This window comes from Schistocerca cancellata, chromosome 9 (assembly GCF_023864275.1).
Source record: "Schistocerca cancellata isolate TAMUIC-IGC-003103 chromosome 9, iqSchCanc2.1, whole genome shotgun sequence".
Taxonomy (NCBI): domain Eukaryota; kingdom Metazoa; phylum Arthropoda; class Insecta; order Orthoptera; family Acrididae; genus Schistocerca; species Schistocerca cancellata.
In genome coordinates, this window is record NC_064634.1 from 190,788,462 (window position 1) to 190,860,550 (window position 72,089).

A 72,089-nucleotide genomic window follows, 5' to 3' on the forward strand; every position below is an offset into this window, starting at 1 on the left:
ATCCCCACCCAGTAACCATGTCGATTAGCAGTCGTGGGTTGGAACAGCAGCATTCGCTGCTGTCACAATGATGGATGTTTCGTCGTCTACATCATCAGACCACGCAAAGGTGCTTAGATGATGTTCGTCCAATGGAGTACTTGTTGAGTCCAAAGGCATTGTCACGTCGGTGGTGGAAGAATGGTGTTGGCTCAGCTGCTGTTCAACACCCATAGGTACAGCGCCTGGTGCATGCAAAGATGGTTGTACTTCCGATGGGGGCCAGATTGTATTTCCACCACGGAATCGCCCATTGGGGGAATATTTGGAGGGATGTGATCCTCATTGTCTCGAGATTACGTCCTGCAGGTGTCAGACGGGGCAATACACTGTTTCCGATGTCTCGCACGTGATCTTCAGTGTCCAAAGACGCCTGGGTATCCGGATGGTCAGTCACAAAAGCAACGGTAGGTACAACCATGGGATCAGGGACCATCACCTGCACCAGAGATTGCAGGAGGAGGGGACAAGGGCGTCGGTCTCTCCGCAACAGACAAATGTCACTAGTAGCACCTAGTGGAGATGGTGGTCGGTGGTCGTTATGGAGAACTTTGACAAACGTCAGTGGGAATGTCATTGGAGCAGTGGTGGCCTGCTGGTCCCCAGGCGTTAGCTATGTGATTCTGACTTGCAGACAGCTGGAACAGAAGTGCCCCGAGCACATCTTCGGCTGGCCATCATAAATTATAATTGCACGAGAGTCACCAACATATAAGCAGGACAGTACGTTTTTGGTTAGCTCTACGTGGATCTCTCGTACTCCGTCAAACCGGGTATGTGGTGAACTGAACCCCCTTTCAGCTGTATGACTAATCACCTTTCCATATGGGCGGAATGCAGGCACCTCGAAAGAGAGTTCAAATACATGGATCGTCGGCAGTCGAAGCCCCGAATTGTTTCACAATTATGTCTCCGATGTGTCCATCAGAGTGACGGAACCTAAGACCACTTCCAGTTGCTCGTAGAATGTTGTCACGTAGGCTACTTCTTTGTTAATCAATTTCACATATACTACACTGCTCACTATAGACAGGTGGATGCCAACAAGATCGTTCTCTTCTTCTCTGATAAAGTGTTCAGCTTCAAGTGCTTTTGGTCGGATGTATTCAGGTGGAAAGCTGATCATCAGTGTAGATTTTCTGTGGGCGTAATCCATTCTCTTTCCAAGGAAATACAGCACGCTAAGGCGGCAAAATCACGTAAACAAGTATGAGAGTGTGCTGCGTGGCGAGGATGCAAACAAGACGTTCGTGCCGTTAGCCTGCCGAAGGGCGACTCGGTCTACACTCCAACTGGGGACCTATGCCTTTCATGGGCAAGTGCTCTACTGACTGAGCTACTCGAGCACGACTCGCGACCTGTCCTCACACCTTTATTTTTCTATTAGCATTTAAAAAACCGATTCAACATAGTTCACGTTCACACTGCACGTGAAAGCCGATCCCTGCACTGTAAACAATGATTAATTCAAGTAGTAATGTCTAGCAAGATGTTCACTTGACTAGAATACAAATGACGTGCTGAGATTCGTAAGCGCCTAAAGCACGCCGTCTTCGATCCCACATGTAAGTGAATATCAGAGAAACCTGTGAGACAGCTTTTTGTGAATCTTCATATTTAGAATGTGAGACTAAAGCACAGATAAACCTGAACCACCATAAGATCAACAAATTTCAGAAGCTTGAATAAAGCTATAATTGCCGGCCGGAGTGGCCGTGCGGTTCCAGGCGCTACAGTCTGGAATCGAGCGACCGCTACGTCGCAAGTTTGAATCCTGCCTCGGGCATGGATGTGTGTGACGTCCTTAGGTTAGTTAGGTTTAATTAGTTCTAAGTTCTAGGCGACTGATGACCTCAGAAGTTAAGTCGCATAGTGCTCAGAGCCATTTTTGAAAGCTATAATCGCAAAATCAACGGTGATGTGCTTTAGACCCTTGTGATTCTCAGCGCCTCAAATGAACTACTGTATGATAAAATTCAAAACTTAATATACTATAAATCATTCAGAGACCCACAAAATATGTTTTTCTGTCAGTATAGCTACAACATATACTGACGTCAGATCTAATTTTACTATATAGTGATGTGGCTTGGCATATCTGAGGAATAGGCCATCATCTAGCGGGGTTTATACCAAGCGAACGGGGATAAAAGTCTGCCGCAGTGTGCTACCACATGATGGCACTGACGCAAACTTGCAGTTGATTGATCAGGGCTACCCGTGCACGTAGTTTATCAAATCCGTATGTATTTGGCCCATAAGGCAATTACGTCACGCGAGTTGCGCATGCGCAACAGCTCCGTAAAACGTGCACAGCTGAAATTATGCTCGCGACCCTGATGCCAAGTTTCGCGTAGTCTAGAAGAGGAGTAGCACATTAGATTTAAGAGACGTATCTTTCAGATTGCAGCATTAAGTTACCTTTAACATCATTCAAAGAAAAAAAAAACAATTAAATCCGCAAGGTGTCGAAAGTTAGGGTGCTCTTACACAGCAACTGCCACTGCATATACTGCATTCCGCCATTGATATTCACGCTCAGAAATTTTGTGAAGTCGGCGTCCCTGCCGGTAGATCTTGATAGTTCACAATCTCTATTTGCTGACTTGAAAAAGAAACGGGAAGTAGGTTAGCGGTAGTTCGTTTTGATCATTTGGAATTATATTTGGAAGTATACATATAAAAATTAATATAAACATGGATCTGGTTCTTCCTTCGACTGCTCCAGAACAAGGACAACTGAAAATAGCACGTGAAAATGAGAGGTATTCCTACATATTTATTGTCGACGCCTCATCTTCATCAATACCTAACAAAAAATGATTGAATTGCAGTTGTTTCAAAGAAAATGCCTTTTTTGCATGCTGCACATGGAAATTTTTATTTTTATTTACGCACCCAGACGCGTTTCGCCTTTTTTACAAGGCATCTTCAGTGGGTGTCCTGAAATATTACATGATTTGTCCATTTTTACACATAGGTTATGGTTTCACATCTGTGTCCATTCTTGCACATAGGGTATGTTTTCACATCTGTGTGACACCATAACCTGTGTGTAAAAATGGACAAATCATGTAGTATTTCAGGACACCCACTGAAGATGCCTCGTAAAAAAGGAGAAACGGGTCTGGGTGCATAAAAAAAAATAAAAATTTCGATGTGCAGCATGCAAAAAAGGCATTTTCTTTGAAACAACTGCAACTTATATACAGCTGCTGCGAAAATGGCCCCCACAAGAAACGTGTTAAAAAAGGATTAATTTTAGTGTGAAACGACATTGTTTGAAAAATGTATAATTCCTTCTACAGATTTGCATTCGTAGAGAAAATATCGGTGGCAAAGATATACGGCATTTGCCAAGGGCGTACCTAGGATCTGAACTGCGGGGGGGGGGGGGGGGGGGGCAGGTCATACTAGTCTCAGGAAACAAGGACTCGAGACAACATTCAGATACAGCACTTCTTATTAAATAAAACAGTAAACTAGTGAAAACTGTTTTCAATAAACATTTTAAATATAAGAATGCACTTGTTTAAAAATACAACTTTTTAATTCAGTAATAATCTTCTAGGATTTGTCGACAGTAATGTGCCGAAGACGAAAAAATTACTCCCGGATCTGCGCGAACCAGTTCAAATATCTTCTAGGGGGGGGGGGCAGCTGCCACCCCCCCCTGCCCCTCGCTGGGTACGCCCATGGCACTTGCCAGGTAATTCCGAACTTTGAGTGAGCGCGATTGTAGTTTCAGATCGTAAGAAACCTCCCACATGTTTGATCAACGCTCTTTCTTATCTTCATACTTTCTACTTATAAATGAAACTGTCGCTCTTCATGTTCACTTCCTTTGTTGTCGCTTCGAACCTGACATTACTAACAACTTAAATTTGAAGGAACACGTAGAAAATGTGGTGGGGAAGGCTAACCAAAGACTGCATTTTATTGGCAGGACACTTAGAAAATGTAACAGATCTACTAAGTTGACTGCCTACGCTACGCTTGTCTGTCCTCTTTTAGAATACTGCTGCCCGGTGTGGGGTCCTTACCAGATAGGGCAGGCGGAGTACATCGAAAAAGTTCAAATAAGGGCAGCACGTTTTGTATTATCGCGAAATATGGGAGAGAGTGTCACTGAAATGATACGGGATTTGGGGTGGACATCAATAAAAGAAAGGCGTTTTTCATTGCGATGGAATCTTCTCCCAAAATTCCAATCACCAATTTTCTCCTCCGAATGCGAAAATATTTTGTTGACACCGATCTACATAGGGAGAAACGATCACCACGATAAAATAAAGGAAATCAGAGCTCGTACGGAAAGATATAGGTGTTCGTTTTTTTCCGCGCTCTATACGAGATTGGAATAGACCTAATAGAGAATTGTGAAGATGGTTCGATGAAACCTCTGCCAGGCACTTAAATGTGATTTGCAGAGTATCCATGTAGATGTAGATTTCGATTGTGCCAAACGGCCGCAGTAATGAAAGTACAGTGCCGTACCAAGGCACAGTAATTTATAATATTAACGCTGACTCGTCGGTATCAGGAGAGAATTCTCTGTAAAACAAGAGAAGGTGCTGACAAGGGAAACTGCTCATCGCAGCCCCCTCAGATTAGTGGTAAGATTGCCCTATCGACAGCCCGTCAAAAACAGAACACAGATCAAGCGTGAAAACAGGAAGTAGGTGTACTGCCTATGAGAAAAAAGCAAAATAGAAACAGTGAACACCCCAAAAACACAAAGTGAAATACAGAACTGTTAGAAAAAGCAGTGGCGTCGTGGTTAAGGTGTTGGCCAACCACGCGTGTGAGCTGTGTTTAAAACTCCCTCGTGCCAATTTTTTTTTTTTTCACTGTTCGCTTTATTCAAATTTCTGTCTGTGTCGTAGTGTAACGTCCGTTTGCAACAGCGACGTGTAACGTAGGGACCTATAATGACAGTTGATTCTGCACAACTACTTTATTAGCAGCCGAAAGGAAGTGGCTTTCGAATGGGAACCGCAAACGTTTGATGACAAGGCGACAAGTGAACCGAATAAACCGGAAAAGACGTCTGGTGTGTCATACACCGCGTTAGTGACAGTACGTGTGTCATAAGATAGGAATCTCTTATCGACGTATCTAATTTGTACATTGGTAAGTGAGTGAGATACGCCTCCTTGCCCGATATAGGTGTTCCTATGAATGTGAATGTGGTCACTCTCAAGGACATGATGAAAACATAATAGTTTGTCGCGTAAGTTGGAACAAATGAATGCAACAGTTCCACAATCACACAGTTTCTCTGTGCTCCGTCAGAATACATGTTTTTAACGTTTTTGAAGTTGCGTTCCATTTTGGAAGTCTTGACCCTTGAATTCCTTTGTTGTAACATAGTTCGCACCCATTTATTCACTTCTGTGAGACTTCTATGTGGTATCTCGCCTGCTCTCGCTATTCATGACATTTACTTACATACATACATAACATATTCTTACCATAAGACTCATATTGTATAACCAAATACACAGTCGAACATTTTCTGTATCCAGAAAGGCCCGTACAGGACCTGCAACATGTGGTCGTGCATTATCCTGCTGAAATGTAGAGTTTCGCAAGGATCGAATGAAGGATAGAGCCACGGATCGTAACACATCTGAAATGTAACGTCCACTGTTCAGAGTGCCGTCAATGCGAACAAGAGGTGACCGAGACGTGTAACCAATATCACCCCATACCATCACGCCGGGTGATAGGCCAGCAGGGCGATGACGAATGCACGTTTCCAATGTGCGTTCACCGCGATGTCGCCAAACACGGATGTGACCATCATGATGCTGTACACAGAACCTGGATTCATCCGAAAAAATGACGTTTTGCCATTCGAGCACCCAGGTTCGTCGTTGAGTACATCATCGCATGCGCTCCTGTCTGTGACGCAGCGTCAAGGGTAATCGCAGCCATGGTCTCCGAGCTGGTAGTCCATGCTGCTGCAAACGTCGTCGACCTGTCCGTGCAGATGGTTGTTGTCTTGCAAACGTCCCCATCTGTTGACTCCGGGTCCGCAGCTCGTGGTCGTGCGGTAGAGTTCACGCTTCCCGCGCCCGGGTTCGATTCCCGGCGGGGTCAGGGATTTTCTCTGCCTCGTGATGACTGGGTGTTGTGTGATGTCCTTAGGTTAGTTAGGTTTAAGTAGTTCTAAGTTCTAGGGGACTGATGACTGTGGTTTCACCGCCAGACACCACACTTGCTAGGTGGTAGCCTTTAAATCGGCCGCGGTCCGTTAGTATACGTCGGACCCGCGTGTCGCCACTATCAGTGATTGCAGACCGAGCGCCGCCACACGGCAGGTCTAGAGAGACTTCCTAGCACACGCCCCGAGTGGTACAACCGACTTTGCTAGCGATGGTTCACTGACAAAATACGCTCTCATTTGCCGAGACGATAGTTAGCATAGCCTTCAGCTACGTCATTCGCTACGACCTAGCAAGGCGCCATTACCAGTTACTATTGATGCTGTAAAACATGTACCGTCAAGAGCGACGTTCACCAATTATGGATTAAAGTTAAGTATTCCAACAGATACGTCCTTTTTTGCGACAGTCTAATTTCCTTGTCCTGTTCCAGACCTCACGCCAGCCTGCGTGAGCTAAAACGCGTGCCTTTCGGCTTCCTCTCATAATTGGTGTTGGCTCTCCTGCCAACCCACAACAATGACCATAGATGTTAAGTCCCATAGTGCTCAGAGACATTTTGTTGACTCCGGGATCGAGACGTGGCTGCACGATCCGTTACAGCCATGCGGATAAGATGCTTGTCATCTCGACTGCTAGTGATACGAGGCCGTTGGGATCCAGCACGGCGTTCCGTATTACCCTCCTGAACCCACCAATTCCATATTCTGCTAACAGTCATCGGATCTCGATCAACGCGAGCAGCAATGTCGCGATACGATAAACCGCAATTGTGATAGGCTACGATCCGACCTTTATCAAAGTCGGAAACGTAATGGTACGCATTTCTCCTCCTTAAACGAGGCATCACAACAACGTTTCACCAGGCAACGCCCGTCAACTGCTGTTTGTGTATGAGAAATCGGTTGGAAACGTTCCTCATGTCAACACATTTTAGGTGTCGCCACCGGCGCCAACCTTGTGTGAATGTTCTGAAAAGCTAATCATTTGCATATCACAGCATCTTCTTCCTGTCGGTTACATTTCGCGCCTATAGCACGTCATCTTCGTGGTGTAGCAATTTTAATGGCCAGTAGTGTATGTAGTATGACAACTGCCAAGAGTACAGAAAGAGAACAAACATTTCAGTGACCAGACGAACAGTTCATAATGTTGTGAAAAAAAAACAGTAATATGTCACAAGGGAATTTTGAACACGGCTCGCCCTCTTGGCAGTCTGACATCATGACCCTTAATGACCCTTACCCACGACGCCATTGCTGCCTGAAGCTGTTCTTTATTGCAGTTGTTGTTCTTAGATTCTTCACTGTTTCTATTTTTTTTTTTTTTTTTTTTTTTTACAGTTCAATACACCTTCCTCCCGTTTTCATGTCTTGCCGGTGTTCATTTTTTGACGGGCTATCCACTAGGACTGGGTCATCTTACCACTAAATCTGAGGGGGGGCGGGGGAGGGGTGCGATGGGAAGTTCCCTTGTGAGATCAAGTGGCGCATCAAAGAGCCTTTATTCACGAGTTGTTATCCTCATTGTTTGTACGAGTATAACACAAGCACTTACGTATGTTGAAATTGTCCATAGGCCATAATGGATAATTCCACCGTAGTAATACCGGCTTTATAGCCTATCATTTGCCTGCTGGGTGATTGTACGATAGGCTACCAAAAAGTTCTTAAACATCTTGAAGAAATCGACATGGGAACTCGGGTATCCGTTTTGCACCATGAACCTTTTATATTGGCCACACAAAATCTGTAGTTACAGAGGTACTTGCAACTCCAATTATTATTATTATTATTATTTTATTGATATGCGGAGGGAATATATGGCAGGTATCGTCAGCTTCTTGCATCTTTAAGATAACTTAGTGGAACATTCACAATAAGATCAGAACTATGAACGTGGATAAAATAGTTTTGTATGATTACTACCCTAAGAGGAATAGCTTCCACATTGTACACATTTATTTTCTGGTGAGACCTCACACAAGTGACGCAACAGTGATGGTGAATAAGGAGATTATTCTTATTAGCAAGAATGCATGGCTACGTGTTATGACTGTATGCATTATTTTGGGCCGACCGCGGTGGTCTAGCGGTTCTAGGCGCGCAGTCCGGAACCGCGCGACTGCTACGGTCGCAGGTTCGAATTCTGCCCCGGGCATGGATGTGTGTGATGTCCTTAGGTTAGTTAGGTTTAAGTAATTCTAAGTTCTAGGGGACTGATGACCACAGATGTTAAGTCCCATAGTGCTCAGAGCCATTTGAACCATTTAACCCATTATTTTGGCTTAACCTGAAATACCACCTCTCATTAGCTGTAGTTCCGAGAGATATCGTCATTATGACAGTACCGGTATATTAAACCTGTAAGAGTACTCAAACATGGAAAAATGGAACGATCACGTGACGATCACGTCAGCAAGATGCGACTGTTTAGTGGTGTCATGCCGCAAAAACTCGTCATGTGGTACTCGTCGAAATATTCGTGATAACTGGTCTCCGTAGCACTGAATCTGTAGATGTCACTATTACTCGAACGATTTCAGGCCACTAGTATTTTGTGTACAGGCACTTCCAGTATTGTAGATAACATAATAACAGGTGAGGTAGGTAGTGAATGTAGTGTTTCACTTTTGGACCCATTTGCTTTTAAATGTTTGATGACGCAGTTTTGGGCATACATGAGAGTTATCTGAGACTTCAAGGGGAACAAACAGTATTCCTCTCATTCACACACACACACATTCGTAGTCTGAACATATTATGTGATCATAATTGAAGTGCTTGGTGAAATGCTGATAATTATGAGTGCACACTTCAGTTTTATAATGTGTAAATTATGACATTGTCAGAATTTTTTACTGTTGAAGTTTTTAAACTAACTGTGTGAGACACGCAGGCCTACTTCTCAGTTAATAGACATGTTTTTTCAATTGCTATATTTCTCTGAACTGCAGTTTCTTGGACCTCATGCCAGAGTGAGGTACTTATGGAAACAAATTATTATTACTACATTAAAACGTTTTATTTTTGTGATTATTACTATAGTATAACTTTTACTGTTATTATAATTAAAACTCTAGGCACTGTGGTACATTAACACTGTGGATTGATGGAAGATACGTATAGCATGTAACAGTGGAACAAAAACGTGTGATCATCAAGCAGCTGCGGTTGCGAAGTTTCAGGCTGGAATAAAAGAAAGTACCGAACTACGGAAGCTCTTCGTCAGGATTTTTCAGCAGCAAATTTGTTTGTCCACAACAAGTCAAAGTAACAAACATAAGAACTGCTACATTGTGTCAGAACCTAACCTATCAAATTCTCACACCTTTGGTGAAAAAAAAAAAAGTTTCGCAGCACTTCTGGACGAACAATATAGCGATATGGAAACTGCAGCATTGGGAAAAACAAGTGTTTTGGCTGATGCAGTAAATCTTAACTTCGAAATTCCAGAGGTGCAAAATAACGACACGAAAGTGGATAGCAGAAACAGACCTACAAAAAAACAATGCCATGAGTGATAAAAAAAATTAAGATACCGGTTCTCTCCGATCGCCATGGGCGTACTATTTCGCAGAAACTAAGTGAAATAAACTTCAACGTGACATTCTTCGTAAAACCTGGGATACCTGTGGGTGAAGTATTAAAAGTATGCAAAAAACTGTCCGAGTTTTAAAGGGAAACGACGTCGTTATGTTAATGGGAGGCTCTAACGGTGGTTGTGTCATAATAGTGCAAAAGAGACTATCAGAGCAAAAGAGAAGGCCCTCAACAGTCTAGCAAATGAAAATTTCATCCTTTCCAGTATACCCGTACGCTATGATTTAATTCATACTCCGTGTGTAAACAAAGAAATCGAAAACACTGATAGGAAACTACAGAAAATACGTAAAGCGTCTTCAGATGCACGTTTTCTTGAATTACATGCCTATGAAAGAACATATTTCACCAAGCATGGCATGCACTTAAACAACTCGGGTAAAAGATTTCTTTGCCATAAAGAAAACACATCCGAAATCAAAACAAGCAAAACAAACCTAAAATTATCCTGAATATGGAATCACAACGACAAGACGTAACATCTTCTTAGACTGATAGCGTGAAATAGAACAATGCTTCGCCAACTGACCAACAAGTTGAAACACAAGATTCATCTAAAATTACCTCATCTGCTGAGGTTGTGACCTTACCATAAAAAAAACCATCATCTGCAAAAGAAGAAGGAACGTAATCTGCAAAAGAGATGCTGCCAACCACAGTATCAGTAGTATAGCATCAACAAGAACAGCAGTGCAAACATCAGCAGCAGATCTTCCGACAGCTGCAGGTGCAGCACCTGGACCCACGGAAACAAGCGCAAGGAACAGGAAGCCCACACAAAAGGACCAAAATCTTTGGTACCAGAGAATGATTGGTAGCATTAGAGGACCTCTCACAAGAGAAAGATCCAACAACCAGAGGGATGGGTATGTGACTATCAGAACACATACAGTCATAGTGTACCAGAATTAAAGCATTAACTGAGCCACAGCGTCAGGTACTGAGACAAATAGCTCCCAGAGGAATACAGACGGAGGCAAACTACTCACTTTTCTACAAATTAACATAAGTTGCATTAGAAATAAGCTTTTAAAATTAGAACATTTGTGTAGCATTAAGCACATTCATATTATATACGGCATGTACCGGTATCTAAGCAGTGGTTAACCTGAGAACAAGTAGGCCTAAATACGAGAGTAATCCGAAAAGTAAGACCTCCTATTTTTTTATAAGTGCATAGACCTGTTTATTTCTACAATGGTTTACATCAGTTTACAGCTTGAAAATTTAGCTATTTTTCGACATAATCACCATTTCTGTCGATGCATTTTTATAGACGCTGTGGCAGTTTTTGTATGCCCATGTCATACCAGCTCGCCGCCATGCTGTTCAGAAAGTTATGAACCTCTTCTTTCTCCTCGTCATCGGAGCTGAATCGATTTCCTGCCAAATGTTCTTTTAACCAAGGGTACAGGTGATAGTCACTGGGTGCCAAGTCAGGACTTCAGGGTGGGTGGGTGATCATGTTCCACTGAAACTGTTGCAGGAGAGCAACGGTTTGCCGAGCGATGTGTGGGCGAGCGTTCTGATGGAGAATGTGTACGCCCTTACTCAACATTGCTCTTCTCCGGTTCTGAATTGCCCGTTTGAGTTTTTTCAGGGTCTGACAGTACCTGTCAGCGTTAATTGTGGTCCCAGCGATTCAGCTCCGACAACGAGGTGAAAGAAGAGGTTCATAACTTTCTGAACAGCATAGGGGCGAGCTGATATGACGTGGGCATACAGAAACTGCCAAAGCGACTACAAAAATGCATAGACGGACATGATGATTATGTCGAAATATAGCTAAATGTTCAAGCTGTAAACTGATGTAAACCATTGTAGAAAGAAACAGGTCTATGCACTTATAAAAAATAGGAGATCTTAGTTTTGGGATTACCCTCATATATTTGTTCCGTAACAGTACGATTTTACAGACATAATGTGTAGAAAACAGAGAAAGAATGGTGGGGCTGGAATTTTTGTCAAAGAAGAAGTAAAATTCATCAGAATTTATTTATCTACATGTTACTTAGAACTGGATGGGTACCGTCAACTGGGGCTACATTGGCCCAATTCTTTGCAATTTCTAGTTCAATTCTGTAATATTTCGAATAAATCTGTAACAATAATTTCACAAAAAATTGTCTTATTTAACAGATGTTTACTCAACTATTACACCACATTAATGAATTCTGCAGACCTTTTTGGTAACTGAGTGTATGTTTTCAAAAAGTGGGCGAATTTTGTACCAAAGTGGGGTACTTTGTCCCAATTAATTTTTTTCCTAATTAATAACCCTTTTGATCGTTTTGGGTCAATTGTACATCTGATTATAGGGAATTGTGATAGTGTAGCAACAAAACATAGCAACATTTCAAGGAATTTTAGTTTATTTACAAGAAAATTCTGAACCGAACAAGTCCGTTACCCGTATATGCATACAACAAATATTATTGCTACACATTACAAAATTAATTAAAATGTTTAAACAGAACAGTGGGATGCTTTACACTGTATCTGATATAAACTGTCTAACTCAAGCACTTGAAAAAATTCCCTCTTGGAAAGCAGTTTTTTTGGGGGGGGGGGGGATTTTTCTTGCAACAAATGACCACGGATATGTCATTATGTCTTTCTTGTGGGGCCACTTCCAGCATTTCTTACTTTTCTCCATACAGTCCACTGTAGAGCCTTCGAGAAGGTCTATTTTTAGGATAACTCCAGGGTATTCTTGTTCATCATAAATAACTGTCACAAAGTCACTCACTTTTACAATAGTCGACATTTCCTCTCTTGGTAATATGGGGGGAGTCGTATGTGTAGATTCTTGCTGCTCACAGATTTCTTCCTCAGAAATTTCCAACTCTTATAATGAATCATGAATGCTGAAATTATCAGACTCTGACTCTGAAGATTCAAAGGCCTCTATTATTTTTCTTGGTTTTCCCTTCTTTTTCGGAATAGATTTACTAACTCAGACCAGTTTCTTTGGTAATTTTCATAGCCATGGCTGGTTCTGTAGTTTCTCCAACTTGCTGTATACTGTCCATGCTTCTATAGGCTTTAGCTCTTGTGAGCATTTAATACAAATTTCAGTTATACCAATCACACAGTAAAAGTGCACCCCACAGTATTTTATAACACTTCTTACTAGAGTAATAAAGTTTTTATCTCAGGCTCACCCAGTGTAGAATTCTTGGTGCATAAGTGGGCGGATGTGGCAGCAGGTCAGTACCGGTGAACAGAAGGTGGTGCTGGTGGCGGTGGATGTAAGTTGCTTACCGCATCTGCATCCCCGCAATGTGTGTGAGAGCTGTATACTCCCCACACTGGATCTTCTTGGTCAAATCATTCTAGCTGTATCTCTTCTTAGTCTAATATGTCAATATCTTCTCTGCGGTTTTTAACATTGTGACTTTCTTACGTCTTCTCTCTTTTTACATTCACAAATTTTCTCCATCTGATACTTTGGGCTTAATTCAATTTCTTGGAATGGTTCTTTCATCTCATTATGCTCGGTTGCTATGGCAACACATGATGTCTTCTTATCTTGTTTTCGTCTCAAAATTCCTGTTTTCTTCTGTCCGGTCACGGTCACCACATTCTAACGATTTAGATGACTAAGAGTGTGTGAAGTTGGATTGCAGCCTTCTCACTTCTCTTATATGAGTTGACTTACTTGGCGTACTCAGCCGATCTTCTCCTCTGGATAGCCGGCTTCTGGAATCTCTATGAACTTCTTCTCCGAAGAGTGATGCTATGTACAGGAACCTTAAAGACTCTCTCTCTACTTGCAAAATAATTAGATACTCGAAGAATACTTTTCAACAACTATCGGTATATTTTAGCTTTATAAAGAATAAAATTCACACTTTGCATATAAACATTTGACTTCTTGTAAGTCACTCGTATCGTCTCACATTAGAAACAGATTTAAGTACATTTTGGAAAAGAGTTGGCTTAACAACCATAACTCTATTACAAACAAATCATGAAATACATCTTACCTCCAGAAAGTCCAAGATAAGAGTTGTTTTCATAATTCTGAATCTCAAATGTTTGTTTTATTTATAACATTGGTCACTGATACGATTAACGTGGAATAACTCAGAAGTTCCGCAGTTCTTTCTAATTCTTTCACTACAACTTCCATGGATCGACCGACAAGTACTTGTCGGTGCCGTTCGACCGCCATGTCTACAATCTTCTCACGACAAACTTCAAACCTGCGCACACAAACATGTTACGCGCAGTAGACAGAATTCTATCATCCCACTCTCACATCTAAAATATCATGTGTTCGAGACAGTGGAAGGCCGAGTGTTTGTAGAATTTATGCCGAAATTCTCGAAGCACTACAAGCTGGATGTCCTGTCGTGGTGGTACATGAATTTTCTGAGCTTAAGTTTTTGAGACAATTTTACTGTTTTGTTCTTGATTAGTGTTAACTAAATGCCACTGATCAATAGCTGTTTGTTGATGACAGTATATTGTTCTTAGACTGTAAACTACATGATGTTGTTATTTCCTGTAATGCACTACTATAAAGATGGTTAAAGTTCACCTTTTGTGGTCACCTATTGGTACTAGTTAACGACAAAAATATCTGGTGAATAGTTTAAGATTTTCTTTAATAACTTCATATGATGTACAATATGTTAATAGTTCCTGTTTGATTGTATCATTATGTTTTACATTAATGTTATTTCTGCTGGTACTTGGTTCTGTATGTTCTGGTTTTTAGAGAATAATATATTTACTCTTTAATTGTGTGGAAGTTTTATCAGTGTATATTTTTTGAGCACCAAGGAATGTCATAAAGTTTATTTAATAATTCTATGATCCTGAGTGAATATTCAGCAGCTTTCCACTGGGGAAACACTGTTTCCTAGCCATCCTGCTCAGTTGGTATAAAATCTTAATAGAGAATGGTTTCAGATAGCAGTTTTCCTGCACCACACTAATCTGTATACCCTGTGATAAGTAAAAAATATAGGTACTTGTATGGAACAGTTGCCTCCATACCCCATAGCAAAATTGTTTGACATGGTATGGCTGCCCACCGTTAAATCTGTGATTTTCTGTACTGTGCCCTGTCTATTGGTCACTATAACCTGCAATAGTTGACCAGAACCTCTGTCATCAATGCAATGTTTCCCATGATGCCTGATTGATTGCAGCACTTTTATCCAAATCGAGGTACTTATTTAACACCCTCGATGCAATGAATGATGTCTGCAAGGCCATGGAGACATAGTCTACCATAAGCTGGTTACCCACAGTGTGACCATAGTGAAATAAGATGGGATTCAAAGCGACCACTGCTCAAAAACCAATAGCTAGTCTTAATTTACACTAGAAAACAATGTTAATGAAAACTGTGTGGCAGGAATTGCAAGAACAAAAAATGTGTTACATAGTCCTGACCCATTTTGAGACTCTTTCCAGCAGCAGGATGTCTTTATATCTCCAGAGCATGAGGAAAAGCATAGACTTCTGATCATCCAATTCCTTTGACTATATTCAATGATTCTTAGCAGGATTCAACCATTTTTGCAAGCCAGATGTGGCCGTACATCTTATTACATAGGGTTTTATATTGTTTTTCCTAACCTTTAAAGGAATAAATTTCTTCTTAACGATTATTGAATTGTTCAAATACATATAGTGAGGCTATAATCAATATATTCAACTTTATATTTATTTGTGCAGAGTTGTCCAGAAGTCAACTTACTATACACATTATTAAATGTGGCACTTCATGTAGGAGGTGGGAGAGGGAGGGAGGGAGGGGGGCTGGGGTCTCCGTAGAGCTATATCTGCCACTAACTTCACAAGACAGGCAGCATACACAACAGAAATACATTAGTAAATACTTCAGGGGCAGAGGAGACCACTCACCAAAAAGTGGAAGCATTGAGCTGTCAACAGACACACACAATAAAGAAGAAAAACTTGTTAGCCTTAAGAATGAATCCTTTATTGAGCTACAATACAAATACACACGCAAAACACATACACATGAGCCTGTGTCTCTACATAGTGCCAGCTGGACACTGGATTGTGCAGGCAGGTGGCAGCATGTAGGGGCACAGGTGCAGTTGTGTGCATGCATGTGCGTGTGGGTGGGGAATGGGTGGGGGGCAGGGGGGGTGGGGTGGGGGGAGGGGCTCACACATGTGTTGATACTCTAGTTTGAGGAAGGATCATCCCAACAGCTAGGGTTTCCTTCTCGTTTGTGTGTGCCTGTCGGTGACTCAACGCTTCTACTTTTTGGTTAGTGGTCTCCTTTACTCCTTAAGTATTTACGTTCTACTAGAATTTTCTTGCTATAAACATGCATTAGTGTAGAACCCAAGGAACAGAAGATATACAGTGGTAAAAATCATTGAAATGATTTTATATAAGTTTAACAGAAGTACAAAATGCAAATATAAGATGCTACTGCAAACAGTATTGTTTCGTAACTAAGGGTGGCACCTACCTGAAATAAGTCAATAGCAGCTGACTTCTGTTGACATCTCTGCATCTGACTCCCTCCACAAAAGTGCCAACTTATTTTGTGCACACATTATGATATACCTGAGAATCTTCTTCTGCAGCTTAATTAACTTTTGAATAAGACATGGACTGCAGCCCCCATATTATCACACTTAAGGAGCAAAGGAGACACCTCACCAAAAAGCAGAAAAAAAGAAAAGCTTGTTAGCCTTCAGAATGAATCCTTTCTTGAGCTACAACACAAATACACACACAAAAACATGCACATGGGCCTGTGCCCCTACACAGTTCCGGCTAGACACTGAATTGTGCAAGCAGGTGGCACTATGTTGGGACACAGGCACAAACAAGTGTGTGCATGTGCATGTGTGCGTGTGTGTGGGGGGGGGGGGGGGGGGGGGAGAGGGCTCACACATGTGTTGATGCTTTAGCTTTAGGAAGGATCACCCTGAAAGCTAAGGTTGCCTTCTCTTTTGTGTGTGCCTGGTGATGACTTAATGCTTCTACTTTTCGGTTAGTGGTCTCCTTTACTCCTAAAGTATTTATGTTCTACCAGAATTTTCCTATTATAAATATGCATTAGTGTAGACCCCCAAAGAACAGAAGATATACAATGGTAAGAATCATGTAAATGATTTTATATAAGTTTAACAGAAGTAGAAAATGCTATTATAAGATGCTACTGCAAACAATATTGTTTGGTAACTAAGTGTGGCACCTATCTGAAATAAGACAATAGCAGCTGACTTCTGTTGACATCTCCACATTTGGCTCCCTCCACAAAAGTGCCAACTTATTTTGTGCATACAGTATGATGCGCCTGAGAATCTTCTTCTGTAGCTTAATTAACTTGTGAATAAGACATGGGCTGCAGCCCCTGTCTTATTATGCAGTATGGTATGTAGTTGGGCTATAGTACAACATATCTGCATTTACTGTCTCAAAGTTTATCCCAGTTAGAAGTGTGCTAAAGCTTATTTTCAAGCAAATTACATGGGTGCAACCTTTATCTGTCTCATTTATATCAGTAATCTTCTACTTCCTCTGAAACTGAATCTAAAAACTAAGACAAATATAATCTGATAGTTATAAAAATTGTCATATGGCATTGGAGGTGGGAGACCACAAGGGGTGGGTTGAGCTACCAACTTGGAAAAGTTTTCTGCATTGGTGCAATTGACAACTGCCCTTCTTGTAACATGATTGATATATCTCAAGTGTAACTGCTGAGTTTAGGAGACTGTGACATTCTGTATGCATGTGGTTTGCTTGTTGTACTGTTTCCAATTGTAGATCGATTTTTTTATTTTTTATTTTCAAAAATATGTCCCATCCTCTCTCATATGTAGAGAAACAGTTAATTCCAGTCCTTTTGTCTTTCAATCTTTTGTGAGTGTAGTGCCATCTGCATGCATTATTATGCTTTAACTAGTACTAATGGTATGTTATTCAAAGATAAAATGATGAGAGAAGTTCTCCTAGTACTTGTACCATAGGAACACTATATTTTTTCATTTGAAAATTTTGAGCATTCTCTTTCAATAGTACTATACATCTTACTCTGCTCAAGAGTTCTTTGAGTTTGTAACAAATGACCCACATTTCTTATGAGAATTAACAATAAATAAACAAATACTTTATTATATAACCATATTCATCATGCAGTGAACTATTTTATTACTGTCTTGCGTACTTATTGTTATTTTTCTATTTAATTATTTGTTGTCTCTGCTGTTTACTTAACTAAGCAGTGAATTTAACTTAAAATTACTCTGTTAAATAATTATTTATTGCTGTTATCATTCATTTAACTATGCAGCATATCTTATCTTGTATTATTTTCTTGTACTCAGTGACATTTGCCTTACTTTTTTCTCTGACTTTGACAACACCAGTTGCATATAAAGATGATTAAAGGTGTGCAAAGCATTTGTATTTGAAGGAAAATGATCCATCTCTTATTTAATGTAATACAACAATGCAAATATTTGTTCATCAACAATTATTTTAATAAACACAGTGCTACAACAATACATATGTGATATGTTGCCATGCTGATAGGTAAGCTCACAACTATTAATGCATGCTGAGTTTTGTGTATGATTTGTGTGTGTGTGTGTGTGTGTGTGTGTGTGTGTGTGTGTGTGTGTGTGTGTGTGTTTGCACACGCGCACGATTGCACATGTGGGTACTGGGAAGCTGTCTTCGAGAGGAGGAGAGATGGAGGGGAAGAGGGAAGTCCGTGTCACGTTGGCTGCGTCTGCGTGTGCCTGCTCTATAAATACCTGGACCAGATGCGCAGCTGCCAGTTGCGTAGTCTGAGCTCTTGCAGTGAACTGTCTGTCTTACTCCTGTCTGTAGCTAATTGCTGGGTAAGTTGATGTGACAGCTGAAGTGTGTGTTGGTTTTTGGATACTGTGGAAGCTGTATTTCTCTATACTAAGTTATAATCAAAGCTAGAAGACTGCTGTTATTTCACACAGCACCATAGTTCTTTTTTGTGTTTTGAGGAAGTGATGCAGAAGTGGAAGAGTATTTTTATGTTGTTGTAGTGAAATACAGAAGAAAAGTGATATGTGAAGACAACTGGAATGCATCTTAAAGGCAGTAAAACACATGCTGGCATGTTGTGTACTCTTGGCATATGCACACAACACTTTGTTCTTAGAGATGTATGGATCAGGAGGGTCATTTAGAAACCATTTTTGCACATGCATAAAAAGATGACATATAATCCTGTTATGGACCATCATGTACACAGGCTACATAACACCTGTACACCTGTACACAGGCTACATAACACCTGTACAACTATTTTGGACTTGTGCTTGTGTCAGCACATACATAGACAAATTTCAGTACACAGTGTTTACTCTAAAATGTCTTTCAGAGACATATTAGTTATATACGCTCGCATGCTCATTACAGATATCATTTGAGAGTCACAGCTCTTTCAGAAAGGTAGGGGGGGGGGGGCTGTCATGAATCATTTACACATTTACGTATTTCAGGTCTGTTTCTTTCTTCAAGGAGTTAAGCATCATACTTGAAGTGAAATGAAATAAAAGTATCATTGTTGGTAGTTCTTTAATATATCAGAACAAAAAATATGAAACCATTAGGTTTTGCTAACTGGGAATCAATGCTGAACCATGGACCTGATGTTTTGTGATACAATTCACTTTCTCTGGATAGCAAGATTTGTTTTTAATAGACCTGATGGAAATGTCACAAATTAAAAAAATGTAAAGTCGGAACTATAAAAATGGCTAGTAAATTGGAAATGAGATATTCATGAAACTGAAAATAAATAAGTTGTGTAACAAAAACATAAAAAATAAATCAGCAGTGCTTGGCTGTGAGAGGCAATGCATCAGTTCTTTGTCCTCTCACTGTTCAGTGGCAGGGCTTCCCCAAGAGCATGACCTTGGTAGTTATTTGTGGAGCTTCCCTAATGTCTTGAGATGGCACAGAAATAGCCTCCAAGCACATGGCACTCAAGTTTTCTTTGACAGTTGCCAGACAAATGAACTGAACCAGAGTGGCCAGATATCATATTTAGCCAATGTTTATTTCTATATTATCTTGATTTTTGAGGTATTACATGTACTTCATTAAATCTGTATAGCATTATTAGCCATTGTAGCTTTTGTAATAGGTGAAATTACTTCAGAAGGCTCTTTCCTGTCTCATAAATTTTCCTAGGTGAATTTCTCTTTTGAAGTATTGTAAAAGAAAAAGTTTCACTGAACTAACAATATGTAAGTAAAGACCACTATCAACTAAAGGAGAAATGCAAAAGTGCTTCCATCAGTAAACCTAGCTGCCACTGACATCATAGAAGCTTATATATAAATGGTGCTGTTTTTACATACTGGACTTCTATTCTGATGCTTAGTTAGACCCCTACATGTCACAGTCCCATGAGTCTCATATTTTCTGATTAAGTAACTGCAGTAGACGGTACTGTGAGGTCATCGCCAATACCCTTCCTTTTCTTAGTATTGCGTCTCACCTGTAAAAGTCATAAAATGTTAACACGCAAAAAACATTCTCTATCAAGTGGTCCTGTCTCCATAAAATACATTCAGTCATCCATATTTCACTTATAACAAGAATCAACTGATTAATGATCATTGACTGAGGAAACATTGCTGTGATAAGTATTCTCTTTTAGGACAGTAACAAAATTGATCAGGACAGTAGTAAATACATTCATTGCAACAGTTCTTTCAACAGTTCATCAGGCTGCAAACTCTACGAAAAGGACAATTTCAACAATGAGAGACTTGTTTTTTGCTCTTTCCAGGTCCCTGAACATTCTTTATCAGGAATTAAGAAATGAACATAACACATGGAAACAAAATACAGAAAACAGTTTTTTCAAGTTGTTTTTATGGATCGAAGAGTTTCATGGTATGGGACTTGGTGCTGGAATCCATGAAATGTGTTTTATGTTTGTATGTAACTGGAATAGCAACAGTTTTAGCAGGTATCTGCATTTCAGACATATCATTATCAGACTGAAAAATCTCCAATTAATACTGCAATGCATCTAGGAAAGGAGGCTTTTAGATTTCTAATTTTTCTGCTCATACAGATATACTGAGAACAGTTTAGTGGGTGGATAATGTCACTTAGTGTTTGAGAAGTTATGTACAAAACATCAGAATTTTAGAAAGGAAAAGGCATGACTTGGATTTTCTTTGGGTTATTTATAATATTGAGGAAATTAATAGTTTTGAATGCAACTCAGGGAGAAGAGGGAGGGCATGATGTGAAGATACTTGCATGCTGCAATTACTTTTAAGTAGTATTTCATCAGGAAGTTCCACTGATGGCATTTTGAACTGCTGATGGCACTTCTCAGCTATGCCATGGATGCTTTCCAGCTGGCCGATGAGACCACAGACAGGTGGGCAGCAGCAAATGTACCAACACAACAGACACTTATTTTAAGAACAATGTCATTAACACTGCCAAGCTCATTGTGTAGGCCACTTCCTCGCACTAAAACCTGCAGAAATACATACACAGAGCTCATTAACTAAGTCAGTAGAGATACATTCTTAAGCATGTTATTACAGTGCATAAATTTGTTAACAAGATAGTCTAGACATATACTGAAATATTTTTAAATTGTGAGTTTTGTACCTTTCAGAAAACATTTTACTCCATTAAACTTCAGTGCAATTGTATATCCTGATATGTTTCACCAGCTTTTAAAAATGTAGTAGTAGAAATTATAAAGTACACAAATTCAGGAAAAAAATATATTGTGACAACCAAATAGCAGTAATATTTCCAAATGCATACAATCTCATCAATATGAAACAGGTGGATATCTGCAGATAAAATCAAGTAAAATAACATGCCAGTGAGCCAACTGTCACTCAATATACAATTATTAAGGTCAGTAGGGTCATTATTCTCTGTATAGCTGCTACTCACTTTTAGTATGAGTGAATCATTCTCAAATTATAAAAGTAAGTGCTTTGTGTTAACTGTACCTTTCCACTTTTCATGACTCAATTTTAAATGTTTTTACATACATGGAGGAGGTGCACAGAAATAATAAAATAAACAGTCCACATATAAATAAATAATGAAATATGCATAAATTGAGGTTTGATTGCTTTCGCTGATGTGTTACGGATGTTATAACTGTACTCACTTCAAGCAGTTTTCTTTGAATGTTCATAAGTGTGTTGCTGAAGATGTGTGACATATCACTTATTATTGACACAGTCAGACAATTTGTATGAATTAGAAATATCAATGATTCCTACACATTTCTAATAAAACAAGCCCTCTTCTTGTTTTTGATCATTTACTGGTAGTATTTTTCTAAATATTTTTCTTGGTAGCACTCTGTAAATGACTTTCTTGTAAAATATAATCATTCTTTCTACATTTAGAAAAGTGACATGTTTTCTTGTGATTAAGATTTACCATCTTCTGCTGCACTTGTTGCCGTTGTGATCCACTCACGATTTCCAGAGTACTATATTAACTAACACATTTTTTTTTTAAAATATAAACTTCTGTAAAAGATTTCTGCGCACCGATTAATAATTCCATGTAATATTGTTAACCACACTTTATGTGGTAAATATAATTATCATATACTAAACTGTGGAATACAGGAGCAATGAGCAAGCAAAACACATACTGCATGTAGGTTAAAGTGTTGCAGGAAGTAATAGAACTAATTTTCCTGAACAGCTTAGCATAAAATAATTTTGTATCTGAAATTTAATTGATGTACTGGAACTTCAGTTAATTGTATTACCTGGCAACAATGTTAAACTTTCTTTAGTGGGAGTTCAAAACTACTGTTGATAGTAAAAGGAACTTACTTAGGAAGATAATTTTTCTTTTAACTCATTCAATATGCCCAAATGTCATCCTTCTTGATATGGTTCACTTAATGCAGGAGTTTGTGTGTGTGTGTTTTCATGTTTATAAGGGTGGGGTAGGTATTACTCTTTTTATCTAAACCACTTATGAATTTGTTTATTAACAGCCTGATTAGAAGCTTAAGTTGTGTTTGGTGATTTATTTTGAGGATGACTACCAGATAGCTCATAATAACTATCTTCTGAAACTGTTCTTGAATCACCTGTGTGAGAATACTGAGATTTAAAATCAATTATTAAAATACATCTCTTAAAATATTATAAGCATTTGTACGTAATCAAACACAAATATTAACTCTTTAAGAACTATGTGCAAGTTGAATACATAGTAAAAGAAAGAAAACTATTAAGATAACAGAAATAAACTGGCATCACATTAATATAATAATTTGATAAAATGACAAATTAATACTACAAGTTGAAATTTTCTCTGTGCTAATTTACGAAAAGTAAGATTCAATAAAATACTTTAAAAATTTACAAGATATACATTTTCTTCAGTTAAAATAGTAGAAAGTCCTTTGGAAATCTGTAGCTGTCCTGCTGTCAACCACTAAATCACAGTGAGTGTAAACTTAATGTAGCAGAGAATGCAGTGCTTAGCAGTTGATCCTGTCTTCCAAAGATGTAGTTGTGTGTCATAGGAAATTGCTGTACTCTGAGCCAAATCATGGTCTACCTTTTTTTTAATGTAATTTGAAGGATGTGGCTGTGGTCAATTGGTGGTCTATCACATTTTCTCTGTTATGGAGAACCTCTTTTCATTCCATTGGAAAATGGTTCGATATGCAAGGAGACAAGTGTTGCTTGCAACTGCATTCCCTCCAAGTGTCCTTAGCTACTGTATCAGCTACATTACTGCTCCCATATTCTATATATCCTGCTTTTCATTACTCAGATTTAGAATACCTTTTAGCATTGTCTGTTGCGCACTTTACAGGATTATCTATCATTGCATTGATTTTCTATTAAATCTCTTGATCTCAATGCTTCTACAACTCCTTCTTTCCAAGTTTTTCTCAGCCTTCCAAATTTTCTGCAGTTTGGTGTTATCCACAGGTTAGTTTTCTTAGGTAACATGGATTCATCCATCCTTTGGACATGATGGTACCATATTAACTGTTTCCATTCCATGTCAGGTTTTAATAGCCCTTCTACATCCATTCATAATGGATCATATTTGTTCTTTCATATGGATATTACCAGTGGTCATCTGAACACATCTATTTTGGTGAACTTCAACTTTCTCTCCTTATCCTTTGTACCTCTTCATGACTCTGCCCCATATCACAAGGAACTTTTAATTAGAATTTCATAGATAATGTATTTCCATTTCTCTGTTATTTTGCTACTCTCAAGGATTCCATTTAAACAAGCCTTATAGCCTGAGTTATTCATTTCATAATTTCTTGATCATCTTTACTTATGGTATAAAATCCTACTCCTAAATATGTATAATTACTACAAGCTGTAATTTACTCTGTAATGAGTTGGATTCTGGACAGTTCTGCCACTATTGCAAGATATTTTGTTTTCTTTGCGTTAAGTTGAAAGATCCATTATTTACATCTTCCTGAAGTTTTTATACCATATATTTTAGATCATCTTTTTCATTGGCAATCATAACTTCATCATCCACAAATTTCAGTGTATACAAGCAGGTTGCCTCTGCATTTTCTTTTCCATTGATTTAGAGATCTTGCTAAATACATTTCAAAGAGGGTTCAGGTACTGATACCAACATAAATACACTTCCTTATTCAATTTTATTTGTTTAGGTGAGCGTTTTGAAAATTTTTTCTTGGTTTTCTAGAGCAGACTGAGAGGCTCCTATTGGAGGAGAAATTTCTCCCTGTGGCAATGTTCAGATCACTCAAATGCATTTTGGGTAGTATAAAATTCTATGTCTCACATGTTAAACTTATCAGAAACACATTGTTTGCAAGAGTAGCTTGGGGAAAGTAACAGAGTAGTCCTGGATGTTCCCCTTTTTGGATCAATTATGATGTGTCATGGTTAAGAACTGGTGTACCAGGATATTTAAAACACAATTAAAATAGGTTTATAAACACCTTTGGAAATATAGCTTACTGTTTGCAGTGTTTGGCCAATGGCTTTGCCACAGTGGTAACATTGGTTCCCATTGGATCACCAAAACAAAGCACTGTCAGGTTTGGCTAGCACTTGGATGGACCACCATCCGAGTCTGCCAAGCACTGTTGCAAGCAGGATGCATTCAGATCTTGTGAGGCCAATTGAAGAGCTACTTGACTGAGAAATTGAGAAGTTACTTGACTGATGGGTAGCAGCTCTAGTCATGAAACCTGACAACAGCCAGGAGAGTGGTGCCCCTCTCTGTCTGCATCCAGTGATGCCTATTGGCTGAGGATGGCACGGTTGCTGGTTGGTACTGTTGGGCCTTCCAAGGCCTGTTCTGAAGGAGAGTTGAGAATTGTTTATAGTGTTTTGTCACTTTTGAAATCTATGTGGACCTTTTAATAAGCCATGTGAGTGAGTAGTGATATCTCAGATCTGTATAAGAAATGCATTATGGAGCTCTGAGTCCAACTGGTTATAGGGAGTGTATCAAAAAGAATCATCTGATTTGGCACGTTTATTTTTCTGAAACTAATAAACATATACAATGAGTTTTGTTTTTTGATGAATGAGAAATTTAAAAAAAATTTCATTTCTTTTCATAGGTGTTCAACATGCCCCCCTTGTGATGCACGGCATTTGTCAATGCGGTATTCAGCATATATCAATGCGGTATTCAAATTGTTCCCACACTGCAGTGAGCATGTCTTGATTTACAGCTCCCACAGCTTCTGTTATGTGATGTCTCAGTTCATTCATGTTGTTGGTAATGGATGCACATAAACAGAGTCTTTTATAAACACCCACAAGAAATAATGACATACAGTCAGGTCCAGTGACCTTGGAGACTGTAATGTACGGCTGAATCATTTGGGCCAGTGCGACCAATCCATCATTCAATAATCCTCTGATTTAAAAATTCATGCACTGCTGCTACCTAGATGGAACTGTGTAAAACTATAAAGTTTGCTTTTTCCATCAGTATGTTGTTCACACACATATCTCAAATAACATAATAGTTATGATTTTTTTAATTGGGTGATTCTTTTTGATACACACTGTATTATATGTTACATGTATTTGAGAGCTACTCCTGACAATTTTATTTATTTATTTTTAAATTTATTTGATGGATTACTTTAGTCAATGTTTAAAGTCGTCAAAACAGAACTCTCAGGGTAGCCACCACATTGCTGAAACTGGCAATTCATCAGCCTAGATGGATCTACTGGTTCAGTAAGCATTGGCTATTAGCCTTGTCTCTTCACAATAAACAGCATCAATCATCTTACAGCACATCTGTTTCCCACACATTATAAAGTACAGTAATATTGAAAAACATATATCCAAGATACCTTGTAAAAGTATGGTACTTGAGACCATTCAGCTCCAAATGTCAATTACCATAAATACTTCATAATCTCTAGTCCCTGTGTGTATCACACATTTAAATCTTTTAAAAGTAATAGCTGAGGTAATTTGTTATAAAAATAATATCCAAAACCTTCATTGAATGTATAAGATTTGAAATGGTGCCCTCTTCACTGAAGGTTCAACTAAATCAAGCTAAATTTAAAAATTAAAAACTACATAGATCATGTCTTCTGGTGAAGCAATAAAACCTGCCTTTTGTGATGATTCTTTCAACATTTTAGTCGGCATATTGTGGCTGGAAGAAAAGAAAATTGCATATAAATAAATAGTATTTGACACAACTCCGTGCTATGAATCAAATTTTTTGACTGTAATAGTGAAGAAAGTGATGTTTAGTATGTTTCTTTAAGGAAGAAGATTCTACTGCAAGAAGTGTTCAAAGATAATATAATGAGCTTAATAATGAAACTGCAATTCAACCCAGAAGGGTTAACATTAGAAGAAAAAGGTGTATTTGTGAACCACATGTTGTGCATCCAAGTAGCCTTAGAGGCCTCATTGATGTTGAAGAACATTCTCCCATGGATTTACTTGTGCAGGAAGGTTTACAGTACTGCTGCTGTCAGCAGGGTCAGGTTTTCAGGTGTGCAGTCTGCTGTAGGAGTGATTTGAGGCTTTTGTGCTCCATAATCTCAACAAGATAACAATTAAATAACTAATAGAAACACACAGCTGCCACTGCAGCCTGACTAGGTAATGAATTCTGGCAGATGGACTCGAAGAAGGGAAAGGCTAGGGAGAAAAGGGCAGCAAGGGAACTGGAATGAAAAGTGTTCTTACCCTTATGCAGGCAGAGGAAATCACAAGTAGTACACAAAGAAATAGGAGCCATGGTTTGGGGGACATGGGGCAGCAAGATAAACAGGAGGAAGAGGGAGAATAATGAGAGAACCATTTTTTAAAGTGTGTTATCTAAAATCTTAGGTACAACTTTTGCCTTGTTTTTGTGTCTGCCTGCCACTCATCTATATGGTGAGTGGTTATCTATTCTTTTACTGTTGTTTAAAAATTATAAATAGCTGAGTCAAATATGTACTACTATCCTACACTTTGAAAATGTTCAAAATTTACATATTAATCTAATCAAACCTAGGTGTTGTACTGCAAACCACTCACAGAACTGATTCCAGTTCTTACATTTTGAATAGTCTGTTATGCCTGTGATTCTTCAGTTTCTGTCAGCATATTTGTTGGCTGAACAGTCCACAGATGAACTGCCATCCCATAGTGTTCAAAAGGCACAATATTTTGGTGATCAGACATGCCGCCATCTTCAGAAGTGCTGACAAACTGACCTCCTCAAGGTGCACTGCCAACTTATATCCCTTCCTCCCTTGAGTTGTTCTTTATGCAGTCCACTACTAAAATATGCACCAGGGGCTGGTGCATATTATCGACTGATACTACTGGTAGAATCTCATTAAGGTTTGGGAACCAGCATTGTGTCTTATTTGGAAGACACTCAGCAAACACAATATTCTAGTAGCAAAGGCAGACAGAGTACACCCATACCACAGCAACTGGACCACAGACACTGACATAATTGCCTCTACAACTGGTAACACATGCTCTTGGGTACAGACAACATACAGAATATCTCAAAGAGGAAGGGGATTAAAGATGGCCGTGCACCCCCAGGAGGTCAATTCATCAGTGGACCGTTGGTACACCCATGGACTGTTCTGTAAGCTATATATATATATATATATATATATATATATATATATATATATCTTTATTATTCAAGGCAAAATGCAGTCATTTACTCTCTGTAGTCTCGCAGTACATATGTAACTGAGTATTTGGTTGACTCAATTGGTATTACCATGAAAGCTTTTCTTCATTTCCTGGGATCTCGCCTTGCACATAGAAATTATAGGCAGGAATGAGTGGATTTGTTTTTCAGCCCTCATGAATTATCCTAGATATCTTTATTTTAGTTGATGATGAAAGAGATTTATAAAATTCAAACATTTAATCCATTTCTTATTCTTACTCTCCCTGAAAATCTTTCAAACTTTTGCTCCCTCTGTCTGAAATAATTATACATTTCGTCTTGAGAGATCAATTTTGAATCTTTGCACCTGTAAATGTTAGTGTAATGGAAAAAGAAATTTAAAGGAAAAAATGGAAATCTATTTAACCTTCGAATTAATGTGACACAGTATGTCAACGGGAACTAAAATTAGGGCATTAAATATAAAGGAAGACAGAAGCAAAGTCCATATCCCAGAACTGATATATGAAAGTGAAATGAGCTGAGTGAAATTAAATGAAAACACAAGGTGCTAATAACTCAAGGATGATAGATGTGTATATTCCTTATAGACGTACCTTCATTTTCTTACGGATTCGTATTCAGTTTGATTTTCTTTTAGTTCCTGTTTGCTGGAAAACTTATTTTAAATAGTTTTTAGTGTATATTCACAGTTGCCTCTAGCATCATGAGTAATTCAGTTGCTTCACCAAACAGGTAGTGAGCATTTGCAGCAATGAGGACAGAATGCCTTCAGCGCGAGCTGGCAGACAGCATCGTGCGGATGGAACCTCTGGATGAAATACGACTGTTGCTAGCTGGAGGAGCCAAGGCAAATGAGCCAGTTACTGCCCAGGGTCTGCGACCACTGCACTATGCAGTGTGGCAAAGGTATTCTGGAGCTGCTACTCTGTTACTGGTGCGAGGTGGAGATGTCAACGCCCGGGATGAATGTGGTTATTCAGCTCTCCATTTAGCTGCTGAGCATGGGTTAGTATAGGGAAACATCCATTATTATCAGCATTAATAATAAATTCTTTTAGTCTATACCATATGCTGTAAATGTTACACTGATGAGCCAAAACATTATGGCCACTTGCATTATAGCTTGTTTGTCCATCTTTGGAATGAAATATATCACTGATTCTACATATCACAGATCCAATGGTTTGTCGGTAGGTTTGTGGAGATATGAGACATTCAATATACATGCACAGGTTGTGTAATTTGCATAAATAATGGGCTGTTGATTTGCATATGTGGTGGTGGTACCCGACAGTGACCCAAATGAGTCCCATAGGATTTACATCAGGCGAATTCTGTTGGCGAGACATCAAGTTCACTATAATGCTCCTCAAGCCACTGTGGCTCAGAAATGGCTCAGAGACATGGACAGTTACCTACCGGGTGATCAAAAAGTCAGTATAAATTTGAAAACTGAATAAATCACGGAATAGTGTAGATACAGAGGTACAAATTGACACACAAGCTTGGAATGACATGGGGTTTTATTAGAACCAAAAAAATAAAAATGTTCAAAAAGTGTCCGACAGATGGCGCTTCATCTGATCAGAATAGCAATAATTAGCACAACAAAGTAAGACAAAGCAAATATGATGTTCTTTACAGGAAATGCTCAATATGTCCACCATCATTCCTCAACAACAGCTGTAGTCAAGGAATAATGTTGTGAACGGCACTGTAAAGCATGTCCAGAGTTATGGTGAGGCATTGGCGTCGAATGTTGTCTTTCAGCATCCCTAGAGATGTCGGTCGATCATGATACACTTGCGACTTCAGGTAACCCCAAAGCCAACAATCACACGGACTGAGGTCTGGGGACCTGGGAGGCCAAGCATGACAAAAGTGGCGGCTGAGCACATGATCATCACCAAATGACGCACACAAGATATCTTTCACGTGTCTAGCAATATGGGGTGGTTCTAATAAAACCCCATGTCATTCCAAGCATGTGTGTTAATTTTTACCTCTCTATCTACATTATTCCATGGTTTATTAAGTTTTCAAATTTATATTGACTTTTTGATCACCCGGTATACCTCTGAAAGATGATATTGCCGTTGGGAAAGACATCGAGTGTGAAGGGGCGCATGTGGTTCACAGCTGTCAGTGTGTCTTCAGTTATTAGAACAGGTCAAACACATGTGCAGGAGAATGTCTCCAATAGCATAATACTCCTCCCATCAGCCTGCATCCATGGCACCCTGCAAGTTTTGAGCTGCTGTTCAGCTCAATGTTGGTATTTGTGGAGATGACCATTGACCAGGTGTAGCAAAAATGTGATTACCCGAAGAGCCAACACATTTCCATTGATCAATGGGCAAATCCCTATGGTTCCATGTCCCCTGCAGTCATAATTTATGTCATTGAGTCAATATGTGAATATGTAGGAGTGATCTACTGCGGAGCTCCATGTTCAACAATGTACAATAAATGGTGTGTTCTGAAACACTTGTGTGTGTGCACCAGCAGAGATGCCACAGATCATCCATCCTACTTTAAGGAGCAGACAAATCTCTGAACCCCACATTCTGTGAAGAGTAGCTGAAGTCCAACCATTTAGTGGCTAGTGCTAGTTGCACTGTCCTACCTCATTCCGTAGATGCTCACAACATTAGCGCGTTTGGTGAGCTCTGCTCTTTTTAAGATACTTATTTGGAGGATCTGCATAATAATAATCTGTCCTTTCTTTAAGTCACTTATCCCAATGTATTTCCCAATTTCCAGTGTATATCTTTGTGTCTGCTCCACTTATACAATTTTGTTACCTGCAATGTCGCCAGGCAGCATCCAACCTCGTGGTGGGCAGTGGCCATAATGTTTTTGCTTATCAGTGTATAACACTAGTTCAGAGGATATATATGCAGGACATCATCTATTCATATGTGTAATTAGTTGTAAATAATCATAAATATAAAGATAAAATAGGGCCAAATGCAGAAAAATGTCTGCCTATTTGAGCAATGAACTACAAAAAACCGATAGTCTTCAGTTTTTGCCTCTGAAGATAGATCACAACCACAGATTTATTGTTTCATCTTAATTTGGATACATTTGCTGCATACAGTATTACAGACATATACAATCTAAAAGAGAAGAAATCAATTTATTGACCATGTTTCCATTATAAATGGATTGTCCAATCAATGAAGGAAAATTAGGGGAAAAAAATTCATGTAATCACAAATTTTTGTACAGTGATAGGGGAGTGCCATGAACAACATACTCGAAGTCCCCACCTGTGATGTGTGAACATTTGGATGGGCTTTGGGTGGTGTGGCTTTTAAAGGTCACTTTCTTATGTTTTCTTGAATAACTGAAAAGCAGCTTCTAGATAAATTTTTCCCTAACATAGAATTTAACTACATGAAACTTCCTACCAAAAAAAATTCTATTGATTTTTTCTCTAGGGGTAATGTTTTCTCTAGGGGTAATGTGTGGTCTCAGCTCTCTGAGACTGCTGATGTGTGTGCAAGTTGCATTTATGTGAGTGTGTGCATGTGTGTATGTGTGTTTACTGCTGACAAAGGCCTTAATGGTCGAAAGCTTTAATTGTGTGAATCTTTTTATTGTGCCTATCGCGACTCAGCATCTCCATTATATGGTGAGCAGCAACTTTCCTTCTCTGGTATTGTTACATTCCATTCTGGATTTTCCATTGTTTGTTTTTTGCATTAGTATTATTAGTAACTCAGTGCACAGTGCAGAAAGTAAATGTGATCTGGGCATGTTCCCACATTGTGTCATCAGTGATTCGTAAGGTGTTCTGCAAATGGTCAATACAACTGTGTGAAACACCCTATAGTTGGCTCTTGTGACTTAGTGGTGTAGGTGGAGTGGGAAATCACCTTCTTGCTCTTCAGTTTGCAGACCTATAAATAAGGAAAGTCATTTATACTTCTACCCTTCACCCCTACCTCCCTCTAACCTGTTAGACGTCCTTAATATGATTCTATTGCACTTAGATGTGATACACACATTCAATATTTGTTCTTAACTCACTCCATTTAACAGTAATCATTAATTTTATACCATCAAAACATTATTTTTAATAATATGTAATTTTATATCCCATGAAACATGGATACTATTAGTCCCAGAGAAAAAATTAATAGGATTCTTTTTTAGGAAATCTAACTTGATTTAAATTTGTACTGAGTTTCCCTATTTGGCCTTTTTTGATCTTTGATGAATGGTTTAGGGTTGCAGAATCATTTCTAGAGGAAAGCAGGCATTCAGGGACAATAAACGGTTTAGTCACATTAATGTGAGCATCACACTATGTTTGACGTCAACATGCAATAACCACGCACAGATGTCTGGTGACGGCACTAGCAGTGTAGGTTATACAATGTATGTCAGGGGGTTTCAGAAAACAGTGCCATTCTTGAAATGTGTCACGGAGTAATTTATCTGATGTACAAGAGGTCTTGATCATAGGCTTTCAGGGCAAGGCTGGAAGAATTTCCAAAACAGCTGTGTTTGTAAACTGTTTGTGTACAGTCATACACTGTGCATGGCAAAATGGCACTATTCAAAACATACTGAGGCAACTGTGCTGCAACATGAGCCATAAATGACAGGCATGAATGATGGCTGCAGACATGTGTATGGGCGAACAGACATTCAACTGTCGAGCAACTGCCCACCAAGATGAACCTAGAGGCTACCAACAGTGTTTCCTTAGTGGCCATTCAGCAAATGTTGCTGTGTATGGGCCTCTGCAGCAGCTGCCTAGTTCATGCACCCATGTTGAGTGCTATTTATCAGTGACAAAGGCTGGACTGTGCATGCCACTATTGCAACTGGACATCCAGTGAGAGGCAACAGGTAACCTTTTCAGATGAATCATGTTTCATGGTTTATCAGGCAGATCGTCAGAGGCATGTATGGTGTGAAACATCTGAAAGCAAACACCCTGCAACAGTTGGTGGAAGGGTCCAGGCCGGAGTAGGGAGTGATATGATCAGGAGTGATCTCATCATTCTGGAAGGCACAATGGATCAAAGGAAGTATGCATCTACCCGTGGGGTCTATGTCCCCCCCTATATGCAGGTTTTTTCCCTTGGTGTGATGGCATCTACCAACAGGACGATGCAACGTGTCGCACAGCCTGCAGTGTACATACGTGGTTTGAAGAGCATGAAAATGAGTTTACTGTACTACACTGGCTACCAGACTCCCTATACTTAAACCTAATTGAGAATCTGTGGTACCACCTCAATTAAGCTGTACATAATATGGATCCTCAACTCAGAAACTTAGCACAACTGGCCATGGCACTAAAGTCAGCTTGGTTCCACATCCCTGTCAGTATCTCCCAGAACCTCATTGGCTCTCTTCCTGCACATCTCACAGTGGTATGTGCTACAAAGGTTGGTTATTCAGACTTTTGACAGGTGGTCACATACTGTGATTGTACAGAGTATATCTGAATACAAAAGAATGTTTTAAGAATTGTATGTGGTGTTATTTGTGGAACATCCTGTAGAGACATCGCAAAAAATGTGGTATTTTGACAGTTGTTTCGCTATACATGTATTCATTGATGTTCTGTGGTCTTATCAACATTTCTTTTGTCTCAAAAAATAATTAAAAGCGTGAGTGTATATTAGGATAAAAATAACTTCTTACAAAGACTAAGTGTTTTATGTTAGAACATATCAAGAATCAAGAATTTTATTCACTGTAGATCATTTTACAATGATATTGGCTTCGTCATACAAGATGTACTAGTACATACAGAATAATAAAATAAACTTCTGTCAATACATATAGAATACATTTGAAGCATGGCAGTGTACCAAATTACAAAGGATAGCTTTTAAAAGTTAACGCAACAAGCTATCTTATAATCTAATATAATATGGTGTTTTATTGTTTATAGTATAAACTTTGTAATTACACATGATTAACCACAGCACAAAATAATATGTTTAACTACAGACAACTTTTAAATGCTTATATTCTCCTCAGGCATCTCAAAGAATTCTTTAATGTCATAGAATGGATGATCTGACAGCCAGCTGTACCACTTAATTTTAAAAGAATTTGTATCTGTAGACTGAACATGAACTGGCAGTTTATTGAACATTTTGAGTGGGTTAACTTTGTGGGAATTTCCTGTTCTCGCTAATCTGTGGCGCGGTATGTCTAAATTACCATTAGCCCTGGTGTTGTGTTTGTGTATTTCCCTTCTGGCAATAAATTCTGAAATATTATTTTTCATATAGAGTACAGACACATAGATGTATAGATTTATAATTGTAAGTATTCTGAGTCTGGAAAAAAGAGGACGACAGTGCTCCCTATGACCTCTTTTACATATTATACGTATGACTTCTTTTTGTAATTTCAATACATTTTTGATGTGAGGGAGTGCCCCCATATAATCAGACCATATGAAATATGTGACTGGAATAGCCCAAAGTATGTCACCCTGAGGTACCTCCCTTAGTTTCAAGAGAAGGTATGCCACCCGAGATATATTTTCACATACATGATTGACATGTTCCTCCCAAAATAGTTTTGAGTCAGTGTGAATACCTAAGAGTTGTACCAACTTATTGCCTACTTCATTTGATGTTCCCATTAGAAGTTGTTGTGTTTTGTCAGGGTTGCATAGGAGCTTATTGGCTGCAAACCAGTCCAGGGCCTTATCTAGTGTTTCTTTTGTTAGGTTATTCAGATCTGAAATGTTCTGATGTGTGGTAAGTAGTGTTGTATCATCAGCATAACACACAACAGGGTGAGCTATATTTTTAGGTAAATCATTAATAGTGACAATGAAGAAGAAGGGTCCAAGGATAGACCCTTGTGGTACACCTGTGCTGATTTCCATGATGGAAGAATTTAAATTTCTGACTGAAACGAATTGTTTTCGGTTACTTAAATAGGAATTTATCACAGATAAAGTGCTCCCTCTCACCCCATAAAACTCTAGTTTCCCCAGTAGTATGTCAACAGGAATGCAATCGAAAGCTTTGCTTAGGTCACATAATACCAGTGATACCATGTTATTATTTTCAAAAACTGTTAAAGAAGCCACATTCTGGGATATATATGTATTCAACAACCTGCTAAAGCATGTTACACGTCTTGTAGTTTTATGTATAGGGCTGTTTTTAAAGCATCTGTGTTTTGTGTTTTCCATTTAAATGAACAAACTGGAATATCATAAATAATTTTTTTCTAATGTAAGTTCATTAAACATTGGAGAAGGCTTATAAACAGTTTGCTCATTCATTTTCAACGGTTTGTATATGAGTGACTGAAATCAGAGACGAATTTACTGAGAAGTTGATTCATGTTAGGGACATCCCAAAACAGCAACCATATATGAAAATGCAAGGGAAGTGCAAGGTATAGTATCGGATAATGAGCAACTTAATGTGCAAATAGATGATGCCACAGGCATATTAGATGAAAGAGTGTGACACTTTTTACCTGGAGAGTTAACCATTGGATAGTTTTGTACAAGGTGTCATATTTGTTGAATGCTGGTCGAAATTAAATACATAAGTGGATTTTTCAGCATTCCAACTGAATTTCTACACCAATTTTATTACTGTGGTATTAATTTATACCGGAAATGAAACAGAAATTGAAGTAGTGGATGAAACCCCGTGAGCTGTGTGCAAAACGAGATGAAGTCAATTTCATGTGCCAGAGAGGTTAACCAATGCTTTTTGAGATGCAAAAAGGGTTCTTCTGAATGAATGGTGTGTGAAGGATAAAACTATAGCTAGTTAATGCCACACAAGTTTTCTGGACCAATTGAATGGAAAATATTTGAGAAGAAGCCTGGGTTGCAAAAATTTAATAAGTTAATTTTAAAAAAATAATTTAAATTTTTCACTAAGACCTTGATCTCAACCAAAAATAAGTTTTCACAGTGGGAAAAACTAAGGAATCTGAATTATGAACAGTTGAAACATCTGTCTGGGACACTACTATTGCATATAAAGAAAATTGTGTCTAAAAATGTTATCACAATGAGAAGGATATGGCTGCTGTACATGGGTATTTGCACACCTTCAAGAATCAAAATGCAGGGGTGGAATTTACTTGCTGGAAAAATGTTTGATGATGTGCATGGACCAAGAAGGAGACTTTCAACAAAGAAGTGCACTGTTTACATAATAAACACATTCTTTCGCTGACAGACCAATTATACTTCTTCTCCCCTTCATAAACGCAAATGAAATACTATATTGACACTACAACTTACATAAATGTGTAACACTATAGAAAGAGCAGCCAAAAATTGTTTAATTGTTTGTTAAATAATTTAAAATTAGGAATTTTTATTTTACATTACCATTACTGTCATTGTTGGGAACTAAAGGTAAGATAGGAAAAGTGCCATAATTTCCAAAGATCTGACAGACTGATCAGAATCATCATAAGACATACAGTAAACTAAAAAAGTAGCATCTGCATGCAGTCATTTAGTAATGAGTATACCTGAAGGACAAGTTTCACATTTTGCTGTATGCGTGTTAAAAAACCTGCATGTTAACACTTTTATATAGAGCAAAATTTTCACTGTGGGAATTATATTGACAATGGAATTTTGATGTTTCTTGTACCACTAGCTAGCTGTACACTTACCTCACATTTGTGTCCAATAGATACACAGAACTGGTATCATTACTGCTGCAGCAAGGAGCTCGCGTCGACTACCGTGAGCCTACTGATGATCCTTTCCCACGCACCACTCTCTGCGATGAGCCTCTGCGTCTTGCCATCCGTAACAGGTAGAACTAATATTATATGACCTAAATTAGTCTACAACTAAGTACTGTATTGTATTTTGTAATATAGTGAGAATGTATGAAAGTATATCCATATTAAAATAGTCAATAGCCAATAATCCCTCACCTTTCTCCCAATATTTTGTTTAGTTTCAGTTTGTAATTAATTATAGCTACTTACAAGTTTAAAATTGAATATCCCATTTTTTATTATCATCACCTTTTATATTGTTTTTTTTGCAATAATTATTTTGTAATTTGAAAAAATTACCTATTTGGCCACAAATATTTCTGTTTTTATGGTTGTGTATATTCCAAAACATTTACATAATTAATTTTCAAATAAACGTTGTGCCATGATCTCTTATGTTTTCCCAGTGTTACTGATTAATGGTGTACTTCTGGTTGCTCAGCTGAGCTGTTGTTTCCATATTATGCACTATATTTCAAGGACCAATCCAGCCATATTCTTGAGGTGTTGCAAGTTGTGCCACTATGTGTATGCACTACTTTGACTCCAATCAGACTAGGGAGTTGAACTCACAATCAGTTATAAATAGTGGTGTGAGAGCAACAGTAGTTCACAATCTGGTTGTAATCAGATAGCAAGTGCATATAACAGCACAACTCACAGCACCTTAAGAAGATGACTGGGTTGGTTGTCAAAACATTGTGCATACTTATAAAATGGAAAAAAAAATCAGCTGAACACCCAGAAGTATGCCATCAAGTTTGTGGCAGCTAAATTGGGACTAATTTCTATCTGAGTATTTAGTTATGCAACGTCAATAGTTTGCTGCATTTGCTAAGCACCTTTTGAACCCTGAGCACAGAAAAATCTTTGTACAAATTGTAAAAAAGAAGTTCTCATGAATAATCGTCATGAACATCTGAAGCAATAGAAAGATCTCAAATGTTCATTTCAAAGGCTCCTCTTAAATCATTCATATAAATGGCTACTTCAGTTTTCAATGGAAGTTAGAGAACCTTATGAATAATAGTATGGAAAAATCTGAGAGATATCTCTTAAATTATTAAAGTGTGTCAAATGCTGTAAGGGCACATCAAAATTAAGGGAGCTGCACATTCCACATTGATGTAGCATTCCCTGTGATATGAGACAGCTGGTGAGCACATTTTCATCCCTCCCCAGATGAAAATTCCTTCATTGTGGATATAAAAGTGAATCATATGAATGATCCTGTGTTAATTATTCATCCCAAGGTTCCTGTTGTGATTGACACTAAGTTGCAGTTAGTTTTACGCACTACGTGTTATTTCAAGCAATGTGATTTTTTCAGAAAGATTGTATATGTGAGAAAAGACAGTTATGTTCAAGTTCATTGATGATCCGATGAAGAAGTTAGCATCTGCAAGGGCATATGAATCCTTGCAAGATGGTGCATTCATAAGCCATTTGAGACAAAACCTGTACTCTGATAATGTCAGGCCTTTCAGTCAAAGGGGTTTTGTTCTGCAGATAATTAGCCCAATGTAAGCACTCTTTCTTGCCAGCACCATTGTCAAGAGACCCAGCCATCAGTTGAAGTACTCCTATGTGGCACCTCTGAAATTGGTCATTATGCTGACTGACATTTTAAGAAATGAACAGAGAACAACCAAGAGGGTCATATTCTTAATTCAGACCCCAAAAACGTATATTTTTATAGTGAGCACTTTCATGTGATACAGTTAGGTAAACAAATCAATTAAACTATTGGAAAACATGCTATTTTAAATTATAAAATTCTTTAATTATGGAAGGGCAACATGTTACTTCATTGCCACAGCTGTAAAGGACTGTTTTTACAAAACATAACTATTCTTCGTTGCCAACTGTATTTATCAACAATTGTGAAAGAAGCAGCTTACTTTTTCCCCACTTGGCTGCCACATTTGCTTTTACACTCATTTGGGTGCATGTATCAGATACCAATTATAGAGAACTTCATTTTTATGTACTAAAATGCTATAAACAAAGTCAAAAATATGATAATCATTGTAAGCTGTTTAGCACCAGTTTAATTTATTTTTTGATAAGCTTTAATATTTTATAGTTGTTTTGATGTATTACACACAATTTAATTGTATTCAATAATCTTTCCCCAAAATAAGCATGCACAGCGTTTTTTGTGTTTTCAGTACATATAATGCATAAGCTGACTGATTTCCAGATTTTCATTGTAATGACATTACAGACATGCAGATGTGGCACGGATTTTGCTAGAACATGGAGCTGATCCCAACAAGCGTTACTTTTTTGGTTCTGAGATAAATCTCGTATCACCACTTGATGTTGAATTTATGCAGCTTCTATTGTCTTTTGGTGCTAATCCAGACTCACGGGATCGTGCTGGCCTAACTCCACTTATGAAAGCTGCTCGTTTGCCACAGGTTGGTGTGTATTATATTGTGTTATCACTTTAACATCAATACATCTGTGCTGGAATCATAAACATAGCCCGTGTTTTGTAGTGCATATTGAAGTTTCTGGAAGCACTACTAGAATTATCTGTGCGGAAGGAATGTAGCAATTGAAAGTGGTCTGATGCATGATTACATAAGGAAAACAGAAGAACCTACTTTGATAAAATTGCATACTGGTTCACGTGTTTTGTGGCTGTCCAGGATTTATGATCTTACATAGTCTATCCAAAAAAATAGATGAGCTTGAGAAAAATTATGTTTGAATTAAAATAGTAGTCTTATTTTACTAGAAACATTATTTCCTACGCTGTTATGAAGAATTCAAAGACTCCATATGGTCAGCTAATAAGAAAAATGTGTTGCTGGTGAGACATCGGAGTTTTTAGCATTCTTAATCTGAAAGTGACTCTTAAAACAGAATATCACATAATTTTATTTTGTAGCATGGTTGTTTAATCAAAACTAAATTTCAGAATCAGCTAGCTGTAAATACCATATGCTTATCACTCACTTCTGCATAACAAATATGTTATTGATTTTTAGAGTGTTACTTCAAAGAATAACCTGGAATTCAACTATAAGTTAAAGATTTGAGATTTTATTTTTTGTTCGAAGGAATAAAAGAGTGTTGGATTTTAATGTCTCATTAACACTAAGATCATTGGAGGGAGCTAAGTTTTGTTTCCAAGCTTCTCAAATTAATATTTTTCATTTAAAATATTGACCTTGGGTAAATCCAGAGTTTCACACATTTTATGCTCTAAACTTCACTAATAAAGAAATGAGAGACTGTCACTCAGGAGCAGCATTAACTCTTGCTTCTAGGGAATGGAGTCTGTATTGTTACTCCTGTCATTTGGAGCTAATGTAAATGCAATGACGGATGAACGACATGATTATCGTACAGTTCTCCACTATGCTGTGCTCTCAGGAAATGTGGCTACAGTAAATCTTCTACTGAAACAAGGAGCTCGAGCATCATTTCCTCCAGAGTACCAGAAACCAACTCCTTTGGATCTGGCTATTCTAAGAGGTGATCCAGAGCTTGTCCGAATTCTCCTTGAAGCAGGTAATTATTTTGCTGGACTATGTACAAAGCCTCTAATTTGAATTTTTTAATAAATAATATTCAGAAATGGGTCTTGGGTATTTATGAGTATTAGAATGAATAATATAAACATAGAAGGTTTAGTAATTCAGAAATAACTGGTATGCCAACTTCCTCCAGAAATTTCACTTTATCGTGTATTTTCCTATCCAGTTTCATTATAGAAGTTGTGTCTTCTGTTAATTCAGTATTTTTAATTTTTTATTCTGCTTCCTTGAGGCTCCTCTCTGTTTTGTTTACTTTCATATTTTCCATCAATCTTCTTTGAAAAGGATATTTTTTGTATCACTTTAAATGGCTGCAGAAATCCTGTCTCTCTTATGTCTTTTATGATATACAGTAATAATTTAGATTACGTCTTATTTTTAAAGTATTACTAAAGTGTCCCATACTGTGTGAATTAATAAAGAATGTGTGTGTGACCCATAAATGACTATAATGACATATATTTATTTGATAAGGGTCTGATTCCAATTAATGTTCTGTCAGAAGACTAAAATGTATTGGTAGTATTAAAATACTAGTGTTGTTTATATTTACAGACATTCTTCCTTAGTTGCTGCTACAATGTTTATCTTCTTCTTCTCCTCCTCCTCCTCCTCCTCTTCTGCCTTTTGCAGATTAGGCCTTTCAGCCTGTTCTGGCCTCAGTTGAACAACCAAGTATGCTTCACCTATTTCTATTAGGCATCATCAGGACCTGTAAAAATAAATAAAAGTGATGACATGTTTTTTTATGAGGTATATTTGCTTGTGATTTATCACTGTATTTTTCCTGGTGGCATATTTATGTTCTCCTGCTATTTACATTATTTACTATTATAGGATTGTGGTTTAGCAGTTAATTCTCTGTCTTCTGTTCTTTTGATGTGCACATTCTCTCTTTTGTAAGCACTCAATGAACATCATGTAGTGCTTACACAAGAGACAGTACATGAACAAAAATATTAGTAGACATAAAATTAAATGCTAAAACACACTGTTATGTTTTGTAAATAGTGTAAATAGTAAGATAACCTAAATGTGCTGACAAGAAACATTCCACATTCCACAGTGTAAATAGGAAGACACCCTAAGTGTACTGACAAAAAACTTTAAGCAACTCAACAAAAATATGTTGGTGTGTAGTTAAACAACTATACCTTTTATTCTTCTTGTAGAACACTGATAATGCCTAATGTAACATGGTAAAATATATGTGCTTGAAAACAATAAATATTCAGTTGCTAAACATGAATACTGTAAAATTAATCTTTATCTACATGATAAACACAATCAAAATACTTGCACCTCTTCCTATTTCTAACTGTTCTATGATAGGAGGCATTTTTTCCATTGAATAACATTCTGAATGCAATATTGTCATATCGTTACAGGAGCAGAGGTGAATGCCAGTTCTCCCATAATTGGTTCCCCTCTGCATGTTGCATGTGCGGAAAACATACCACACCGGGAAGAGCTTTTGCGTCTGCTGTTGACAGCAGGTGCAGATCCTAATTTGTTGGTTGAAAGTGATGGTGGGTCAAGTTTAAGGCCTGTGCTGTCTGAATATGTTGCTTCGTCAGAGCATGTGTCTCCTGAGATAGTTGCACTACTGCTCAGATATGGGGCTAAGGTTTGTATTAAAATATATTTGATTATTAATATGATATGTTTCTTTGTATGGTGATACTGCCCTGCTTATGAAGATTTATCCTTCCCAAGATGGCTGATTTCAACAGTTCTTCCATGACTCAAGCTGTCAGGATGCTTTTCTCAACTTCAGCAGCTCTGAACTGCACCAATGAAAAATATTTCTGTTGCAATCTCCAAGACCACAAAATCCCCTTGGCCTGAATCTTCTCTAGCCCCGGTTCTCCTTTGCCTCTGTCCTCTTTCAGGCATCAAACTACTCCTTATCAATTGTCTTCCTCCATTTCAATTCCCCTTGATGCCTTCCAACCTCATTTATTATTTTATTTGTTAGTTTTAATTTACTTTATCCTTCCAGAGATTACTTTCTGTCACCTTTAATTTCCTCCCAAACCTTCTTTTTATATACAAACTCCCCCTGTTACTTCTGGTACATAATCATAACTAACTAACATCAAAGTATTAAATATTTCTTGTGATTATTTGAGGAAAGGATCATGATCAGTATTCTTCTGTTCACAATGCAGGTTGTGATGAAGACACAGTTTCGAGACCCCCATGGAATACTGAACTCTCTACACAACCTGTCCAAATCACCTCCAGGACTGTTCTTTCAACTAGCATCAGCAGCAGAGAGCTTTGATCCATGTATGATAAAGCGATCAGCAGCCCTTACAGAGGAACAAAAAGAATTTCTCATCAGCTTGGCCAGGAGTCCACTCCCACTTCTTAGTCAGGTCAGTAAACAAAAGCAACGTTATTGTACCTTGTACAGAAAACTGTTGGGAAAAAAATTAAAATTAATATGCCTTAGTAATTGAGATAACCACAAGTTCTGCTTAATTTAGAAGTGTGCTGAATACTTGCTTATATTGTGTTATTGTGAAATACTCTTACTGTGAATCATTTTAAATATTTCCAATATTGGTAGGTGTAACCTTGTAAAAGTACGTTGAGATCATACACTCCTGGAAATTGAAATAAGAACACCGTGAATTCATTGTCCCAGGAAGGGGAAACTTTATTGACACATTCCTGGGGTCAGATACATCACATGATCACACTGACAGAACCACAGGCACATAGACACAGGCAACAGAGCATGCACAATGTCGGCACTAGTACAGTGTATATCCACCTTTCGCAGCAATGCAGGCTGCTATTCTCCCATGGAGACGATCGTAGAGATGCTGGATGTAGTCCTGTGGAACGGCTTGCCATGCCATTTCCACCTGGCGCCTCAGTTGGACCAGCGTTCGTGCTGGACGTGCAGACCGCGTGAGACGACGCTTCATCCAGTCCCAAACATGCTCAATGGGGGACAGATCCGGAGATCTTGCTGGCCAGGGTAGTTGACTTACACCTTCTAGAGCACGTTGGGTGGCACGGGATACATGCGGACGTGCATTGTCCTGTTGGAACAGCAAGTTCCCTTGCTGGTCTAGGAATGGTAGAATGATGGGTTCAATGACGGTTTGGATGTACCGTGCACTATTCAGTGTCCCCTCGACGATCACCAGTGGTGTACGGCCAGTGTAGGAGATCGCTCCCCACACCATGATGCCGGGTGTTGGCCCTGTGTGCCTCGGTCGTATGCAGTCCTGATTGTGGCGCTCACCTGCATGGCGCCAAACACGCATACGACCATCATTGGCACCAAGGCAGAAGCGACTCTCATCGCTGAAGACGACACGTCTCCATTCGTCCCTCCATTCACGCCTGTCGCGACACCACTGGAGGCGGGCTGCACGATGTTGGGGCGTGAGCGGAAGACAGCCTAACGGTGTGCGGGACCGTAGCCCAGCTTCATGGAGATGGTTGCGAATGGTCCTCGCCGATACCCCAGGAGCAACAGTGTCCCTAATTTGCTGGGAAGTGGCGGTGCGGTCCCCTACGGCACTGCGTAGGATCCTACGGTCTTGGCGTGCATCCGTGCGTCGCTGCGGTCCAGTCCCAGGTCGACGGGCACGTGCACCTTCCGCCGACCACTGGCGACAACATCGATGTACTGTGGAGACCTCACGCCCCACGTGTTGAGCAGTTCGGCGGTACGTCCACCCGGCCTCCCGCATGCCCACTATACGCCCTCGCTCAAAGTCCGTCAACTGCACATACGGTTCACGTCCACACTGTCGTGGCATGCTACCAGTGTTAAAGACTGCGATGGAGCTCCGTATGCCACGGCAAACTGGCTGACACTGACGGCGGCGGTGCACAAATGCTGCGCAGCTAGCGCCATTCGACGGCCAACACCGCGGTTCCTGGTGTGTCCGCTGTGCCGTGCGTGTGATCATTGCTTGTACAGCCCTCTCGCAGTGTCCGGAGCAAGTATGGTGGGTCTGACACACCAGTGTCAATGTGTTCTTTTTTCCATTTCCAGGAGTGTATATTCAATTTTCTATTGGTACCATGCTTGTTGCACTCACAAGTTGCTGAGCCACAGAAATTATCTGAATGCATGTTTCTCTAGTGTATGTTGGTGACTTGCTCCAAGTGCCATATGTGGTAAAGGTCTTACACAGCATTGCCAGTTGGTAACAACTATTTATTATTACTGTTATTTTTTCCTATATAATCTATCTTCTGTGAGTAATATATACCACTGCTCTTAACAGAGCTATCTGATTAGCCATTTAATGTAACTTAATCATTTCATGCACCAGCCCTCTTGTCATTGGCAGACAAATCACCTCAGTGTCAAATTCTCTGAAATGACTGGTACAGTCATTCTCTACAATTGCTTGCCAAGCATTCTGCTCAGTGAATGTTACTCGTTATGATGTTAAACACAGGTAAAAGCCCCTTCATTGTAGCCTGAGATGTAGTTTTTACTTATTCTCACAATGCTCCAATGCTGTTGCTCAGTATTCTCATATGGATGAGCTATACTAACACTAATTTTTATGATAGCAAATGGATCAACCTTATTCACTGAACCAGTATAAAAAAATGCAGATTACTAGGGAAGTGAGTGCCCTCATGAGAGGATATTATGCAGTAGCCAGCTGGAGCCCGCCATTCCAATTGATGTGGTCTTTCAAAAGTCATATTTTCCATGATTCCCAAATGATCAAGTCTCAAAAGTTGGATATATAGGCCACAATTTTCTGTTTGTCATTTTCCGTTAAATGACTTGTGAGAATACAATATTCCACAATAGTGGATTTACTGGATTGAAAGAGGTGAGTATGCTGCAGGTTCATAACACACTGCTGAACTGTGTATTTGGTTCACCCTACATAAGACTTGACAAGGCCATGTGAAATCCTGTAAACTTCTGTGTCACGTTGTAAAAAACCATCTCTTGCTGAATCACCAAGCACCAGTGTTTTAGTTGGAGGATAAAGGATTATTTCAAATTGTTTCCTCATAAGTGTACTTATTTTACTGGAAACATACCCTATGTATGACAAGGAATCTGCCATCTCGTGGTCCCCATCTTCGTTCTTTTTCTATCATGTATACAGCTGTAGTATTCTCCCTATTTGATAAAAGTATATCAGTTTTCCTTTAATAAAATTCAGACATGGCACATCTCTGCTTGCAGGCTGTTTGTTACATTCACATTTTGTGTTAAAATTGACATTCATTGCATACAATTCGACTGGGGAAGGATTGAGATGTAAATGTAATTAAATCAGACTGATATTAATTTTGTTTCCATACTTTTGGGGATACTTAAGCTGAATCATTTTGCCAGTAATGTAAATTTGTTTGAAAAACTGCCAAAAATTCACGTCCAGTTTGGCCAGTGCACCAGACCAATAGTAATTAGCCTGGCACACAAAGAGATAATGAATTTTTTTTTTAAATCCTGAATGAATATCATATTATGAAATGATTTTGGTTGCAGGCACGACTGTTTCTAAGGAGATGGCTGGGGAAAAGGCTGCCAGAGGTCGTACCGCAACTTCCACTGCCAAGTGTGCTTGTCGGCTACCTGTTGTATGAGTGGCCTTAATACCACAAATGCAACTCAGGTGGCCTCCAGGATGTACATTCAAGCTACTCAGCCTGTGATCAAAATATGTTTTTTCTACTGTATTTGTACTTTAGCAGCTGATTGTTTTATATCCAAGAAAATTTGTAGATTCTATATAGTGTTTCTTAAAGAAAAAACATTTTTTACTATTCATCACTATAGATGTGTGAACCACACTAAGGCAAAAGCTTCCTTAGTTCAGAATAGTTTTCAATGGCAAGCAAAAATAATGTAATCTGCAAATGTAATATGAATTACCATGAGAAAGTATGTAATGCCTTTAGGCCTGGCACTAGGATTGATAAGGCTCAGAGCACATATAAGTGAGTGGTGCCCAAATTTATTTCATTGTAAATAAACATTTAATCTGCTTAACAGTTTGTGATGTGAGCACATACAGGAAGTTAAATATGAAATTGTCCTTTCACTTGAATTCTTTTCTACTATAAATCTCTCTTTAACTTCTTTTTAATCATCTGTCTCTCATTTCTTCCACTTTACCATTATCCCTTATCTTTAATATTCTTCTTTCTTTAAATTATGTACAATAGGGCACCACATAACACTTATAGAGTATAGAAAAAAACAATGAGACAGAAAATAAAAACATCGATTGAACTGTGCTTGTGCCTATCCTGAATGCATCATGTGAGGTTGATCACATAATATAAGTTTCATCTTGCAAGGAATTGCATGCAATTTAGGCAGAAAACATTTTCAATATGAGCATTGTGATAACTGCATGTTTATGAAGAAAGAGAAATTATTTGTTGTTATGTTGGTGGTTATTGGTATTTTTGTGACTTAAAATTATTTCTAAATCTTTGATTAAAACACATTCTACACATGTTTACAGTGCCACAAGTGTGCTCTTAAGAAAAGAATTACCAGTTTCTTCTTATACTTCTCAAATATCATTCATTATGAGCAGATGCTTATAAGTATACAATTATTTGAAGAGATGTCTCCAGCTGTTGATAAAATAATTGTATCTGCACATTTCTGGAGATTTATATGTATACCAATCTGTTGGTTATCTCTGCATATGGAGGTAGATACTGAAAAATGACTGAAGTAATTGTTGATTATTGTGATTATTTTTGTAGGTTTTAGAATTGTATATTTTTATACCTTTGCTATGGTGTTGAGATATGATGCAAAATATATCAGTCACTAGGCTTGTTAAGTAATCTCTTTGTGTCACATTGTTCAAACAACATGCAGTATTTCTGAAGTATTACAACCTTTTATCTAAAGCTTAAAATAAATTTATTATGATGAAACATTTTGTCTTTTTTCAAAAGAAAGTCAATTCCAGATTCCCTAATCCTGCACCTCCTAACAGACTTTCAGCAGCAACTAAGAATACCAATGCACAAGACAACATTGACAAGTTTGTCTAACAACTACAGAAAAAAATAGTGTATTTAATTGTGAAATTATGGAAGACTCACAGTTCTCTGTGTATTTGTCTTACTTGGCAACAATTACACAGTGCATCATTGAGCTTGAAGCTGTTGCACCTTGTAAAAAATTTCATGGGTGGGATCACATGAGTGCTTTGTTTTAGGACAATGGAGAAAACCTGATTAACCCATATCTGTAGTGGCTGGGGGGAAAAGGGGGGGGGGGGGGGTCAGAACTGGAACTGATCTGCAAAACAAGTGAACAGACAGAAAAGTCAGGAACATTATTTGTTACAATACTTCTCTCATAATGCTTTACGGATACCACAAACAAAATAATAGCAGATAATGTAAGTTTTACAGAAGACATACTGATTCATACAAAATATGGTTCACATCAGAGAACAAGGACTGACAGGGCACACAATTAAATTTTTTAAATTACTAGCCATGCTATCTCTTCCTATGGTTATTCTGTTCAAAGTATGCCAAAGAGGCGGTTGGGGGGGGGGGGGTCTTCTTCTAACCTATTTGCATTCTACTTCCAATTTTGTGTTGTGTGAGAAAACTTCCTAACTGAACTCCACTCTTCACATCCAAACAACCAGAAATTCCCTTGTTTTGTGAGAAGCAACTAATTTTTCCATCATATGATCATATTAGCTGCTTTCTCACATCTTAAAGATTCATATACATTCACATTTTATATGACAATATGTTTTCTTGGCATCCAAAACGCCAAGTTAAATTTTCTCTCAATGCTTGTCATTGAGCATTTTTACAGCAGAATGGTTTGAGAACCACTCCAAAGGTAAGAAAGTGCTCTGTATGCCCCACTTCCTATCTCAATCTTTCCTTCCAAATCATCTGGTATCTGTCCCATTGAGCAAATGTGGGATGTCATTGAGCAATATGCGAAGTCTGACATTGTTCGGGTGCCTATAGATCAGAATATCTCCTCGTTGCCATGGACATCTTGTGGAAACCAAGATGATGCACCACCAGTGTGATTGGACTGAAAGTCATGCTACTAAGTAGGGGTCTCTGATTTAGTTCCTCGTAAGAATATGTTTTATAAGTACCACAACCAGAAACCTTTACCCACTTTTTATTTAGTACTTATGAATGGCAGTCTCATGTTATCATCTTATTCTTCACTTTTACAGTTTCCAAAAAGTTCTAATAATGTTTACTCCAATTTGTAGGTCATATGTCATAGACATAGAGAAAAAAACAAAAATACAATGGTATAGAAATCAAGAGCCTACCCAGACTCTTAGTTGGCAGGGTGTGATGGAGTGGTAAGTCATATCAGTTTCTTGAATAAGGGAAGTGGATGGGAGGGGTTCGAGGAAATGATACACAATTACTTAAAAATTAAAATTCAAAACTATCAAAAAACTGTTTTTTTTCTCTAAACATAGTAAGCCTATTATTTTATAATAGTGTACAGACCTGTTGACTGTATGGTTTGTAAGAGATTTGTGCACCTTATATTTGCTTGTAGGCCACAAAATAATACAAATGATGTCATTACTTCATCCAAGATAACTACTTTCTTCAGGTCTCCTCACCTGAGCAACGGCCTAACAAACAATGATGTGAAAACCATTGCTGGTGAACTTTCATTAGTCTACCACACATTCTAAGCCAGGGCTTCCCAACGTGTGGTCCGCGGACCCCTTAAGGGTCCACCACCTCTTTCTAAGGGGTCCGCGGTCACCCTTCACTGAATTGTGTAAAATAATGACTAAAATTATTGAATAAAAATGTGAAAATAAAATTCATCACTATTTTTTTTTGTGTGTGTGAAAAACGTGTACTTTTACTTCAGGTCGCATTCCCAAGCAGCCTTTGCGGTTCCTACGTGAGAACGCATACGCAGTTTAGTGCCGGAGAATGCGGCTTCTCTGATCGACTGTTTCACAACAATACGGGGGTCGTTTGTGCGCTGACTCATGGTGGTAGATGCGCTGAAACATTTTACGCATGCGCGGAGTGAGCTTTGTCGACCAATCACAGTGCTCGCTGGTACGTCTGCGGCCCCAGGCATCATTAAATGTTAAACTTGCTTTGTCAGTGCACTACCTATTTCATAAGTCGATTGTTGACCTTCAAGTTGTTTTCATTCATCTCTAAACCAAAGGCTATTGATACTTTGGGGAGGGGGGGTCACTGGGAACATGGAATTTCCGTTAAGAAGCTTTCAGTTCCCATGGGTTTCACTCTAAAACTTAAAGTTACTCTGCTCTTTACTGACTAGGGGTCCGCCATGGATTTTCGACTGAAGAAGGGGTCCACCAGCTGAAAAGGTTGGGAAGCCCTGTTCTAAGCTATAGGAGCTTGGACTGTGCAATCAGACTTTCAAAAAACATGTTCAGTGAATCTAATATGTCAAATAAAATATCTTGCAAGTGAACTAAAGCTGAAATGATCATAATGAATGTATTGGTCCCCAAGAAGTTTAAACAATTTTTTGGAAGTTTTAAATGACCCCAAAAAGTGTAGCATGTTCTTTTCTTTAGAAAAAGAAGCTTCCAATCATCTAAACAGGAAAATGTTTCTAGTTGTAATACAATATTTTGACCCCTTTAGTGAAATTCAAAACAAATTGTTGGATTTCGTAGAACAGGTGGATGAAACTGCAATGGGTGTCCATAGTTTGTTAAAATACTCACTGAAGTCAAATAATTTGAACATCAGTAATACGTCATCATATAATTGCATATATAAATTATGGCAAGCACTGTTCAGTCATGGAACTATTAAGTAATGAGAATGAGAAAGTCTTCAAAACAAGTTTTTTTAACTGTATGCTTCATAAAGCCATGAAACATGCATGCAATTGTTTACAATATGAACATGTTGAAGTGTTAGTATTGAAAACTATAGTCACTTTTCCTGTTCTCCCAAATGAAGGGAACTGTTAAAATCATTTTTTGAATTTGTTGATGTTGAATGGGCTGAAATACTGTGACATGTAAATGCTTGATGGTTATCTCTCACACCTGCTGTAGAAAGGCTTTTAAAAATTGGGAGCCTATAAAAAGCTATTTTAAAAGCATAGATGATTCAGACTGTCCTAAAGTTTTGAAAAAGTACTTTTGCAACGAAAATACAGAGGTAGATACAATTATTCAGCCTTATATTAGTGTCTTTGTGAACATTGAAAATGTTTTCATTCAAAAGGCAAAATATTTGGAGAATTACAATCTTAGTATTATGGAATCTCATGAAGCTGTGCAGTTACTAATTAGTAAAATTAAATGGAGAGAAGAAGACAGATTTTTTGGTAGTGGTACCCATAAATTGTTAGCCACTGTTCTTTATTCAAATCTGAATCTACTAGTGAGAACAACTTCCATGAATTCTATGATTCTTTAAATTCTTACTTAGTTAACAAATTTGATGACAGTTTAAAGTGTTAGGGCCTAATCCCACTACACCTAAAAAGGAAATTAACAATCAATGACATGCATGAAGTTGTGGAATGTGTCAAGCTGGATTGTGTGAATGAAGATGAATTATATGAGGAATTTTGTAGTTCTAATGATGCAATTAAATGTACTGTCTCTTTAGAGGGTAGCCTTAGCCAGAAATGGATAAAAGTTTTAACAACTCTGAAATCAAACAGCATGAATTTTGAAAACTTGAGTAAGCTAGTGGCGCAAGTTATGAGTATACCAGGAAGTAATGCTCACACTGAGAGGGTATTTTCTGTTATGAATAATAAGTGGACAGATGCTAGGAATAGAAGCAGTACAAACCTAATCAAACCTCAACTGCAAGATGCCTTGAGTTTTCCTTATTCGTGCAGTGAATTCTTTGAATTTGCTGAAAATGATATAAAACTACTGACTTTAGCAAATCTACATCTACATCTACATTTATACTCTGCAAGCCACCCAACGGTGTGTGGCGGAGGGCACTTTACGTGCCTCTGTCATTACCTCCATTTCCTGTTCCAGTCGAGTATGGTTCATGGGAAGAACAACTGCCAGAAAGCCTCTGTGCGTGCTCGAATCTCTCTAATTTTACATTCGTGATCTCCACAGGAGGTATAAGTAGGGGGAAGCAATATATTCGATACCTCATCCAGAAACGCACCCTCTCGAAACCTGGACAGCAAACTGCACCGCGATGCTGAACACCTCTCTTGCAGAGTCTGCCACTTGAGTTTACTAAACATCTCCGTAACGCTATCACACTAACCAAATAACCCTGTGATGAAACACGCCACAATTCCTTGGATCTCCTCTATCTCCTCTGTCAATCCGACCTAGTACGGATCCCACACTGATGGGCAATACTCAAGTATAGGTCGAACGAGTGTTTTGTAAGCCACCTCCTTTGTTGATGGACTACATTTCCTAAGGACTCCCCCAATGAATCCCAACCTGGTACCCACCTTACCAACAATTAATTTTATATGATCATTCCACTTCAAATCGTTCCACACGCACACTCCCAGATATTTTACAGAAGTAGCTGCTACCAGTGTTTGTTCCGCTATCATATAATCATACAATAAAGGATCCTTCTTTCTATGTATTCGGAATACATTACATTTGTCTATGTTAAGGGTCAGTTGCCACTCCCTGCACCAAGTGCCTATCCACTGCAGATCTTCCTGCATTTCACTGCAATTTTCTAATGCTGCAACTTCTCTGTATACTACAGCATCATCCGCGAAAAGCCACATGGAACTTCCAACACTATCTACTAGGTCATTTATATGTATTGTGAAAAGCAGTGGTCCCATAACACTCCCCTGTGGCATGCCAGAGGTTACTTTAACGTCTGTAGACGTCTTTCCATTGAGAACAACATGCTGTGTTCTGTTTGCTAAAAACTCTTCAATCCAGCCACACAGCTGGTCTGATATTCCCTAGACTCTTACTTTGTTTATCAGGCAACAGTGCAGAACTGTATTGAATGCCTTCTGGAAGTCTACCTGGGAGCCTGTATCTAATATTTTCTGGGTCTCATGAACAAATAGAGCGAGTTGGGTCTCACACAATTGCTGTTTCCGGAATCCATGTTGATTCCTACAGAGTAGATTCTGGGTTTCCAGAAATGACATGATACGCAAGCGAAAAACATGTCATAAAATTCTACAACAGGTCAACGTCAGAGATATAGGTCTATAGTTTTTCGCATCTGCTCGACGACCCTTCTTGAAGACTGGGACTACCTGTGCTCTTTTCCAATCATTTGGAACCTTCCGTTCCTCTAGAGATTTACGGTACAAGGCTGTTAGAAGGGGGGCAAGTTCTTTCATGTACTCTGTGTAGAATCAAATTAGTATCCCGTCAGGACCAGTGGACTTTCCTCTGTTGAGTGATTTCAGTTGCTTTTCTATTTGGACACTTATTTCGATGTCAGCCATTTTTTCATTTGTGCGAGCATTTAGAGAAGGAACTGCAGTGCGGTGTGATGTGTAATTAAATAGTTATCTTTTACAAATTTCTTTTTCTACACTTGCTGCTGATCAATATCTATTACATATTTTGGCCTTCTGCAAACTGATAATGTGTTGACATATCTGACTGTGTTACAGGTTGGGCTGCAAGTTCAGTTTACAAAGACCATAATAGTTTTCTTGGAGTTTATTATTATTATTTTATTTTATTAATTAATTAATTTATTTTTTAGGTGGTTGTAAAGGTGAAGGGGATTGGGGGAGGGGGGGGGGGCAGCAGAGGTGCCTTCCCCCATCTGTCACTTAATACATCCTTGGTAGACATGTTGAAAAGGATCTCCTGTTTCCACTAATTTGTGATGCAGGCACAGAAGGTAAGTGAATATCATAGCAAATCATTGCAAATTAAAATTTAAAGTCCTAATAAATTGGTACTAAAGGAAAGACAGTATATAGATTCGACTGGTGCTAAAGAAAAGACAGTATATAGATACACTTAACTAACACTTCTGGACAGCTACTATAAAATAAAGAAAGTGAAAGGTTATGAAAATATATGGAAAGTTAAATATTTGTTTTTAGATCTCATAGTTTATGGAAACGAGTGTATGAGGTCTTTTTAAGAGTGCCCTCAATTCACACACTTGTGTAGTAGCGTCTCCACTTCAGCACTTAGTCCTGGAAGTAGATAAGAGTGTACCCAGAATCTAGAATCTGAGTTGGAAAGGGGGAGGGGGGGGTGAGGGGAGCAGAAATCCACTGTGCTCTCTCCCTGCCCTCTGCCCTTTCTGGGTACACCCGTGGGAACGCCCATCAGTGCACGAATTCTATTTAGTGTCATCAATTGTTTTAACCATTTCAGACCAGAATTTTTTCTGGAGGCCGGAAAATTTTTCTTTTTTTTGGTAATGCACATAGGTGATTTTTTAATGATATTAGAAGCAAGATTTATACAGAAATATATACCTATTTTCGAAACATATTTTATACACTTTGTTTCATTATATGGACTAAAATAACTAATTATGAAATAATCTCTATTGTAATAAATAGTACAATGATTATTCAATGATTACTATACAAAATAACAATAACGATATTCAATTATAGAATGGAATGTAGAGAGCCAACCACATCTGTGTATTCTGTAGTCACGAGCTGCTGTGCACTGCTACACTGACACTCTAATATTTTCATAGCGATTTCCGACAGTTGGCAGCACTTGTGCATATTGAAAAGATTGAACATTCACAAACATGTACCTTAGGTTTTCACTGGGAAAAAATACTTCTCTTGCAGCTAAGACACAGTAGAAGTTACTGTACACAGTTGTAGCCAGAGGGTATGAAAGGGTTAAAATGGAATTTTTTAAACTATTTGTTGTGTTGTGTTCACGACCTGTACTTGGTGTCAACATTAATGTGATAGGAAGAAGAAGCTCTTCTCACAGAGAGAGTAGTTGCTGTTAGGAGGTAGCTTGTTTGCACACATCAACAATACAGCTTCATCACAGGTCCAAATAGGGTTAGGCAAAATCTGTGACATAATAATGTCAGCACAGATTAGCAACAATTTACAATAATTTATTTAAAAAAAATTATTCATTACGTACCGGTATTTTCAGTGTGAAGGGAATGTATGGCAATGAAGTACACTACTCATTTGTGCTGATCAATTTTTGAACACTAGTCTAGGCAAGAATCCAGTGAATGGTGACTAACATAACTTGTAGAATGTCAAGTTGGGCTCTTGTTGTTGGTGACCATACATAGTCCTGATGCTATCTTGGTGCATGCTGTTGAAACTATCGAAATAGTTGTTAATACACTCTGTATGAATGGAACTGTGTGACCACTTATAGCCATGTTTGGCAGATGGATGTTCACTTGAGAACTATTTGTATGACTTTAGCTGGAAGCATAACATTGTCCCTGCTGTTTGCCCCCTTCGTCATCTAACCATAACTATGTTGCACATTTCTGAAGGCTGGCATTCCCCTGTGTTTTCCTCACTGTGTAGGACTGTGTAAGATATCTTCTGGCAGACACAACACTAGTACAGTTGGCTGTACTGAGGCAAAAATTTGAAACTGTGTACAATGACATACTGCTAGGATGCTTCATTGTTGAAGAAAAAAGCTCAAATGTTTCTGATTAGGCCTCATATGCTGCATGGAGAGGCCAAGTGATGCAACCTGCCACACACTTCCATTTTCCACACAAGCATAGCTGCATTCATCCCAAGCTGGAAGTAGCCAAAAGTTTCAATGGTCTGGTTGTTATATTGGCAGTCACAAAAATTGACAGAAATAAAGTAAAATCATGGTTGAATTGTTCATGTTACCAATTTTCTAATAAACTGTTGTTGCTAATAACAATGCTGAATCATGTGAAAAGAAATGAAACTTTCAGTTGACAAATGCTAACAAATAAATTAAATTTCTTGATGATAGTAATTCTAAAGCGTCCTGGCAAATACTTCTTCTTGTGCTTTAATTTCACTCCATTGCTGAGAGCAGTAACAGGCTCATGTTAAGACTGGTGTGGTTGCAAGGTACTTGACGTATTGACTTTGTTTATGCACTAGCTGGAAAACCTGGTGTTTCCCAGGTATTTGTTTACTCTTCTGTTAGTCAATATCCTCCTCCATCTCCTTTCTACTCACCTCCTCCTCGCCCCTCTCTCTGTCCTCTTCTTTCTCTCAACTGAAGTTCACCAAAGATTTGACTATAAACACGTGTCAGACGAAATTGTACACTGAGGCTCTATTACAATTCCACAACACTGTCACTTGAAGTGTGTATATGTCCATAGTCATAAGTGGTGAGTTCAAACACTTTGTGAGACTGCAGCCTGATTTAGCACTGCCGTCCCTTCTCTTTTTTCGTTTTTGTATGTGTTGGCGAACACAACCGTCAGCTTCACTGATTTTCAATGTATTAGCGCCTCAGTTGGGGGTAGGATGTGCTTCTGGGACACAACTTATTTTTCTTTTCACTTTGGAGGACATGGTCGTAACTTATTTGAACATAAGTTCAAAAAGGTTCAAATGGCTCTGAGCACTATGGGACTCAACTTCTAAGGTCATCAGTCCCCTAGAACTTAGAACTACTTAAACCTAACTAATCTGAGGACATCACACACATCCATGCCCGAGGCAGGATTCAAACCTGCGACCGTAGCAGTAGCGCGGTTCCAGACTGTAGTGCCTAGAACCGCTCAGCCACCTCGCCCGGCGAACATAAGTATGCCAGCCAGCTGCCACTATGACGGCGGGGAGGGTTCTCTATGCCTGCGAAGGCTTGGTTTTATTGGGGTTCTGTGCCTGTGAAACCATAGTTTTATGTTTTTCTTTTGGTGTCTCATTGTGTGAGCGAGCTGCATCTGGGAGTGATTGCGAAATTCTATTACAGACCCTGTCCATCTCTCCCTAAATTCTCTTCTCGATTCTGCCATTTATCCCATTTGCCCAGTATGGTATGATTGGGGAGGCAAGCGCCTCCTGAGAGGAGACATAACTGGCACTGAAGTTGAACGGCGCCCCATCATTTCCCTGCTGTTCAGGCGATGTGGGCAGACAGGTGTTGATGTGTCAACCGGTTGTTTTGCAGCTGTTTTGCCGGCACAGTGCAGATGTGCAAGGGCTGGAGATGCTGGCTGCATTCTTCTTTGGTCTGTGCTTTTCGGCCTCCTCGTGTTGGGAACAGCACGCGGCCCAGTCCTGGCGGCATCCACCAGCTGGAGGTGGGTCGCTGGACGGTCCGTCGTCGAGTTGGCGTCACCGCTTGTGGGGCCGGCGCTCGTAGTCTCGATGGAAGAGCAGGGGCAGGAGGCCCAGTCGTGTGGGCCTTCCTTCTGTGTCTGCGTCTGGACCTCTTTGCGTGGCGCCAGCTCAATATGTGTGGGCAGCCGCGAAAGCTGGCTGTGCCTTTGCCTCACAGTTGTGTGAGGGGCGGCTCGTGGCTGGGAGCATGTGCTCACATCACGCACAACTTGGATTTACAGCAATATTTCACTATGTGGCCCAGTTGCTGGCAGTGGAAGCATTACTCAGTCTTTTCCATGTTCGGCAACATTGGTGCAATTTCAAACCGTATCAGCCTCCGGACACGAAGGTGCTTCTTTCTTCTTGTGAGAGGCGGGTCTACAAACAGGTAGATTGGTGACTGTTTCACATTTGTCAGCCCACACCATAGAATCCGAGCTTGCTCAGCACCCCAATGACATTCCCTGTTGACGTGAGCCAGGGAAGGCCACGTATGGTCGCCCTCACAGTCTTGCGCCATTTGAAGACCCCAATCGGATTGTCGGTGACTAGGTGTTCAGGTAGAAGCTCCTCGGACATGTCGTGCGCACCTTGGGAGGCAAAGAATAACTACAGTAAACTACCGTCGCCCCCCATCTTTGTACAGTAATCTCCACATGTCGCCTTAGTGGTGACGGCTTCCAAGTCAGTCCACATCCTGTCCCATGTGTATTTCTTACGTAGGACAGGAAGTATGGCGTTACCAGAGGTGGTAGGTTCTTTCGAGGCAGTTTCACAGGTAGTGGCAACCTCATCTCTGGAGACGAACATGCTGATTGCGGCCATGTAAGGCATCTCTGCCTAGTCTGTGGACGTCTTGCCCTGCCGCCACTTGCGTTGGGGTTTTCCAGGCTTATTATTGTTTCGCATAGAGAGGATCATTTGTGGAAAAACGACTGTTTGCTTACATAACAATTGCTCATTCAGTGTAACTCACTGTGCCAGAGCTCCTCATTCAGCAGGTGGTGCGTGCTGCTCAGGCAGCATCGGCAACTATTCTGCAGGGAACTATGACACGACATGACAGACAGCCTCATTTGTCTCCAGCACTGGCAAGTGAGCGCACTGCTGCCAGTGCAAGACTGACTGCCGTCACTTTTTCTTACTTTTTTTTTTTTGTTGTGGTAGGTATGGGTACAGCGTCACCAGTGGATCTCAGTCTAAGTGTAAAATTTTAGGGTAACATTTTTCTATCATACAGTGACATTATTCAAATGGCATCATCGAACTACACACTGAAGGTGTGGCGCTGGAACTTGGAGTCCCATACCACCCTCCCACGGTGGAAGTTCAAGATAGCAGGCTATAGGGAACACAACTACAAAGGCCTGATTTGGTGCTCTTATTATAGATGCCAAACAATGAGTGATTGTATCAAGACTGACATTGTATTAGTGGCCACAACCAGGCTATCGTTAGCCATGGTCCTGATTCCTGGAATACGATAAGAGGAACAGGGTGACGGTGCCAGTGCCAAGGAGTCATGGTGCCAACATGGGTCAAGCCAGAGACCGTGTCGTGCAAGGCATCCACTTTATCATAGAGACGCCTTGCCTTCTCTAGAATGGACGTCTTTAGAGTTACCATGTTCATTTCCTCGTGGAGGGTAACAATCCTCATGAGAGTTGGGGCATGCAGGCTCCAACGAAGCACCTTACCCTGCAAGTGCTGGAGGGTCTGCATCCCAGAGGCACTAACTGTGGCCCACGCAGAGGAGTCATAGATGAGAGAAGGGTGGACACCGCCCGGTACAGCAGCAACTTGGTTTCTAAGTTCAGTTGCCTGCTGTTAAGGAGTGGATACAACGCTTTTATCAGCTTCTGTCCTTTTTATGTGACGCATTCTGCATGGCGATGAAAAAGCAGTTTATTATCCATTCAGACACCTAGGTATTTGATTTGGGGCCATGGGACCTGGACGCCTGAAACAGTGATGTCGTGGAGGACTGGGCACCGTTTGGTGAAGTAAAATGCCGTAGTTTTGGCGGCATTGAGGGCAATCTCGTCTGAACGACAGCAAGCGACTGTCGCGGGCACCTGCCTCTGGAGACGAGCAATGAGCCACCGTTCCTGGAGGGTTTGAGCTTTTGCACTACTGGCCATTAAAATTGCTACACCACGAAGATGACGTGCTACAGACGCGAAATTTAACCGACAGGAAGAAGATGCTGTGATATGCAAATCATTAGCTTTTCAGAGCATTCACACAAGGTTGGCGCCAGTGGCGACACCTACAACGTGCAGACATGAGGAAAGTTTCCACCCGATTTCTAATACACAAACAGCAGTTGACCGGCGTTGCCTGGTGAAACGTTGTTGTGATGCCTAGTGTAAGGAGGAGAAATGCGTACCATGACATTTCCGACTTTGATAAAGGTCGGATTGTAGCCTATCGCGATTGCGGTTTATCGTATCGCGACATTGCTGCACGCGTTGGTCGAGATCCAATGACTGTTAGCAGAATATGGAATCGGTGGGTTCAGGAGGATAATACGGAACGCTGTGCTGGATCCCAAGGGCCTCATCTCACTAGCAGTCGAGATAACAGGCATCTTATCTGCATGGCTGTAACGGATCGTGAAGTCACGTCTCAATCCCTGAGTCAACAGATGGGGATGTTTGCAAGACAACAACCATCTGCACGAACAGTTCGACGACGTTTGCAGCAGCATGGACTATCAGCTTGGAGACCATGAATGCGGTTACCCTTGACGCTGCATCACAGACAGGAGCGCCTGCGATGGTGTACTCAACGCCGAACCTGGGTGCAAAAATGGCAAAACGTCATTTTTTCGGACGAATACAGGTTCTGTATACAGCATCATGTTGGTCGCATCCGTGTTTGGCGACATCGCGGTGAACGCACATTGGAAGTGTGTATTCGTCATCGCCATACTGGCATATCACCCGGCGTGATGGTATGGGGTGCCATTAGTTACACGTCTCGGTCACCTCTTGTTCGCATTGACGGCACTTTTTACAGTGGACGTTACATTTCAGATATATTACGACCCGTGGCTGTACCCTTCATTCGATCCCTGTGAAACAATACATTTCAGCAGGATAATGCACGACCGCATGTTGCAGGTCCTGTACGGGCCTTTCTGGATACAGAAAATGTTCGACTGCTGCCCTGGCCGGCACATTCTCCAGATCTCTCACCAATTGAAAATGTCTGGTCAATGGTGGCCGAGCAACTGGCTCGTCACAATACGCCAGTAACTACTACTGTGGTATCGTGTTGAAGCTGCATGGGCAGCTGTACCTGTACACACCATCCAAGCTCTGTTTGACTTAATGCCCAGGCGTATCAAGGCCATTATTACGGCCAGAGGTGGTTATTCTGGGTATTAATTTCTCAAGGTCTATGCACCGAAATTGCGTGAAAATGTAATCACATGTCAGTTCTAGTATAATATATTTGTCCAATGAATACCCGTTTATCATTTGCATTTCTTCTTGGTGTAGCAATCTTAATGGCCAGTAGTGTAACTAGTTCGGACACGCAGAAGTACACATGCCGCCGGTGGTGAGCCCCATGCTGGCGTGACATGGCGTGATCAGCAGGTAGTTGGCAGATTGCTATTTCCCGTATGTACGCTGGGGTTACCGCAGAAGCGGCTTACGGGTTTTCGCGACTGCGCTGTTAAGAGGCGGTGTTGCCGCCACCTACGGCCTAAGCTGAACGCTGTCTGATTTCTGGCCGCGAAACGCTGTGCGGCTCGGTGCGGTCATTGATGATACTGTGCATTTATAACAAAGTTTTTTTGTTATCAGTACTGCTATACGTGTTTAATGTTGCTGTGCTGGAGCTGTTAGGCATTATATTCTACCACTTATTCTTATTTCTTTATTATGGACTTTTTCGCTTCCGTAGGGACTTTCAAGTTGATGTGGGTACATTTGAAATGTTTTGTCGCTGTGTGGTACAAATTGAATTGGCAACAGTTGCTGCTAGCAAGTGTTGCTGCTTTGAAAGACACATATGCCCCAGCACTTCGTTTGTCATCTGTTTCAAAATACCGTAGATGACGCTAGATTTTATATAGGGTTTATATTTCCAACTTTTTCTCACATACATTCATTTGTGCAGAACTTTCACTGTCTTATTTAATTCATTCTTTTGGAACCATATTAAAATTTAAGATTTTGCCTGCCCCAAAAACCTCCTGCTCTTCGCAGTGGCACGGTTCACGGTTCTCCTCCCCCCCCCCCCCCCACCCCCTCCAGCCACCAAGCCCCCCTCCACTCCAAGAGCTGGCCGTGTTCACTGGAACTTATTTGGTAAAGTGAGTAAACAACAATTAGCTACAATTCCACAACGAGAGTACTTTATCATGAATGAAAAGTTGAGAGAATACTAAAAAAACTAGATCACTAGTATCTACCAACAACGAAAAGTAGAGAAAAATATATCGTTGAGGGTCCCAAAAACGTAGATGATCTAGTGCTTTGAAACGGATCTGAGATCGCCATATTACTCCCACATCCTAATCTATATTGGTTGCTCAAGAATGGTTTCACCCGGGAATTTGTTTATTTTTGCACTTGGAGGGGAAACTTAAATGTCGTGACAAATGAAACTGCGACCATAAAACTTGACTATGGCGTTTTTCCTTCACTGTACACTGAGGCGACAAAAGTCATGAGACTCTTTCCAATATAGTGTAGGACCTTCTTTTACCGGACATAATGTAGCAGTTCGATGTGGCATGGACTCAAGAAGTCGTTGGAACTCTCCTGCAGAAGTATTGAGCCATGATGCCTCTATAGAGGTCCACAATTCGCTTGAACTGCACAGCAAGTTCTTTAGACTAATCATGAACAGTTGTGGCTTGGTGACATGGGGCAACGTCATCCATAAAAATTCCGTCCTTGTTTGGCTGCAAATTGTCTCCAGCTAGCCGAACATGACCGATTCCAGTCAATTATCGATTCTTGAGACAAGAGGACACAGTCCATTCCATATAAACACAGTCAAACTTGAACCCTACCATCACCTCCTACCAACTGAAATCGTGGATCGTCTGACCGGGTCACGATTTTCCAGTCGTCTAGGATCCAAGCCATATAGCCACAAGCCCAGGAGAGGCGCTGCAGGCGATGTTGTGCTGTTAGCAAAGGCATTTGTGTCGGTCGTCTGCTACCATAGCCTGTTAACTTCAAATTTCGCCGCACTGTCCTAACAGATACACTCACCGTACGTCACACATTGATTTCTGCCGTAATTTCACGCGCCGTTGCTTGTTTGTTTGCACTGACACCTCCACTCAAACGCCGCTGCTCTCGGTCGTTAAGTGAAGGCAGCCAGCCACAGTGTTATCCATGGTGAGAGGTAAAAAAAAATCTTGGCACATTCTTGACACTGTGCATCTCGGAATATTGAATTCCCTAACGAAATGGAATGTCCTATGCGTCTTGTTCCAACTACCATCCCATGTTCAAAGTCCGTTAAGTCGCGTCGTGCGACTATAATCACATTGTGAACCTTTTCACATGAATCATTTGGGTATAAATGACAGCTCCGCCAATGCACTGCCTTCTTATACTTTTTGTACGCCATCTGTGTAGGTGCATATCGCTATTCCATGATTTTACACCTCAGATTATATTCACCCATCATTGTGAGACATCTTTTGTTAACGATGTACGATACAGCGACCTTGACTGTAGATGTCCTGCATTTGGCCGTTAAGGAAATGTTCCACCTCGAAAATCATCTCGTCGTCATCCCTGAAACTGCCTGTGATACGATGCAACTTAACTTTCATATTAACAATGTCCCGAAGACTTTTTGAACACGTATACAGCACGTATGATATTTAATTATAAAAAATTGTAAAAAAGAGTGACATTCTTGTGATAAATCTTCAGTCAGCTGTTGCCTTGAATTCGCTTCTTCTTTGCCGGCCGGTGTGGCCGAGCGGTTAAAGGCGCTACAGTCTGGAACCGCACGACCGCTACGGTCGCAGGTTCGAGTCCTGCCTCGGGCATGGATGTGTGTGATGTCCTTAGGTTAGTTAGGTTTAAGTAGTTCTAAGTTCTAGGGGACTTATAACCACAGCAGTTGAGTCCCATAGTGCTCAGAGCCATTTGAACCATTTTCGCTTCTTCTGAGCTAAACAGCAGAAATGGGCACCCTGGACCCAAGTATCACAGCAACGTCACTGTAGAGACATCTACTGGACTGCTGTATAGTTAAGCGTCTCCATTTCTGTCCATTTCGCTCGAATCTTACTAAGAAGTGACGTCAAAATGACGTGTACTTCTAAAACACACTTTTGTCGACTGCTATCGAGTTTTGTAGTCTTGTCGAGTTTTAGGGAAGTAATGTCACTAAGTTCTCATGTGACAATTTTCCAATAGACGAAAACCGAATTTCGGAAACGGTTTTTCCCCGTTGTGTATGCAAGTTAAGGATTGAAGCGGATTTGTTAGCCCAATTAAATATTGCGTCTCGAAAACAGTTGTTCCAGTTTCTGATTTAGTCAGCACAATTGCTATTTCTCTTAAATATAAGAGGTAGACAGTTTCATGATGAGTCTAATATTTCTGCTTCTTCTTCATTGCATATGTCAACTCGTCCATATTAGTCGAATACTTTGAAAAGAAGACGTAACCTGACAGTCTAAGTAGGTTTCAAGAACGGTTGTGTATTTATATGGGAGGGAAAATCGATTGTGGAAGTGGAAAACTGGAAGCTAGAAATGTATTTCCAGGATCGATTTTGCATTGTTGTCACGTCCATCCAGAAACGGTATTCTGAAATCGATCTACGAGAACCGGGTTTGGGAGGCCCACGTAAATATAGTTGTATGTGAGTGGATCCACTGTGGCGGACCCACTGAAATTGCGACACATTCGAAAAAATATTTGTGCCAAGCTAGAATATATTGCAATAGCTGCTCCTATCGTTTGTTGCAATTTAATTTTTCGTTTTTTAATCAGACTGAAGTCACAAAACTGAACAAACTCACATCTGAGAGAGAACGCTCTTATAAGTGAATAACATCGAATATTGCAGAATATACTTCTGTTACATTAATAAGAAAGTCCCAAAATCTTTAAGAAATAAAAATATAAAAATAATTGAATATAACATGACGCTGTAAGTGAACATTATAAAAGAAAACACACATCTCACCAAGATCTGAAATTAAGTAGGAATTATAACATCTGTGAAAATTTTTAGTTATGGTTTTGTTTTGAAACAATGGACAGCTTTCGCTGATTTTTTTTTTCCACTTTCTGCCATCTCTCTTGTCTATATGGAAAGCAGAAGGTGAAATCATTATTCGATGTACAACTCCGATTAATTGATTAATTAAATATAATGCAAAGCTTAATTTGCTTTGTTTAGTATTAATAATGTTTCTGTTCTAACATGGGTTTTAAATGCCAACTTTTAAACACACTTCCATCATTAAGAGAATTCTATATTTTCTTCTTGGTGGTCATATAAAACAAATAACAATTAATCATATACCAAAGAGAGTTGGAATTGTAATGGTAACACCATAACATGACTTGTAAATGTCTTACACTGTTTCTTTTATGTTTCGTGTCCAAAATATAAATGGACCCATGAAAATTGTTATGATGGAAATGAGAGAATTCACTCCATGGAATGCAAAATAGAATAATTTTTCAGAAAAAAGTTAACAGGACAGAAGAATTATTTTCCTTTCCTAAAGTGTGTACAGCTTTCGACATTGATATTTTTGTTCATTACAAATGAAAAAAATTAACCATTTGTGACGTAAATTTTATTTTACAAGAATTTTTACTGGACACGAGATGAATGATCTTGTAAGATAATTCATGTAATGGCAAAAGATACTTTTTCAAGTCATAATTTTGAACGTTTTTTGCTTTAGTTTCATGTTACGATAAAAATAGGAAAGAATAGGAATGGCTACAGAAGAAAGTAATACCGTGAAACTTAACACTGACCAATGTGACTTGCTAAAGCAGAAGTTGAAAATTGAAACAGCTCAGAATACGATCTAGGAATGTGCTTTCAAATGTTTCAGCTGATAATCTTTTATGCATAGGTGATGCTGGCCTACACAATCCTTTATGTAAATTAACTGTTGAGCAAGACGATGCTTCACAAGGAGTAAGAGTTCGAATGGATGATACTTCATGTGAACCGAATGTGCAGATAAATTATGAACCAAATGATCCGATTGCGCTGCTATTACGAAGTCTTCTAGCATTGGAAGAAAACATAAAAGGTCTTAGAACCGGACATCAATTGTACCTCAGCTATTTATCAACAAAAAAGGAAGAATTGTCATATGTTTTACAAAAACAGTCCAATGATAAACTTGTACCACATCCTATCATTATCATGAAGGCTTTCAAACGTGTGCTATCCCAATCGTGGATTGCACAACCAAATATCTGATTTACAACAGGATGCATCCAGGACGATGGCTCCCTTTTGGCGACAGATACAGCAGAACTTTACCAAACATACAAACAATTTGAAAGAGCATTTCTATCTAAGTGCTGATCAAGATGGCTTCAGGAAAGACTAAGGAAACAAGTATTCAACACTGAGCCCTTCCATACTAAACATAGTAGTTTCCATAGATATTAGCCTATTTCTCATAAATTCATGTTAAGATTTCTGAAAACAAAGTTGCTTACAAACAATTTGAAAGAGCAGTTCTATCTAAGTGCTGATCAAGATGGCTTCAGGAAAGACTAGGGAAACAAGTATTCAACACTGAGCCCTTCCATACTAAACATAGTAGTTTCCATAGATATTAGCCTATTTCTCATAAATATATGTTAAGATTTCTGAAAGCAAAGTTGCTTACAGACATTCGTGAGAAATTAGAACATGTCATGGACGATGAATTAGAACATTTTATGTCAGTTCTAGACTCCTTGGTCTTGATACCTGAAGACGTAGGGTTCAGTAATAACAGCAACACCTACAATAACGTGGTGCCACCATACCAACTGTGTCCACAGAGCATCAGCTTAGTTTAACCGAACAACAATCATTGTGCACATGCAACGTCACGTTCCTTGCCACCTGGGCATGAAGCACAATATGCAACAACTGCTGACCGAACTTGAGTCATAACAGTAGGATAAAATACAATAATCGCTATCATCCTGGTTACCAAGGTAATGGAGGCAGACAGTTATATGGGAACAACAGTAACAGTTGCTGGAACTCGCATAATATGAATCTGAACCAAAGAAATGTGAGTAATACTCACCTGCCGAACAATCTTATGTATAATGGTCCACCTTATTGTAACGAGCAGAATCATGGCTTAATATATTTGAAGTGAAAAATGTGCCACAGCTGTCAAACAATAACGAAGCTTCATCAAACTAATTCTGCCTTCATAAAGCCTTAGATGATGGTCATTGCTTCACAGGCTGGGGGCAATCAAGGCAATCACATCAACCTGTTAAGGCAGAATGAGATGAACTGAGTGTAGATCAACACACGTGTTCTAATAACATTCAGGTATCAGTTCAAGCTTCAGTTGATACTGTTAACTTTGTGTCACAGAACTTGTTCAATAAGATTAAAGCGATAAACAAAGAGCTGCATAACTGGTGCTTTACGTACAAAGTCGCATGTAAAATGTCAAACACAAGTAAATGTCGTAAAAGGACACGGAGTATTGTTACGACCATTCTTAATTTTGAAGGGTTTCCTAGTTGAATGCTTGCTAGGTATGGAGTTTTCCAAAGAAAGGGATCTAAAATTAGACTTTTCTTTGGCTAAATGCTATTTATGTACCGAAGCCAAAAATATCATAGTTGATTTAACACTAGCCCCAGCATATGGAAAATATCACCAGGGAATTAAGGTAAAATTACTGAAATGGAAGGCTGCACCTGTGAATTATTCTCCAAGGTTGTGCAGTAAGAATGAGAACAACAAGACCTACATCAATGACAAAGAAATGGAATCCATCTGTCTCAGTTCAGAGCAACAATAAAAATTAGGGAAGATGCTTATAAGTATTTACATGTATTTGATGAGAAATCATGTGTAATAAATACCTATATGTGCCATATGGACATGATGCCATATGATATGTGTTACCAAAAATCCTGCTCCACTCTGTGGGTGAAATGAGAGGCTGTAGATAGAGAAATAAAATGAATGTTTTGTTGGAATGTTATTGAACCATCTAATGCCCTGTACTGTTGTCCTTTGTTGGCAATAAATAAACCAATGGCCAATTTCAGTTAGTCCTTGATTCATGTGTCATTAACAAAATAATTGTGCCAGTTCACACAAAACCCAAAAGTTTAGACAAGTTGTTGCATAAATTTCACGGAGCAAAGATATGTAGAACAGTTGCTGAAAACGTGTTAGATCTGTCAGAGAGCAGAACCAACAAATGTGTGTTACTACACAGAACTACACCCTATATTACCAGTTCAACTTCTAGCAAGTAGTACCTTTCGATGTTGCTGGTCCAGTAATCTCTGCATGAGGTGGAATTAAGTACTTAGTAGGCCTTTATGATCTTTTTTCGAAATATGTGAAGCTGTATGCAATAAAGGTGAGAAATCTTATGGACTGCATACTGACAGTTGGTAAACCTGCTGCATTATTAACAGATTATGCTTCAAACTATACATGAAAGAAATGGAAAAGTTTTCCTTCAGTATTGTAACATCAAACACATTTTGATATCAAAATTTCATCCACAAAGTGACACAACTGAAAGTACACTCTAAGGAAAAATAAAAAAAGGATGAATAACGAAGGAATTATCTAAATGGGACAGAAATTGGCAGATGTGATGTACATGTACAGACAAACAAATGATTACAATTTCAGAAAAACTGGATGATGTTGTTGGATGTCTTCCTGGTGGATAACATGCCAAATTATGTCCAACTGGCGCGTTAGATAGTCAAAATCGCGAGTTGGTTGGAGGGCCCTGTGCATAATGCCCCAAACGTTTTCAGTTGGGGAGGGACACAGCGATTTTGATGGTCAAGGTAGGGTTTGGCAAGCACGAAGACAAGAAGTAGAAACTCTCGTCATGTACGAGCAGGCATTATCTTCGTGAAATGTAAGCTCAGGGTGGTTGCCATCAAGGGCAGCAAAACGGGATATAGAATTTCGTCGATGTGCTGCTGTGCTGTGAGGCTGCCACAGATGACAACCAAAGGGGTCCTGATATGAAAAGAAGTTGCACCCCAGATTGTCACTCCTGACTGTCAGGCCTTATGGCGGGTGACTATCTGGATGGTATCCCATTGCTGATTGGGGCGTCTCCAGATACGTCTTTGGCCTGGAAGCTCATTCACCGGAGTAGAATTGTCTTCAGTGATGAGTCCCACTTCGAACTGAGCCCCAGTGACCAGCAAACACATGTCTGGAGACGCCCCAGACACTGGTGGGTTACCAGCTTGACTGTCACCCACCATTTGGCGAGACGATCAGAAATGCTGATCTGGGGTGCCATTCGTTTTCATAGCAGTAACTCTTTGATTGCCATTTATGACACTCTTACAGCACAGAGGTGCATCGACGATGTTCTTTGCCCCGTTTTTTTGCTCTTCATGATAAAAAATCATGGGATTACATTTCACCAATATGATGCCACCTCATCCCCCCCCCCCCCCCCCCCCCCACCTCACGCACATGACGAGAGTTTCTACTGCTGTCTTTGTGCCCGCCAAACCTTACTTTGGGCAGGAAGGTCGCCAGATATCTCTCCAACTGAGAACGTTTCGAGCATTATAGGTACGGCCCAACAACCAGCCCAGGATTTTGTCGATTGAGCACGCCAATTTGACAGAATTTGGCACAATTATCCCTCAGGGGGCCTTTCAACAGCTCTGTCAAACAAGGAGAATAACTACCTGCATAAGTGTCAGAGATGGACCAACGTGTTATTGACTTGTTCAATTTGTGAATCTCTTTTTCTTGAATAAACCACAAATTTTTCTGAAATTGTTATCATTTGTTTGTCTGCACATGTACATCACATATATGTATTTTCTATCCCATTTGGGTAATTCCTACGTGGAGGGTCGTTTTTTTGTGTTAGAGTGTATTTTCAGAACGTGTGTGAGTACACATATACGCTGCATGGAATTTATTGAACCATTTGAGGACATAGTAATTAACTTACCAATTTACATAGCCCCCTTACACTCTTCAATTTTTTAATGATTGGTAGAGAAACCCACTGCCACGCCTCCTGAAAGAACAATTAAGGGTGAGGAATACATAGATTGTACTCACAGAGTGGCTGCAATTCGAAAGAATGCCTATGACAAAATGTTAGGGCATGTACAAGAATATTCACCTGGGAAGGCTCCTGGACCTGACAGCATCCCGATGGAGCTTATTGAGGGTGGCGGCTTGCCTCTAAAAACTAGACTCTTCTCACTCATTCTATTAATGTGGGAAACCCGCAAGGTGAGCCTATCACAATTGCGGTTTATCGTATCGCGACATTGCTGCTTGCGGTAGTCGAGATCCGATGACTGTTAGCAGAATATGGAATCGGTGGGTTCAGGGGGGCAATACGGAACGCCGTGGTGGGTCCCAACGGCCTCGTCTCACTAGCAGTCGAGATGACAGGCATTTTATCTGAATGGCTGTAACAGATCGTGCAGCCACATCTCGGTCCCTGAGTCAACAGATGGGGATGTTTGCAAGACAACAACCATCTGGACGAACAGTTTGACACCGTTTGCAGCAGCATGGACTATCAGCTCGGAGACCATGGCTGCGGTTACCCTTGATGCTGCATCACAGTCAGGAACGCCTGCGATGGCATACTCAAAGACGAACCTGGGTGCACGAATGGCAAAAACGTCATTTTCTCGGATGAATCCAGGTTCTGTTTACAGCATCATGATGGTCGCCTCCGTGTTTGGCGACATCGCGGTGAACACACATTGGAAGCGTGTATTTGTCATCGCCATACTGGCGTATCACCTGGTGTGATGGTATGGGGTGCCATTGGTTACATGTCTCAGTCACCTCTTGTTCGCATTGACGGCACTTTGAACAGTGGATGTTACATTTCAGATGTGTCACGACTCGTGGCTCCTCTCTTCATTCGATCCCTGTGAAACCCTACATGAGCCGGCCTGAGTGGCCGAGCGGTTAAAGACGGTACAGTCTGGAACCGCACGACCACTACGGTCGCAGGTTCGAATCCTGCATCGGGCATGGATGTGTGTGATGTCCTTAGGTTAGTTAGGTTTAAGTAGTTCTAAGTTCTAGGGGACTTATGACCACAGCAGTTGAGTACCATAGTGCTCAGAGCCATTTGAACCAAACCCTACATTTCAGTAGGATAATGCACGACCGCATGTTGCAGGTTCTGTACAGGCCTTCCGGGATACAGAAAATGTTCGACTGCTGCCCTGGCCAGCACATTCTCCAATTGAAAACGTCTGGTCAATGGTCGCCGAGCACCTGGCTCGTCACAATACGCCAGTCACTACTCTTGATGAACTGTGGTATCGTGTTGAAGCTGCATGGGCAGCTGTACCTGTACACGCCATCCAAGCTCTGTTTGGCCCAATGACCAAATGTATCAAGGCCGTTATTATGGCCAGAGGTGGTTGTTCTGGGTATTGATTTCTCAGGCTCTATGCACCCAAATTGCGTGAAAATGTAATCACATGTCAGTTCTAGTATAATATATTTGTCCAATGAATACCCGTTTATCATCTGTATTTCTTCTTGGTGTAGCAATTTTAATGGCCAGTAGTGTAGTTTCATTCGTGCCAAAGAGTTGAATAATTATTCCATTAGTTACTCCCTCCTAGTTCCTGTATTGTCTTTTGTACTATCTAGTGCTGCATGAGCAGGCACTGACCTTACATCTAGCACACTGTTGGCAGAGCTACGACAACAAGTTTCCATTTCCACCGAATAGTCAAAACACGAACCTTCACACTAACTCAGGTCACTCTGTTTCTACACAGGCTGCAGAAGGTGGTGGATACGGCTCTCTCCAACTTCTGTTCAATTCTGGCTTAAATTTAACGATCACATGAACAAAGCTGCAGAAATGGCGGCAGTTGCAAGATGCTTAGGGACTACCTAAAACCACGCTGGAATTGTACTGTAGCAGACTGGTTCAGGAAAGGTGAGTCGTTTCAAGATATGAGAGTGCCAGAAATATGACTCACTAGTGACTGCAGTCATGAAAGGACTTCTACATAGCATCCAATGCAGATACGTAGTTGAATGGAAAGACTTGATTCCATGTCATAGACATCATTTCTATCGGATTGCGTAACAATAGAGATCTGAGAAGGGCGTGTACATTTCTTACAACGTCAATCAGCACACCGTCTACTGTTTGTGATCCTTCTCAATCAACCATCGCCTGTAATCCAGTGGATATACCGCAGAAACTATGACATGGTATCAAGACAGAATACGTCGCAAATACTGGAAAAATATCTAGCGGCCGCATGAGGGAATTGCAAAAAGTGATTCCATACCACGTTCCTTAGCTGAATCACTTTCAATATTCAGCGATTTTATCACGAGGTTGCATTGTGGGCTACGTGTAACCACACTGCTGGTCTGATAATACGCACTCCTATGATCACGGTCTATTTTCGGTGTCGCGGTATTTGTATGGAAAAACCAATTCATTTGGAGGTAATGCCATACCTCCATTTATAAAGCTAGTATAGCTTTTTACGTGGATACTTGTGTACACCTGTAGAACCATGACTGCTTGTGATAGTAATATGGTCGTGTTTTTTAACATCTGGTGGTTTGTAAGACGATTATGTCTCTCTTTCTAAGACACAGTGGTACCACTCGCAAGAAAACTTATGAGACATGTCCACCTATCGTTGATTTTCGGTCAGTATTATTTCGTATCACCAGCAGTCAGTTATTCGCAAAGTATTATACTTAGCAGTAGGGGATGCGTAATAGGTTTGCCTTGAGCATCAGGGTTATAAAGTATGTGTTTATGTTTTCACATGTGCAAAGGAAATGACTATGTCCAGTCGTAAGGAAGGCATGGATATGACATATGACGTGGAATACTGTGATAGCTAAGGGAAGAGTATGTCAAGTCATAAGAATGGTGCAATATTTCTATTTCCAGAGCCACAACCGTCAGCAGGATGTATTTCCGATACTTCGCTCATTGTCGAATGTCGTTCAACTGAGACCGTGATCGTGACATTTAATTGTAAGTACAGTAATAAAATATATAAGTGACCAGTTTCCTAGAATCATTCTCTGACTGGAGTGAGTGATTCTCGCTTCTGGCTAATGGTAGGAACTGTCCGAATGGAGATACCTGTTGGCTTGCAGGAATGTAGCTGACTTAACCATGTCTCCTCTAGACGGCCGAACAGCGCATTAATACTTAGTATGTGTTGGACACCTTTTGTGATCGCGTGGAAATTTGAGAAGATTCAGTATGGAGGTGTGGCTGCACATTTCGTGCCTTTATTCAGTTGAGAGTACATCGCTTGTGGTTTGTGCATCTAGCAGGTGAAAGACGGGTGGAAGACACATTTGCTGGTTCTCT

At 39.7% G+C, this 72,089-nt stretch overlaps 1 protein-coding gene across 1 annotated transcript; it reads left to right on the forward strand.

Moving 5' to 3' along the window:
* Window positions 1-18,591: 18,591 nt before the first annotated feature.
* LOC126100594 (ankyrin repeat and SOCS box protein 14-like) lies at window positions 18,592-47,208 on the forward strand. Its single transcript, XM_049911220.1, has 8 exons — window positions 18,592-18,666; window positions 28,718-28,990; window positions 36,655-36,780; window positions 38,976-39,171; window positions 40,030-40,273; window positions 41,688-41,926; window positions 42,471-42,680; window positions 45,797-47,208. The coding sequence occupies exons 2-8, from the start codon at window positions 28,737-28,739 to the stop codon at window positions 45,902-45,904; spliced, it is 1,377 nt and encodes a 458-aa protein (XP_049767177.1). The 5' UTR covers window positions 18,592-18,666; window positions 28,718-28,736; the 3' UTR covers window positions 45,905-47,208.
* The last annotated feature ends 24,881 nt before the right edge of the window (window positions 47,209-72,089 follow it).

Coding starts and splice junctions, on each gene's coding strand:
- LOC126100594 (XM_049911220.1), top strand. CDS start 28,737: ATGAGGACAGAATGCCTTCAGCGCGAGCTGGCAGACAGCATCGTGCGG. Junction 28,991..36,654: donor CATTTAGCTGCTGAGCATGG/GTTAGTATAGGG, acceptor TGTGTCCAATAG/ATACACAGAACTGGTATCAT. Junction 42,681..45,796: donor CACTCCCACTTCTTAGTCAG/GTCAGTAAACAA, acceptor TTTTGGTTGCAG/GCACGACTGTTTCTAAGGAG.